General features: G+C 43.1%; 1 protein-coding gene across 1 annotated transcript; it reads right to left on the bottom strand.

Annotated features, from left to right (window-relative positions):
* Positions 1-12,742: 12,742 nt before the first annotated feature.
* LOC132400082 (uncharacterized) lies at positions 12,743-42,220 on the bottom strand. Its single transcript, XM_059981161.1, has 7 exons — positions 42,139-42,220; positions 26,726-26,874; positions 25,274-25,586; positions 21,214-21,504; positions 17,876-17,995; positions 17,716-17,774; positions 12,743-13,150 (listed from the first exon to the last, which is right to left on the bottom strand). The coding sequence occupies exons 1-7, from the start codon at positions 42,218-42,220 to the stop codon at positions 13,118-13,120; spliced, it is 1,047 nt and encodes a 348-aa protein (XP_059837144.1). The 3' UTR covers positions 12,743-13,117.
* Positions 42,221-72,089: the final 29,869 nt, after the last annotated feature.

The raw sequence follows: 72,089 nt of genomic DNA, 5'->3' as shown, positions 1-72,089 counted from the left end.
CGATATACCGCCCTGAGGTTGAGTTTCATCAGGGTATTCGCCAGTGCATAATGGAAACACAATAGAATCAATCTAAAACTGCACACAATCCAAGACGGGCAAACAACCAATATGCAAAAAAAAAACCTACTGCGCCACACAAAAAGAACAGTAATCAGGTATGTCAATAATTTTGAGTCCTTGAAGGTGAGTCCATAGGTGGGGGAATCAGCTTAGAACATGGATTCAGGACCGTAATTTATTGAGCAGAAACAGTTGTTCAGGAACCTCGAGGTGTGGGAGTTAAGATTTCTATACTTCATTCCAAAGCCAGAAGAAAGCATGTGAGCAGAAGAAAGGTGGTAGGGTTGTTGATGATGACTGCTGTTTTTCTGCGACCGCCCTCCTGTGTTCTGTGATGGGGAGGGAATTTCCTGTAATGTACTGGGATGTACCCAGTAATTTTCCTAGGCTTTTCTGTTCAAGGGCATTGGTGTTTCCATGCGACGCAGTGATGGAACTAATCAGAATATTGTCCAGCTTGCATCTATAGAAGTTATTAAATTATTGTATTGAGGTAGTGAGAGGACCACATCTGGAATATTGGCTAATTTCTGGTTGCCATACCCCATAGAAATAACCTGCTTCTTCTGTGGAGGGAGTCCATAAAAGATTCATCAGAATGCAACTGGAGACTGTCGGGCTTGAGTTAGAAGAAGAGACCGAGAATACTGTAGATGCTTTCCCTGAAGCGATGGAGGCTCAGGGGCCACTCTGTCGATGTTTATAAAATCCTGAGTGATAAAGTGGAATGTCATGTCTTTTCCAAGGTAAAGGAAAGTAAAACGAGACCACGGGGTCAAAGTGAAAGTGGAAAGATTTGAGGGGAAACTTAGGATCTTATATCCAACAGAGCTCAGTAGTACTGTGCATAAAACGACTTGCCTAAGGAAGTGGAAGAGGCCGGTACAGTTGCAAAATTCAGTAAACATTTGGATAGGAACGGTTTAGAGAGACATTAGGAAAATGTAGGCAGGGAAGACTACCCAAATAATGCATCATAGTCAGCAGGCACGAACTGGGCGGAAAAGCCTGTTTCCGTGCTCCGTAACTCTTATCAGTAGCTATCACAGAATGCCGAGGTGCAAACGAAAGATTTGCGCCGTCTCATTTGGAATGTTTTATATCTTCTTATAATAAACTGAGACCGTCACACGGATGAGGAATGTACACTTGTACAGGCGGAATGTATTCGTTTATCAGCGTTCATTCCATTAGCTCGGAAAAACATTATGGCCGGGAGGGTCTGTTTCTGTACTGTACTGTGATGTTCTATCATACAACAAACCAACAATAATTTATTCCTACTTCATTTCCTGCTGCTCGTGATCTCACTTCTGCAAAGTTCATCCGACCGTTCTTGTTTCCTGAGATGGAAAGAGATTTAAGGTAAACGATAGCGTTAAACTATATAACCATATAACAGTCACAGCATGGAAACAGGCCATCTCGGCCCTCCTAGTCCGTGCCGAACTCTTCATCTCACCTAGTCCCACCTACCCGCACTCAGCCCATAACCCTCCACTCCTTTTCTGTCCATATACCTATCCATTTTTTTCTTAAATGACACAACTGAAATGGCCTCTACTACTTCTACAGGAAGCTCATTCCACACAGCTATCACTCTCTGAGTAAAGAAATATCCCCTCGTGTTTCCCTTAAACTTTTGCCCCCTAACTCTCAAATCATGTCCTCTCGTTTGAATCTCGTTTAAACCTAAAACCAAACAACAACGGCAATAAAAACAATCCTGGGGAGTTAGAAAGAATGTGGAACCTGACTGCCGGTCCCTGTAGCTTCGGGCCACGGCGAATATGTCCGTGAGCTGAAAGATAATCGCCACAGGAAAACCGACATGATACAGTAAAAGGAAAACATGCGTGGATGAGACATCTGCAAGAGAAAAGAACTGTTCGTTTTTATATATTCCAACATCTCTATCTCATAATTTCCGACTCTAACGATATATTCACAAAGGGACTGCGCAGGGTAGGAGGTTGGGAGCAGATCATAGTGCCCCAGATCCAGGAAATGATGTATAAATATTTATGGCAGTGTTAAATATCCGCCTATGTGTCAAAAGAGAGGGAAGAAAAGGACGGATGGGTGGATAAATACAATCAGAATCAAGTTTAAAATCTCTAACACCTGTCCAGCAATATTAAATTCTATAAATTACGATAATAACCAGATTTAAAAATAAATTTATTTTATAGTTTAACAGTTCCTGGTGCAGAAAGAGAGCAAACTCGTGAGGTAGCGTCAGGTGGTGATAACTATATGAATACTATATATCGGCAGATTGATGCGGTTGAGTACAAAGGACTACCATCCCAGTGTCAGGCACGGTGGAAGGTTATGGTGCTCTTCTTTACTCACCGCTCTGGCCACAGTCAGATACCAAACATATATTAATTGGAAAGACTCCAGCTTACGCCGGAAAGAAACTGTTGCAAACTATCGAGGAGTAAACTATTAAGGTAATTGGGGAAAAATTTAAAGATATGTCAGAGGTAGACTTTTTACACAGAGTGAGGAGGGTGTAGAACGCTCTCCCAATGTTGGGCAGAGAGGCAGATACATTAGGGACCGTTAAGACACTCTTAAATAGGTTCATGGATGTATTAAAAATGGAAGGCTCTGTAAGCAGGTAAGGTGAGAATAGACTAAATTGTCGGCACATCACCGTAGATCGAAGGGTCTGCACTGTGCTGTACTATTCCTCTATCGCTAATCAGAGGAATACCCGATCAGCAGCATTTATTTTTTCCTTGATGACAATCAACGTTTCGTCTGTATTGTCAGCGCCCATCAGCCCATTGGCCTATCGTTTTCCTTCCTCTTTTTTGACGAAACATCAGATACCATTGTGCTTTGATGCAGAGAATAAGGATGTATCGTACACTTTGTGAAGTAGGTATTCAATAAAAGTACGGTGAGAAGAAATGCAAGGGGAAAGAATGCCTGCGGTGTAAGGAAATATCCAGGAAACAGAAGAAAATGATTTAATTCGGAGCTCCTGAGGACTAAAAACTAGGAAAGGAAGAAATTCATCAGGTCATTATCTAGGTAAAGCTGTACCAAATTATTTGTAATATATATCTCACCGTACACTTGTTGGATAATTGCACACACACACACACACACACACACACACACACACACACACACACACACACACACACACACACACACACACACACACATATATATATATATATATATGCTCGGTGTAAACTGCCTTGACAGTTCACCAGATTATTAGAATTCTTAATTCCTATTGCGACCTACGTCCGAAGGATTAAATTTGAGCATGGTGTAAAGAGACAGAAAAAAAGAGAAATATAATTGGATTTAGCATTGTTAGTGCTATGGCGGGAGTAGTTATACCATAGTGACAGAGCAAATAGTGGAGCAGGGTGAAAATAAATGATGTTTAAAGTTCATGCAAAGTCACAAATAGAAGGTTTGTGTCTGATGGTAATAATATTCTGAGGTGAGACAATTTCAATGTTCAATGTGAGGAGCATTGTGGGTAAGGCAGACGAGCTGACAGCATGGGTTGACACATGGGATTATGACATTATAGCCGTTACTGAAACCTGGCTACAGGAGGGGCTTAAGGTTCCAGGGTTTCGATGTTTCAGACGTGATAGAGGCAGAGGGATGAAGGGGGGGTGGTGAGGTGGAGGTGGTATTGCTAGTCAGGGAAAATGTTACAGCAGTGCTCAGGCAGGACAAATTAGAGGGCTTGACTACCGAGGCCATATGAGTGGAGCTGAGAAATAGGAAAGGTATGACCACGTTAATGGGGTTGCATTATAGACCATTCAATAGTCAGCGAAAATTGGAGGAGCAAATCTGCAGGGGGATAGTAGTCAACTGCAGGAAACATAAAGTTGCGATAGCAGGGGATTTTAACTTTCCACATATTTATTTGACTTCCATAATGTTAAAGGTTTAAACGGGTTAGATTTTGTAAACTGTGTTCAGGAAAGTTTCGTGAACCAATATATAGAGGTAACAACTAGAGAGGATGCAGTATTAGAGCCCCTATTAGGAAACGAGTTAGAACAGGTGATGGAAATTTGTGTAGGGGAACACTTTGTTTCAAGTTGAAACCATTAGTTTCAACTTTGTCGTGGATAAAGATAGATCTGGTCCTCGGGTTGATGTTCTAAACTGCAAATAGGCCAAATTTGAAGAAATAAGAAAGGATCTACAAAGCGAGGATTGGGAAAGATTGTTCTCTGGCCAGGATCTAATTGGTAAGTTGGAGGCCTTCAAAGGAGAAATTTTGAGAGTGCAGTTTGTATGTGCCTGTCAGGATTAAAGTTGATAAGAATAAGGAACCTTGATTCTCGAGGGATATTGGGACTCTGATAAAGTAGAAGAGAGAGATGTATAACATGTATAGGTAACAGGGAGCAAATAAGGTGCTTGAGGAGCATAGAAAGTGAGAAAAATACTTAAGAAAGAAATCAGGAGGGCTGAAATAAAATATGAAGTTGCTTAGGCAGTCAAGGTGAAGATCTAAGGTCTTCTACAGTATTAAGAGCAAAAGGATAGTAAGGGATAAAATTTGTCATTTTGAAGATCAGAATGGTCGGCTATGTATGGAATCCAAAGAAATGGAGGAGATCTTATTTTTTTGCGTCTGTATTTACTAAGGAAGCTGGCATGTACTCAACGGAAATAAGGCAAACAGTTAGTGAGGTCATGGAATCTATACAGATTGAAGAGGAGGAGGTGCTTGCTGCCTTGAGGCAAATCAGATTAGATCAATCCCCAGGACCTGACAGGGTATTCCCTCGGACTCTAAAGAGACAAGTGTTGAAATTGCAGGCGCCCTGGCAGATATATTTAAAATGTCCATATCTGCGGGTGAGGTACCGGAGGACTAGAGGGCAGCTCATGTTGTTCTGTTGCTTAAAAAGGGCTCAAAAGTAATTCGGGAAATTATAGGCCGGAACGTTTGGCGTCAGTAGTAGATAAATTATTGGAAGGAGTACTAAGATGTAGGATCTCCAAATATTTGGATAGCCAGGGACTTATTAGGGCGAGTCAACATGGCTTGTGCGTGGTAGAACATGTGTATCCAATCTATTAGGGTTTTTCGAGGAGGTAACTATGTAAGTGGATGAAAGGAAGGCAGTAGATGTTGTCTACAAGGACTTCAGTAAGGCCTTTGACAAGGTCCCCAATCAGATGTTAGTTAGGAAGATTCAGTCGCTAGGTATATTTAGTGAGGCAGTAAATTTGATTAGACATTGGGAGAAGCCAGAGAGTGGTAGTGGAAGATTGGTTCTCTTAGTGGAGGCCTGTGCCTAGTGGTGTGCCACATGGATCAGTGCTGGGTCCATTGTCATTTGTCATCTACATCAGGATCTCGATGATAATGTGGTAAATAGGATCAGCAAATTTGCTGATGATACAACGAGTGGTGCTGTAGTGGACATTGAAAAGGTTTTCAAAGCTTGCAGAGGGATTTGGATCAGCTGGGAAAATGGGCTGAAAATGGCAGATTGAGTTTAATGCAGACAGGTATCAGGTATTATACTTTGGAAGTTCAAACCAAGGTAGAATATACACGGTAAATGGTAGGGCCCTGAGGAGTGCAGTAGAAAAGAGGGATCTGGGAATACAGATAGATTGATACATTGGCCTTTATGAATCAAAGTATTGAGTTTAAGAATTGGAATGTTATAGTGACGTTGGATAACGCATTGGTGAGGCCGAATTTGGAGTATTGTGTGCAGTTTTGGTCTACTAATTATATGAAGGATATTAATAAGGTTGAAAGATTGCAGAGAAGGATTACAAAATGTTGCCGGGACTCGAGAAACTGAGTTACAGAGAAAGTTTGCATAGTTTCGGATTGTATTACCTGGAGTGTAGAAGAATGAGGGGAGATATGATGGAGATATGTAAAATTATGATGGGTACAGAAAGAGTGAATGCCAGCAGGCTTTTTCCACGGAGGCTAGGGGAGAGAAAAAAAAAACAAATGTCATGGTAAAGGGTTAAGGGGAAAAGGTTAAAGGGAACATTAGAGGAGTTTCTTCACACGGAGAGTGGTGGGAGTGTGGAATGTGCTACCAGATGAAGTGGTAAATGCAGGCTCACTTTAAACATTGAAGAAAATCTTGAACAGGTACATGGATGAGAGGGGTGTGGAGGGATATGGTCCAGGTGCAGGTCACAGGGAGTAAGCAGTAAATGGCTCGGCACAGCCAAGAGGCGCCGAAGAGCATGCTTCTGTGCTGCAATGTTCAATGTTTTATGGTTCTATTAGACAGACAGAAAGGCCTTGGAAGGGGCGGAAATGCAGTAATCTCCAATAATATTTCAGTCATCTTCATTGATGGCTAACTGAGCTAACGAGGACGAGTAAATCCTCTGTCCTTGTTCCAGACATTCAATTTGAGATATTTTATATGTATCAGGAGAGTCATTATAAGATCCGGTGAGAAGCTGTGATAATGCTGCAACAAAGTGCACATTGCTTATCTCGGAATAATTCCACATGAACCAATCTTCCCCCAAGGCGGACCCTTTGGTTATGGTGGAGGTCCATGGCATAAAAAATATTGGGAACCCCTGTCCTAAAAGAATCACTTCAACTACCTGGAGCTGGAAATGCTTCCTAACTTTAAAGGAGCGAAGACTAACCTGGAAGTAGACCGTTGAAAAACTCACTGTCGCTGCGTATTATGCACCGAGTGATTGCCCAGATATCGGTGGGTTCGGAACGTAAGCGAAATATAGGTCGGATGCCAAAATTATGTCTAACATTTAAAAATATGTCTGTGGAAAGTCCCGGGCTGTGTCAATTCGCGCTACAGGTTTCCTGTTTACGCTTTCAAGGTCAGTGATTGCGTCTAACTGCAAAGGTCACTATGTGATACATGAGCACCCGTGGAAAGCGTTGTGCGGTCCAGGTTGCTTAAACCGCTGACAAGAAAGAGGTGGTGTTAAGTGACATTTATTTGCTTCCTTCACCCACGTGGCCCCAGTACTTTACTTGTCACGTTGCAGGGCACTTATTCTGTAACAGCAACACTGTGTTCTACGTCCTTATTCCCATTAAATAAGGCCGTTGTTGGCTTGGAAGCTCGGTGCCATTTTCCTATAATAATCCCGGACCTGGCTTTCCATTTATTATCTAAAACTCGATCCAGCTCGATCTTACATTTGAACAGATACAAAGATTTGAATGCCATCCGCGTAGAACATTCTGGAGATTTATTATGATTAAAGAAATAACCTCTTACCTCAATTCTGAAAGGGCAACCCTATTTTTCAAGCATCGCACTCATTCTGTGTACCTCTATCCAAGAGAATCGTTTACCCTGCGTCAACCCTGTTAGGCCTTAATCCTAACTTTTCCTTGTAATCAATTCCTGTATCAAGTCGGCGGGTTGTTTGCCGCCTAATTGCTCCTTGTATCTACCCATTAACTTTCAATGATTTGTGTACAATTAATTCCTTGTCTCTTAAAAACAAAACATTTCAGTCTTTGGTTCAAATTTTTCACTCAGAGAGTGGCTGGTGCGTGGAATGCACTGCCTGAGTCAGTGGTGGAGGCAGATACACTAGTAAAATTTAAGAGACTACTAGACAGGTATATGGAGGAATTTAAGGTGGGGTGTTATATGGGAGGAAAGGTTTGAGGATTGGCACAACATTGTGGGCCGAAGGGCCTGTACTGCGCTGTACTATTCTAATTTCTATGTTCTATGGTCATTTAAAATTTCTTTATCTCGTGTTAACTGATGTGCATGTTCTTACAATTTTCCGCGCTGCAATTCATTTTCTTTGTACCTTGGAAAATCGCTTATATACTTATCACCTTATGTTAAAATAAGCTATTTCCGCTCATAAATATTCAGTCAATGCCAAGTATAACACATTTACTTTAATAATTTTGTGTGAAAGCTTATTAACTGCTTTCATAAGGTAAACACGTTAACTGTTTCGCCTTTACCACTTCTGCAAACTACAAATTCAAAATATAGATTTGCCAAATATGTTCGAATCTGTCAAGTCCATAACTCTATCAAATCCAGTCATCATTTTTTTTCCTGTTTCCACGTCTTTGTCATTATGTTCGGGTAACTAGACTTTGTATACTAATTTATTTTGCCGCATTCCTTGAATGATGGGGATTTACAGTCATTGAATCTGACAGAATATGAATAGCATTTAGGAACGTGACAAAATTAGTACGTCAATGACATCCGTAACTAACCTAGAAGAAAAAGAACTTCAGCATCTATACTGTATACATTTCTTAACATTAAATGCATCTTTGTAACTTTTGATACCTTTGATTGCGCAGTCTCAGAAATTTAACACTTCCTTTCTTGCAAATCTCACCAACAGTATTCCTTTGTGCTAATCTCAGAGATTAGAGATCCTTGTTCACAGATTTATAATTCTCTGTCGATTCTAAAAGAATTTCTGTTTCTTTTGCCTCTCGATGGCAAACAGAAATTGTGTTGTTTAAATTGGTAATTTATAAATCAATTTAATATGTCCTGTTTCATTTTCAGTTCAGCTTGAAACGATGCCGATAGATTTAGAGTCTACAGAGGCCAGATTCAGAAACGACGTTTATATTCTCCACAACCAAGGCGTCAGCTATTCCTTCGATTACCCAGTTATGTTGTTGTATGGTGTGAAACAATATAAAATCAAACGGTCATTAGAAGATCAAATGTCGTTTTCCGGTGACTTCATCGTCGAGTATGGCAGCTGAAGTCACCAGCTCCTCCGGAAAAACGCGTATTAAGCCCAGTTCACCCGTCAAATATAATATTTTTCGGAAAATATTTGAACTGAAAAGAGGGGCAAGAATGGGGAAAAGAAATGGAAATAAAAAAGCGTCACTGCAGAGCCTGCGGCCGAGAGGAGTGCAACGAGCGGCTTTCCGACCCGTCCGAGTGCGAGGGAGGCGGCTGCTGGGCCTCGTTCAGACGAAGCGACAAATATCTTCGAAAACCTGAAAGAGATAAGTCAGTTTCGGGAAGAAATAGAGCAGCAGCTTCCTGATATTAAGGCAGAGCTCGCCCCCATTAATCAAAAAATAGTGGTCCCAGAGAACCGAGCTGAGAAGGTGCAAAATCGAGTTCAAAACGTGGAACGGATACTGAGTAAGACAATAAATATACATAGGAGGAGTACACAGGGAAATCTTTTCTGCGTAATGGATTTGTTCACTGACTTTTATGAATACTGCAATGGGGGCCCTCAACTCACAAGTGGGAGGGGTTATCCCCCCACAGCTAGACATTTCTTCTAGCTCAACGCAGGGTCATCTACTAGAGACCTCAGCCTTGGAAACACACGTTCGTTACCATTTATGTTATTATTTGCGTTTCTTGGTTCATAATTGTTCAGGGAGTAGATCGATTAAGTTTTATTGTAATTTCAATGATACATTGACAGATAAATAGAGATGGCTAAGGAGAAGGTAAAATTCATTTCTTTTAAAGTAAATGGGCTATTAAATCCAATCAAAATTAAGAGAATTTTATTTAAAACGAAATAAAAAACAAGCCCATGTAGTATATTTACAGGAAACTCATTTAAGTAATAATGAGCATAAAAAGCTAAAGAGATATAAATCAGGATTTCGGAGAGGCGTTTCTATTCTTATCTCAAGTAAGCTAAATTTTGAAAAAGTATTCGAAATGGGAGATAAAGAGGGCAGATATATTCTGGTAAGTGGGAATATAGACGGCAAATCAGTTACTCTAATGAATATATACTCAACCCCGAGACGTGGAATTTGGTTCTTTCAGAAATATACTGATATTATGGTAACAGAAACAAAAGGTCTCCTGATATGTGGGGGAGACTTAAATTTACAATTACAACCAAACTTAGAATCTTCCAATAGAAAAAGCTATGAAACAAAATCTTTAATTGATATATAAAATGTTAATAAATATGATAAATAAAAAGTTAATGCACTTTTTGAGGATGTTGGTTTAATTGATATATGGAGGTACCTTTTCCCTGACAGAAGGGATCACATTCATTTTCAGCTCCACATTCTGTATATATAAAAATAGACTACTTTATTACATTTGGAAATATAAAGACAAAATAAACACCTGTGGAATTGGGAAAATAGATGTAAGTGACCATGCACCTGTATGCTTATCTGTTAATTTTGACCTACAACCAAAGAGTACTATTGGGAAACTTAATTCAAGTCTACTCAATGATCCGTACTTTAACGAACAAATTAAAAAATGAAATTCGTCTCTACTTAGAATTTAATGATAATGGAAAGGTTTCACCTCCCATTTTATGGGATACACTGGAGGCGGTCGTAAGAGGGAAAATTATAGCGATATCTTCATATAAGAAAAAAATAAGGAATAAAACATTAGAGGAATTACAAAATAGGCTGAAGGAACTACAGAAAAAACAAATTGAATTTGGCACAGGATACATGAGGGGAAATTAAATGAATTAGGAATGAAATAAATAATTTGGCTACGCAAAAAATCCAGAAAAAACTTAACGTTTCCGAAGCAGAGACATTATGGAAGTGGATCAAAATTTGTGAAAATACTGGCGTGGAAACTGAAAAAAAAATCAGAAAATACAATTGATAGAATTAGGGTCCCAAGAACGGAAATGACAAAAATAAGCTCAGTGAAATTCAAGAAGCTTCTGAATTGTTTTGCGAAACGCTATATGTTCCGGGGAAAGCATACCTCAAATTGACACATTCCTGAATTCTCTAGAGTTACCCACTTTAAGCGAAGAACAAAATAGAACGACGACTGCTGACATAACTGAAGTTGAATTAGAAGCTGCAATTAGTAGGCTTAAATTAAGCAAGTCACCAGGATCAGATGGTTATATGGCAGAGTGGTACAATGAATTTGAAAATGAGTTAATTCCTGTTTTACTCCCCACACTGAACTGGACTCTAACAAAGGCACAAATGTCTGAAATGCATCTTATGGAAATGTTTGTTTGATGATGAACTTTAATAAAACAATAAATTACAGAAGATTAAATGTCGTAAAATGTTCAAATGCTGAAACTTGTTTCCCAAAATGTTTTATATATACCCTTTAATCCTTAGATTGGCTAGCTTCCCTTTCTTTATTACTCGCTTCGTGGTTCTTTGATGTTTTCCCTGAAGTTAAAGTTTTCCCTGTCTTCGTGTTTCCCACTACTCTAGGCGACGTTGTACACACGAATTTTTAGTCTGATCCCCTTTTCTATTTGCTTTCTTATCAAAGGCTTTCCCCACCCCTACTGTCCTTGCCCTTAACTGGAATAAACATTTGTAGAGTACCGTGAAAACTTTCTTCGAAAATCTTCCACTGTTCCTCAACCGTCTTACCATGTAGCCTGTAGTCCCAGTCTACAGTAACCAAATTCCCCCTCATCCCATTCTAGTCTCCATTGTTTAGGCATAATACTCTGGTTGTAGATAAAACTATTACACTCTCCGTTTCTATGAGAAAATTAATCATATGGTGATCAGTCTTTCCAAGTGGATCCTTAACTACAGGATGACTAGTTTAACCTGTCTCGTTGCATAGAACCAGATGTAAGATAGGCCTTTACCTTGTAGGTTCTGTAATGCTGTTTAAGTAAGCTGTCACTTGTCACTCTACGAAGTTCTCCTGAAGACACCGTCTAGCAGCTTATTTCGCCCAATCTATGTACACGTTAAAAGTCCCCCATGATAACTGCGGTTCCATTCTGACATGTCTCAGATATTTCTTTGTTTATTGCCTGTGCCACAGTAATGTTATTATTCAGAGGCCGATAGACAACTCTCACCAGAGACTTTTTTTTCACCACTGTTCCTCATCTCTACCCAGATGGATTCAACCCTCTGCTCATTAGATCTTATATCGTCTCTCTCTATCACTCTGATCTCATCTCTAATTAATAACGCTACCCCATCTCCCTTACCTTCCTACCAATCCTTCTGTATTACCTGTTATCCCTGAATAATTAGTTCCCAATCTTCCCCAGCTTGCAACTACGTTTCTGTGATGGCCACTAAATCATACTGCTTTGTATCGATTTGGACTACATGTTTACTGCTCTTGTTACAAATAGTATCGGCATTCAAATAAAGTGTCTTTACACTCATTGTGCTTTTTAAAATCTTGTAATCTTTTACTCTTTTCCACTTGAGTTTTCTTCACTCCACTACTACTTTTGTCTTTGTTGTTTTTTTGGTTTTCTTTATCCAAATCTTTCCTTTTTACTTTACCCATACTGCTCCAATCTGTCCCTACTATTTGTTTAAAGCCCTACCCACAGCCCTGGTTATGCGTTTCGCTAGGATTCAGATGAAGTCACGGTTCAGATGGAGCCCGTCGGATTCCAACACGAATAGTGGTGCCAATTTTCCATGAATTCAAATCTACTTCTCCCACGCCAATCCTTGAGCCACGCATTTAACTCTCTAGTCTTCTTGACATCCTGTCAGTAAGAATTTATTTTTGTACCTTTAGTGGGAACGTCTCTTGATCTGGAGTGAAAATGCGGGATCCCTGTCTCCAGCGGAGATTACGCAAACAACCTGTTGAACAATTACATACTAGCGGCTCACCACCAATTTGACTACCAAGAAAAACATCTACATTTCGCACCACATTTTAATTTATTGAAGCAGTAGTTAGGACAAGGGTCAGTTTTAATCCTAGCAAGCTGTACATAATCAGGGATGGGACTGGAGATTAACTGTTGTTCATTATTTCCGATTGCTCTGAGACTGAGGGAGCTCCCAGTGAGGCTTTGGATGGAGAGATCTGGAAATATGACAACTGCTCTTGCGACCGATTGATTGCGCCGTGAGTCAATTGCGCCTCCTGCGCACGGACTTTTTTTCGAGTGTGCACGTTTTCGTCTCGGCGGGTCCGGTTTGTTTCTCCCGAACTGTAACTTGCTCCGTTTGTGCCGTTAATAACACATTTCAAAAACATTTAATCATACTACTCCTTTTCAGTTCTTGCTCCGCACATACGAAACAAGGTCTAAATCTGTCGTTGTTCACGGAAGATAATATTCACTCTGCCTTTCCAGATTAGTTGGTATCAATCGCCAGCTGGGCATAGATCTGTAAGGAAATGGTATGAGATTGGTTAACGTATCACACCCCACCCAGCACCATTCCTCGCCAGCTTACGTGTATGAGGAAACTTTATCATGTGTTAATTCCAAATCAAAGGAATATGATATTATTGAGCAAAGAATTACATTCACCTTTAATTTCCATGATTACAGCCAACCAACAACAAAACGCAGGACTCTTTCGTTCAATCCCGGAAATTGCCCCGGTGATGTCCTTCCGATTTCAATATTATTCTTCAGTCCGTGTTCTGTGTAACCTTGTCCAGTCGTGGACCTAATACGTCCATAATATCCTACAGCCCATGGACCTCCTGTTGTCCCTTAAATGCAGCATCCTTCGACCTTAGATCTTCCCTGTCTCCCTTCCCATCTGACGCCAGGAGCACCAACGTTTTTCCCTATCTACGTATGTCAACCCATTCAATCTCTGCGCTGCCTTATCGCATACACAGCAGCCAATTTGCGTAACCCCTGCCGCCGGTCTACCACTCCGTGTGACCCCCTCCAGCCCCGAAACTGTCTCTCCGTTTAACCCATCTAACCCTTAAACCGTTTTCTATCTGTGTCCAAATCCTAAACTCCTTTCTCAATGCAGCACAATCCAAACCTCTATCTCCTCGTCGATCTGTAAATCATTTTTAAGCTGCTTCCTTGCAACTGAAATCCCCTCCAATTCCCTGTCTAATCCCATTCCATGTTGTATTCTTTCTCTTCTTCCGCAAGTTCACGACTTCTCAAGATCTCTGCACTCCGTTGTTGAGGACTAACGCCAACATTGTCAATGTTCGCTGCTGCGGAGCTGGACACCCGGCAGCTTCTCGTTTAAAGACACCCCGCCAATCGGGTGGGACCAGCTACGGGTCACATGAACTTATACTATAGTGTTAGGTTCTGTCATTGCCGTATCTGGAATGTAATTTAGAACAATGAATACAGGGTTTTTTTGTGGGTGACTTCAACTTTCCTAACAAAGTGGGATCTTCTTAAAGCAAGAGATTTATAAAGTGCAACATTTGTTTGCTGAATCCTAAATAGTTTCTATGTCCAGCTGCGGATATTCCAAGAAGATGGGGCAATATTGAACTGGAGTTTGATAATGAGCCGGGCCAAGTGACTGACTTTTCACTGGGGGAACATTTAGGAAGAGAGATCACAAATACATAGTTTTTTTTTCAGATAGCTGTAAATAAGTATATTATAAATACCATTACATTCCAACAGGGTAAATTAGTGAATATTAGACAGAAACTGGACAGCGTCAATTGGGAACAGCTGCTTTGGCACAGGTATCGAGAAAGACAGCAAATCCGGTCCAGAAAGAAAGTGAATCTTTTGGTTAAAAAAAAGTTTGCAAAGCTAAAAAATCAAACAGAGCCCGTAAGAATTATAAAGAAGCTGGAAAGTAACTCGAAGCGGCTACGAAGGCCAGTAAGGGCCATGAAAAGTCATTAGTAAGTAGGACTAAAGGGAATCCCAGGTCGCTCTATTCATACATCAAGAGCAAGATGATAATTAGCAGTAGATAGGACAACTGAATTATAAATGAGGGAACATGTGCATGGATGTGAAAAATGTGGTTCAATGCTTGACGTCAAGGAGAAAGATGTGGAAGGTGGCGAGATAAGTGTGAAGGGTACATATTTGCTTGTCCATTATGAGATAAAGAATGGGGTAGTACTCGGTCTCTTAAAGAACATTAATGGATGTCTTGATACGATATACTCCGGATTACTGAGAGGGGCCTCTCCAGCCACAGGCCAGGTCTCTTAGCTAATGTTCCATTGTTTTTGAAAGGAAATAGGGATAATCTTGAGAATTTTAGACCGGTGAGGCTGCCGTCAGTGGTAGGGATGTTAATGGAAATAATTCTTAACAATCGGATTTATCCGCGTTTGTAAAACCTGTCTTTGTGCGGGGCAAGTCGTGTCTTCCTAATTTGAGTAAGATTTTTGATGAAGTGACGATGGTGGTGTATTCCCGCAGAGCTATGGATGTTGTCTACATGGATTATAGTGAGGCGTTTGACGAGGTTCCATATAGGTCGCTCAATCGAAGCATAAAATGCATGGTTTCTATGGTGAATTGGCAGTTTGGATTCACAACAGGTTTGCCCATTGATGACAGAGGTACCGATCGAATGGACTTATTCTAGCTGGAGGGTTGGGTCTCGCAATGATCTGTACTGAGACCTCTGTCATAGGTGATTTTTATAAATGACCCGGATGAAAATGTAAATGGGTGGATTAGTAAGTTTGCAGATGATACCAATGTTGTGCACAATGTAGAAGGCGACCAAAGGATACAGATTAGTTGCAGATACGGGCGAATGACAGAATTTAATCCCACCAAGTGAGAAATGTTGCTTTATAAAGGGGTAGTACACTATTAATGACAAGACCCTGAACGCCAGTGACATACACAGCGATTTTGGAGTTGAGTTCATATATCTCTGAATTCAATTTTGGTCGGCTCCATTATAAGGAAGGTTGTTGAAGCTTTGAAAGAAGTGCAGAAGAAGTTTGTTGGGATTCTGTCTAAAATGGAGAGCATCTGCTGTAAGGAGAGTTTGGTCCTGCATAGGAATTCTTACATTGTCAATAATCCTTCCCATTCCTCCAACAATCTTTCTTATCCCCTACCATCAGGCAGGCGGTACCGGAGTATTGAAACAATAACTTTTAGGGTGGAAATCAGCTTCGTCCCACAAGCCATGAGACTACTAAACTCCCTGCCACCAGCCATGTCCCTGCAACCAACCAGCACGGATGAAGTGTCATTGGCGTTGTACTGTTTACCTTTGACTTGTGCCGTATGCATAGTATTATTTGTTAATATATTTGTGGATATTATGGTTATTTTACTTAATATGTGGTGTGAAAGTTATATGTACTGCGTTGTGCAACTTGGTCTGGAGGAACGTTGTTTTCGTTTGGCGATATACATGTGTACGGCTGAATGACAATAAACTGAACTTGACCTTGAACAACAAACTTGTGATCTCTGGAACTTCTGAATCCGAGGAGCAATTTGACAGAGATTTACATATTATGAGAGACACAGATAGAAAAGGTAGCCCCTATTGGTTTTCCACATTGTTGAAACGAGGCATGCATTTAAGGTAAACTGGGGTAACTTCAAAGGAGATGTGCAGGTCAATGTTTTAACAGAGAGAATGGTAGAAGCCCGAAATTGGTTGCCCAAGGTGTTGGTGGAGGAAAATACGATACAGCCGTTCTGCAGATCTTACGCAACACACATCGAATGCTGGTGGAACGCAGCAGGCCAAGCAGCATCTATAGGGAGAAGCACTGTCGAAGTTTCGGGCCGAGACCCTTCGTCAGGACTAACTGAAAAAAAGGATAGTAAGAGATTTGAAAGTGGGTGGGAGGGGAAAATGCGAATCGATAGGAGAAGACCGGAGTGGGTGAATGAAGCTAAGCCTCCAAACTGATGGCACGACTGATATGTCTATCCATGGCCTCCTCTAGTGTCAGGATGAAACCACACACAGGATGGAGGAACGACACCTTACATACCGGCTGAGTAGCCACCAACTTGATGGCATGAACATTTACTTCTCTAACTTCCATCAATGCCCCTCTTTCCCTTCTTACCCCATCCCTGATATATATAGTCTTCCCCCCTCCTTTATTTCCTTTCTTTCTGCCCATCACTCTGCCTGTTCTCCATCTCCCTCTGGTGCGCACCTTCCCCCATTCTTTCTCTCTAGGGCTCCCATCCCATGATCCTTTCCCTTCTCCAGCTCTGTATCCCTTTTGCCAATCACCTTTCCGGATCTCAGCACCCCACCCCCTCCGGTCCTGTCCTATCATTTCGCATTTTCCCCTCCACCACACTTTCAAATCTTTTACTCTCTTTCCTTCCACTTAGTACTGACGAAGGGTCTTGGCCGGAAACGTCGACAGCGCTTCTCCCTCTAGATGCTGCCTGGCCTGTTGCGTTCCACCAGCATATCCTGTGTGTTACTTGAATTTCCAGCATCTGCAGATTTCCTCGTGTCTGCAGACTTTACGATAGGGATACAGATGTGCTGGAAAATGAAGAATATGGACATTCATCAAGCGGAAGTGAGTAGTGTAGTTAGGTAATTGATTTCTGATTCAATTAGCTCAATGGAGCATCGTAGGCTGAAGTGCCATTCCTGTGTTGTGTAATTCTACGGGCAAAGCAATTACCTACTTGTCAATGGCATTGTTGGGTACAGGAATGGAACCCAGTGTGGTGCTCTGCTGTTGTAGCTAATTCACTTCAAGGTTCGACGCACTGTGCGCTCAGAGATGCTCTTCTGACACCACTGTCGTAACACGTGATGATTTAAGTTACTTTCGCCTTCCTATCAGCTGAACCAGTCTGCCCATTCTCCTCTAACCACTCTCATTATTAAGTCGGTTTCGTCCACATCACTGCCACTGATGTTTGTTTTTTTTTAAACCAGCCTCAGAAAGCTCTACAGAATGGTGTGCCAGGAAACGCCAGGGTATCGCATTAACGAGCAGGTTTACAAGTGTACTAGAAATTGTGTGCACTTACATCACGTTCTCGATTCTTTCTCAGGGTGGTGGTGCTTTTATCTGCCGTTTCTCCTTTTACTGTTTGAAAGAAATGTTTAAAAGTGAGCTTTTCTTCAAAGGGATTATTCACCGTTTGGCGAAAAGTTCAGTTCATAATTGAGTTAAGGCCAACACGTTACCTGGTTTGTGTTCCTTCCGATACTTCCTGATGGCCACAGTGGTCGCTCCTGCAGCAAGGAACACGAGTGTCGCTGCGAGGCCAATTGAAAGCACATGACAGAGCTGGAGCTGCAGGCTGCCTGAAGGACATAGAATCGACATTCAATTAAAAATAATTAGTTCCAATCTGCATTTGTTGGCCTGTGCGTCTTAATTACTTAGCAGATTGTACATAAATTCAAGGTATGATCAGAATTAGAATCAGACGTTTGTCGTGAGACTTGCTGTGTTGCTGTAGCAGTATATAACAATGTGGAATAACCAAAACTAGAAATTACAATGGTTAGAATATGTATGTGTACGTCTGTCTCTCTGCAAATTAAATAAGTAGGGCAAACAGAGAGGGAAATCGTGAGGTAGTGTTCATGGTTAATTATCCATTCAGATATTTGATGGCGAAGGGGAATAAGCTGAACCTAAAACTTTGAGACTCTTATAGTTCCATCTTGAGAGAAGCAATGCGTAGAGGGCATGTCCTGGGTGATGGGGCCCATAATGATTGATGCCCCATTTTTGAAGCATGATTGTTTGTAAATGTCCAGGTTACCGAGGATTCTGTAGGCCATGATGGAGCTAGCTGAGTTCACAATTGATACTCTTAAAGGAGAGGTTGATGCTTTCTCAATTAGCAAGAATGTCAGAGGTTTCGGGAAAAGGCAGGAGAATAGGTTTGAGGGCGATAGTGAAGCCGCGAAGATGGAATAGCGGAGGAGACTCGATGAGCTGAATAATACAACGTCTTGTGGTGTTATGCTCTGATCTCTGATTCCTCCTGAAAATACTGACCTTAGATCTCTACAACAGTCTATCCAAATGGCTCTCTACTCGTCACAGGAACTGGCCTTTCGGGGCAGTAACCCCATACTGGTACTTGGGCTCCAGGGTGGCATTTACAGGTTCTTCCACTTCTGCTCTAGACTGACACTGGGTTAATACCAATATCATTAACAATCCTTTCTGCAACACTTCTTTCAAGATTGGGGAGGGTAGTCACTGTTTACCCTTCGCTTCCTGGCCAACGTCATTCGCTGTGTGTCGCTCTGTCTCGGATATGTTCGCTCTATCCTATTGTAAAGGTAGCTCGTTACTCTGAGGCCACGATTTCGATCAAGCTCTAGAATGTTCCCTCTGTGAAGTGTGCACGTTTCCGCATGATCATGAGACATTCCACCAGATATTCCCGCTGCCTCACAGTTAGGAAGGCGTTGCTGGTAACTATGTGGCAACAAAGAGTCAAAGCAAGTATGATTTCCCTTACTATGCGGCAAGGCTAAAGGAGATACAAAGGTCAGAAATCGGGGACAGTGTGTCTCAAGTCCTGACTCGGCCCATAACAAGCACGAGATTAAGGACTGTAAGAGCCTGAGGGAATGTCATAGAAAATGATCTGATCACTTTCCTTTGCAAGCTTTGTATCTGAGGTCTAATTTGGAATGTAATAAATCTTTGAAGATTATAGAAATTAGTATCAGGTTTATTATCATCACATAAAGCGAAATGCAGTGAAAAGTTTGCCGTCCAGACAGATCATATCGCAGATTAATCAGCGAGTAGCACAAAAGGAGAAACTGGGGAATGAAGTATTGCAGTTACAAAGAAAGCGCGGTTTTGGTGAATAAAGAGATGCAAGAGCCATGACGACTAGATTTTGAGATAAATTAGATCACGCAACGGAAATCTGTACAGCACAGTACAGACATGATGTTGTGCCGAACTTTTCACTCTAAAATCAGTCTAATCCTCCCTTTCTACATTATCCTACATTTTCCGTTCATCCATGTACCTATTTAAATCGTGTAAGAGATCTGTTCAAAAGGCCCATAAAGATATAGATCAGGGCCAGGGAGATCTGAGTTTGAAGTCTACTAACTTTTGAGATTATAGCAAATATGATAGGTAAACGCGAACTGGAACCTACAGGGCCGCGGGTGTTCCGAGGTGTTCGATTTGACACAGGTCGCTCACAGGTTAAGCGCGCCCGACGCTTGGAAGCGATATATTGGCCTGGAGAGAGGAGTAGTTAACCCACGGAGAGTCGGCGGTGAATAGGTCATTTTCGGGCCTGAACGACCTATGTCTTAAAACCAAATAACCATATAAAAATTACAGTACAGAAATAGGCCATTTCGGCCCTTCTAGTCCATGCCAAACGCTTACTCTCACCTACTCCCACTGTCCCGCACTCAGCCCGTAACCCTCCATTCCTTTCTTGTCCATATACTTATCCAATTCTACTTTGAATGACAATACCGAACCTACCTCTCCCACTTCTACTGGAAGCTCGTTCCACAATGATGAGTTGTGATTAGTTGAATGTTATGTAGCCAGTTTCCCCCATTATATAAATTCTGAGGTACTATGGGTAAATTTATAGGTCAGTGCGGTAACGTATCGGTTAGCGAAACGACTTTCATTGCCGGCTGAAAGATTCTGGCTCGGTTCCTGCTGCTGTCTTCAAAGAGATTGTAGATTATCCCGTTAACCCCGCGTGTTGCCTCTGGGTGCTCCGGTTTGCCCTCACATTCCGAGGACATAGCGTTTGGGTTAGTGAGTTACAGGCATGCTCTGCTGCCGTCGGAAGCATGGCGGCACTTACGGGCAACCCCAGTACACCATCACTGATTAGATTTGACGCAAAAGACGCAGTTCACTGTATTTTTCGATGTACACTTGACAATTAAAGCTTATCTGTCCAAAATTTATCGGAGTCGTGTGTCGGGTGATGAGTACTTTTAAGGACTCTACAACTCATTATTATTTATTAACTTATTTATTATTTGTACGATATGACTTCGTTTGTACGTTGGTTGTTTGTCACTCTTCGTTATTCATATTTTTTTCACCAATTCTGCTGTAATTCGACTCTGAATGTCTGTGACCTCAATGCGATATATCGTGACCTGTAAATACTCTGATAATAAATGTACTTTGTAGTTTGAAGAATCTAAAGTGAATTATTATGAATGAAAAGTCAATGATAATAAATCTGATTCTGATTCTGACCATTTCCCTGAGCAGAGTGGCCAAAACAAGAGATGCCCATTAAAAGTTAGTTTTGAGTGATGATAAAGGAAATGATGGAAAGGGTTTCACTCGGATAGAAGTGAAAGTTTCCATGATCGGTGGCGAGGGGGGGAAGCTCTGCTCACATTTACACAGTGTTTGAATGCGGCAATAGAGCCGTTGGGGCCACGGAGACAGCGCTGTAGAGCGGGATAACTCGATGCTAGGCATAGATATAAAGGGCCGAATGGCCTCGCGTCATTATGCTGATGGGAATCGCTAGTTTCTACGATACCTTTCTGAGCGGAGACACTGTCACTGACCAGATGTCCAGTGGCGCAAGAGCAGACGGTCCCGCTTTGCCAACTTTCCGCCGGGATCTGGAAGCGGCTTCTAACGCTGTAGCCTCCGTCCGGATCAAATATCGGTGGATCAACGCGACCTTCTGTGGTATTTCCCGATACGTTCCAGCGGATGCGCAGGGAGTGGGAAGACACGCCTCTCACCAAACACATCAACGTCACCAGTTGCTTTTCAGCAATTTGATCCTCTTGCGGCGCTAACAAGAATATGGTAGGAGACTGTGCTGGATGCGGAAAACACAACAGCACTGTATTAATTGGATGGCCAATTTTAATCACCGTTTCAAAAACAGGCTATTCTGGCCATCTTCCCCGTGCTGTCGGTGTATTGCATATCTCTACTACTCCTAGTTTATAAGGCCCTCTGTCTGAGATTGTTCACCTCCAAAACTGAGCGTGCAGCTACATCGCTTCCCCTCAGGGAGTGAGATCCCAACGCCCCACGGAGAGAAACATGTTTCTTCAAACCTTCTCTAAATCTCGCCGCCCTCCTCCATATAGGTTTATCGATACATTTACCGGCGCATCGGCAGCAGAGCTTTTAGCGCGACGCTATTATACTTCAAGGAGACGGAGTTTGGAGTTCAACCCCGGCTTCCACTGTAAGGAGTTTGTCGCCCTGAAAGACCATTCCTCGTGGAGAGCGTGGGTTTCCACCGGATGCTCCGGTTTCCTGACACAGTCAAAACTCGTACCAGTCAGTAGGTTAATTGGTCATTGTATACTGTCCCGTGATTAGACTCAGCTGATGGTTCACACTTCTATCAGCTTACCCTCTCCACCCCAAGGAAAATAAAGCAACGTTACAGCCGCTCCTCGCAAACGAAACGACATCGTTGTGATAGAGACCTCCAGCCAGGAAGCAGACAATGTGGCTCACCATCTCGACCAGTTGGCACCAATCCACATTAATCCAATCTTCCTACACTTAGCAAAGACCCTTCTGTCTAAGTTATCAATTAACTCATCTCGACACCTTCTAGATACTGTCAGAAAATCTACTGTAACCGGTCTATGGTGGTTGCTCCTCTTCAGCTCCCCACGATAATCTTTTACCTTATCATAATTCTATTCACTTTTGTTTGTCTACTTCAAATATGTGGAACGGCCTCCTGCTGTCTATGGCCTTCGTGTCTATAACCTACCTGCTTCTCTATTCAATAACCTGACTAATGAAAGGCCAATATCCATTTGCCTTCATAATCACAGTATGCACGTGCGATGCCGCGTTGAATGATCACTGGATTTGTAATCCAAGGTCCTTCTGTCCCTCAACCTCTATGTTTCTCATGTTTTTTCCTCATTAATCCTCCCAAAGCGCATCCACTCGCGCGGTTCCGGGTTAACATTTATAATGCATTTCATCAACACTTCAGTATCAGCCCTTGGACAAAGACTAACTTTCACACTATCCGTACTAACCACTATTTCGCCCTTCTTTATATTCTCCACAAATTTAATGATCTTGCTTCTTATATCAGAATCTAAGCTATTCAAGAGTATTTCAAACAGCCAAGGTTCCACCATCTATTCTTTGAGAACACCCCTAGTAACAGGCATCCAACCTTCCCTTGCCCTTGTTGCCAGTTCAATGTGGAATCGTTTGCGACATTGCCCTGGTCAATGTCTATATAACACCTTGTCAGAGGCTTCACTGAAGTGCATGTAAAACATACATTGATTGCATTGTCTATATCATAGACTTGGCTATCTCCTCAAGAATTTCGATTCAGATTTCTCGGACATGATCAGCTATTGACATAGCCAGCTTGGCTGTCTCTGTTTAGACTTTGTCACTGCAACATTTTATTGATCCTGTCCCCCGAAGTTCAGTCTTTTAAGATCCCTACCATTCATAGGTCTATTTTTGCCAGTCTTTGCCCTGGTACTCCAACTGCTACCTTCCAGGAGCCTCACATGTATCCCGCGTAAATTTACAATACCTCACTTAAAGACCCAACAATCTCACACTTTGCTTGCCACAAAATCCTAGGATAGATCCGGTGATTTTGGACTTTTAAAGCCGCTATGGTTTCAAAAGCGTGTTCTTAATTTATTGAGATTTACACCAAAAGTTCACCTTTTCCTTCACTGATGCCTCTATCTACAAGGTGCGCTACCTTTGTGAATTCTGATGAAGCGTACTCATTTAACACCATTCCAATAACTTCCAGCTCCAAAGACAGATTCGTCTGTTGCTGGTAATGGCCTCTAATATTACCTTGGATGATATTTCGCCCTTAATACGCTTTTAGGCGACTTGCAGATAAACTCTTAATACTTGCCATTGATATTTTGTGACTTTACTTAATCTGCCGTTTAAGCATCGCCTACCAATTTGCTACCAGGAAGGGATTCGATCGTCTTTAACTTTCTATACGTAACCTACGTTTCATTTCTTTTTTAATTTTATCCGTCCTCAAAACCTTGTCGTCCGTAGTTCACTGAGATTATGACCTCTTCCTTTTACCCTTACAGGAGCATGTAGGGCCTGAGTTTTTCCTATTTCTTCCATATACATCGGGACATACCGGCAAGCGGGTGCTCCAATTGAACTCTATCCAGTTCCTGTCTGATATTAACGAACATGGATTTGCCCCGTTTAAGAGGTTTGTTTCTGGTTCATGCGAACTTGTATTTTCTTGAAATATAACTCCACTTGAAATATGTGGAGTCACGGCCACTATTCCAAAACCGCTTCCCAGCTCACACTTTTTCAAACTGACGAGCCAGAAGGTGGTGAATCTTTGGAATTCATTGCCACAGGGAGCTATGCAGACCAATATTTAAAGCCGAGGTTGATAGGATCTTAATTAGTAAGGGTCTCAAAAGTTATTGGGAGAAGGCAGGAGAATGTGATCGGGAGGGAAAATACATCTGCCATGATACTGATGAGATTATTTATGGCCTTACCACAAACTTCATTCACTTAGATATGGTTAAATAGCATTCCTTCCCTCATTGGTAACCTACACACTTAATTAAAGACCTCGCTTGTCGGATCTTAAAGATCCGAAATGAATCTTTTATAATGAGCATTAAATATTCGAGAAATTCGAGGACGCAAAAGTGGTGAATCCTCTCTGCATCCTCTCCAGCGCAATCATGCCCTTGCTCCAATTAACGCCCTGTCTCCAATTTTAACACGCGACTCCAATTGTGGTTTGATTAATGTGTTCATCAGTTTGAATATACCCACTTCCTTGCGCTTAGATTCTATCCAGCGGCAACTGAAGAGAAGTATTTGATATGTTTGCTTCACCAACTTGTCTCCAATTCTCCCTTGCTACTGCTGGTCATTATATCTGTTTCCGAGCTTCCAAAACACTTCGCCTCAAATTTCTCAAATTTAAATTACATCTGCCGTTGTTCTGACCACATTTAGGGGTGGCACGGTAGCGTAGCAATTATGGCAACGCTTTACTGCGCCAACTGTAAGACTATGGTTCAGTCCCCGTCGGTACCTGTAAGGGGTTAGTACGGAAACGCGTGGAGTTCCTCCGAGAGCTCCGATTTCCTCCCTCATTCTAAAGATGTGATAATTAACTCGTAAGTGAAAGATACTGATGCCGTGCTGTATCTCTAAATTATACAATTAACCTCAGCAGTATCACTCTGTATTTCAAACTTAATCTCCGTACTTCCAACAGCATCACAAATGCCCGTCTCATTCGTGAACGTACTAATTATACCCTCTACGTACACTATGGTCCTCAGCAAAACGCCGCTCTATACAGTCCTAAGCCCGGCTACGAAAGGAGTATGGTTGGGCATGAGGTTCGTAACCCCATCCCGTAAAACATCAGTGCTACAGTAACGCAAACGGAAGCTCCCTGGGAGAAGAGGGATTTCCGGAAATCGGCTACACACTGGGACAATTTGAAAGTGGCACAGGATAGAAAACTCTAGCGAGCTGCTTTCCGCGTCTGTGCCCAGTAGAGGTGATGGACTATAAAAAAGCAGAAGTGTATGTTACTTGTTACGACGAATTACCTGTGACCACTAGTTTGGATCCATTGCCGAAATCGCCATGGAACTGGTCTACGCAAAAGTAGATCCCGGAATCATTTTGCTGGACTTTTTCAATCACCAGGGAGTAAGTGGCCGATTTTTCGTCTACTTGCCCCGAGAACCTCCCCTTCGTTTCCTCGAATTTGCCCACCCTGGAAACGAACTGCAGATGCCTTTGGTCGCTCCGTTTATACCAGTGTATATAAGGAAGCACACCGAGGTCCCGGCTACAATTCAGGATGGCTCGATCTCCGACATGGACGGTCTGAATCGGCGGAGACTGGAACAAGGCGAGCTGAGACACACAAACTAAGAAAAGGAAGATTTGATCACAGAGTGGTCCTGTCACTGATAACACAATGACTTCAACCTCGCGCCATCTTTTTACGAATTGAGACTTTGGAACACAGAAAGAACAACATGCTCAGTCTCTACAGTTAATTGTACTACCGGCTGCTCTACTCACATAATGGTATCTAAATCCCCTTCTTAAAACTCCATTGGAAATCCTTCCAGTTACTTCATTCGCTGGTGGGGTGGGAATTAATTTACCGCACCTTCTCTCCAGAGTAATCTACCTTCCTAATTCTACCTTCTGCTTTCTCTGATGATCGGTGTCGGTAGTTAAACAAAAATATCAACATACAATATAGAACAGCAGAGCAGAGTAACGGGCCCTTTTGTGCCGATCCAATTAAATTAATAATCAAGTGGCCATCTAACCTCTTCTATCGACACAACGTCCACTTTCCTCGCATCAATGTTCCTATATGAAGTATTTCAAAAGTCCCTAATGTGTCTGCCTCTATCACCTCCCCAGCGCATTCCAGGCACCACCATTATCTGCCCTCCACATCTCTTTCCAAACTACACCATTTCAATTAAATGCATGCCCTGCGGTATTAGAATCTACTTATTTATTCTACCAAATCCCTTCAGTTAATTAACGATCAGCATTCCCTCTAAACCAGCCGTCCAAGCTTTTCTCTTCTCGAAACTCGGGTCGCTCACCTTGCACTAAGTAAGAGACCGCGAAGACCGCGCAGCATCTCATTGTTCGTGAACCATTTAAACTCCGGGTGTTAATCGCAGACGCGTGTCCGTCGGTTTATAAAGTTGGCGCAAGGGACGGGACGAGATCCTTTGTAAATGATGAGAATGAAACGTAATGCTTATTAGTAAACGTTCGGTTGTATTGGAAAAAGGTAGAGGCGTTCTGCGGGTTTCCTGTTTACTCAGGGCCAGGTACACTCAGATGGAACGCGGTTTGCAAGCACTTAAAAAACATACACGCTTACTCACGTTGGTCAGGCCGCACTCGAAGCACCCTGCACAGTACTAACTCTAGTCTGTGAGACTATAGACAGGACTCTGGTTAGATTTATCATGAAGGCCTAATTAGGACAGGAAGTCTTCCTCCAGAGAAGTACATACAGTTGGCTGGGCAGCTACATTGTCGGGGTTAATTTTTAATCTACAAGTGTTTGATGAAGTGGTTTTAGCGATGTTTCCTTGCGGCGATAGTTGTGTCAGAGGCGGGCGAGGAAGTTTGCAACGTGCATCACGCTTCCTGCGTTCCAAAGCTGTTTAAAAAAACAACGGAGTGGTTTTATAATCGATCTTGCAGCATTGAAAATGACGCAGACCAATATTTACACAGAAAGCTCCCACAAACCGGCTACGTAAAGGTGTCTGGTCTGAATTTGATCGACATTGGCTCCAAGGAAGGAAAGTGTTACTTTCACTTGTTTTCCGTGGAGTGGTAATGAACAGACCGGCTTCAGTTTAACTTCTCGCCTGAAAACCGCACAGTGGGCAGAGCAACTCGTTTTCACTCGAGATTCCTTCTGGATATTTCCACAGAAGATGAAGCTAAAGAGTAGATTGGTAAGCAGATTAAGCGAGAGAGGAATGAGGTCAAATATTGAGGATGGTGGGGGCGGGGGGAGGCTGGCATGTTGTGCGCTGGCAATGACCAATGGGACTTGTACTGATATGATGAAATGATCTCGGTGAAATGAACGTAAAAGAAAGATTTTTTTACTGTTCCTCGGTGCAATAATAAACCAATTACACGGAGTGTTTGATTGCACTAATTGGTTCTATTATCTTGGTCGAAAACACATCATATGCTGACATCAACACATGTATAAACACACACACGCACATATTCGTGATAGAGGTTTGTGACAAGTGGTGTCTCTCAGGGACCGATGTAGAGGCCTGTTAAAGGAGCAAAATATTGGTCATTAACCATTATTCCTTTCCACAGTTGCTGTCTGGCCTCTTGGGTTGGTCCAGTATTTTGCGTCTGTTGCTCTGGATTTTCAGCATCTCCAGAAACTCTTGTGTTTATCATAGTGATGTCTTAGAGTCCGTTAGAGAAAAAAAATTCAATATGACAGGACATGGATCACGTTCAAGTAAACGAGAATTAGTTTCATTTGTCACAGTTTTTGGCAAACAACATCGTGGGCCGAAGGGCATGTTCCTGTGTTTTTTTTCTATGTTCTGATTAACAAATATTTCCAGAGTTTTTGGGCTTTAATTCCTGATCACAACGACCTGTTGCACAAAGGTCATTTGTCCCCCGTTTTGAATCTTTGTTTACTGGGACTCGGTCTCTAGAAACATTCCTGACTGTTTCTCGGAAGTAACAGTGAAATCATTGACTCACACAGGGCTCAAAGCGGCCCTTCGGCCCAATGTCCATCCCATCTGCCCGCTTTTGGCCTATAGACCGCTAACCCTGTCCTATCCTTTAAATGTTTTAGATAGTTTATAAAAATGTTAATGTACGCGCCTTGACCTCAGTATCTGGCAGCTCCATTCAAATATTCACCACCCTTTGCATGAAAAAGCAGCACCTCATTTTCGTCTTAAATCTCTCGCATCTGATTTTAAACCTTTGTCCTCTTCTGAGCGCCCTTTACCTGGAAAAAAAAAGACGGCCTGTTTTCGCCTTGCCTTCGCTCCACGTGTTCTTATATGCCTGTCAGGACTCTTTTCAACATTCCAGCGAACAGTCCTAATCTAGTCAACCTTCCCTTGCAACTCGAGCCCTACAGTCAATGTAACATATTTTTAAGTTCTTTCTAGTTCATACCGAATGAATTGGGCCCGGTTTGTCTTATTGGCCATGACGTTAGATCCTATGCAGTTCAACTGACAGTAAAATCTAATCTCTTCCAATACTAAGGTTTAGTTCTCTCCTACTTTAAGTAGACCACGGTCATTCCAGTACTTGAGAGAAACAAAAGTCCATGCCTTAAAGACCACTGCATGGTGGCTTTGACATCTGGCTTCATGACAGCCTCTTAATGGCTTGTGTCCACTCCAGCTTTCTGGACAACCTACACCCGCTGCAATTCACCTACCTCCGAACAGGTCTATGGCGGACGCTATAACCAGAACCAGGAGAAACTACAGATAATTGTGCACGGAGCTCAGCATACCAAGGAAACCAGCCTCAGTAAGCCGTAATGAAAGACCCCACCCACCCCGGACATTCTCTCTTCTTTGCTCTCCCAACGGGCAGAAATACAAAAGACATGAAAACACGTACCTCCGGGTCCAAGGGCAGCTTCTGACCACTGTTGTGCGACTCTTGTCCGGACCATTTGTATGGATGGAATTCTGGCCTTACAATCTACCTGGATATTATTTGCACTTCATTTTTTAGCTGCACCGCACTTTCTCTGTAGCTGTTGCACTTTACTCTGCATTGTAATTATTTTACTCTACCTTATTGCATTGTGTAATGATTTCAGCTCTCTAAGCAGCATCTTAGAGAAGTTTTTCACTGTACTTTGGTACGTCACAATATTAAACAAATACTGATGCCAATATTTTAATAACACCTTTATTTAGTTTAATAACATCATGTTAACTTGGGAAACTGGGGGCTGTATATCTCGGAGACAATCTGTTTCATTACAAGCATAGATTAAGGGTCTTGACATAAAATGCCAATGATCACTTCCTTTCAAAGATAAGCCCTGACCCGATGAGTTCTTCCGATTACTTTGTAAGTTACCTCGGATCTCTCTTCAATCGCCAGCTGGGCGATTATGGTAGTTTGTTGTCCGTTTGCGGTAGGCTATCCACAGACGTATGAGAGACCATATGAATGGTGACCCTGCCCCTTTAATAGGAGCGGGAGTTTTGCCGGAGTGGCAATACGTAACTGTTGAATCGGGATGGAATTCAGACAGAGTGGAGAGGTCCTTTAACTTTCTACCGAATGGATTTCTAAAGAAGTACTCGTCTCCTGAAGCCGAGACAGTCAAGACCGGCTTGTCTGGAGGAGGGACACTGCCCCTTCAAGTGGCTATTTCCTTCTCCGGCAGCTTCTTGGAAAACAAGGGGCCCCGTATTTTCCATTTCCTCCACTCCATCCTCTTCCAGAAGGCGGCGACAGAGTCCCTGTGACACAGACGCGGTAAGCGGGTATTTGGCCACTTTGATCCGTAAAGTCGTTCTCAACAGGCATAAGGAAACGCCACATTCTCCGCGGGAAGAATAGTTCCGTCTCTGAGGATGGGACTCCCCGTTATACATACTCGTGGGACCCCGCTGAGCTCTTTGCGAATCGTTTCAACTGAACCGTCTTACTTCGGTAACTATTAGCGCGAGAAAGAAACTGGGTGGGGGGGGGGGAGTGTGCGGCCTACCTGGGGAAAGCAACAGTAGCCGCGCCTCTGACACAGAGTCTGCTCCTGTGCCTCAGAAAGGTAAGGAAAGGAAGAATGCAGCAGTAATAGGGGACTCTGTAGCTGGGAGGTCAGTCAGGCAATTATGTGGACGAAGCAAAGAAACATGGACTCTGCCTCCTAGGACTCTGCCAGAGTCCGATATAATTCTAATCGCGTCCACGATATCCCGAAGTTGGAAGTTGAACGGCCAAAGGTCGTGCTACCTGCAACATAGGTACGAAAAGAGAGGAGGCCTTGAAATCAGACTACAAGGAGATAAGAAGGAAGTTGTGAAGCAGGACTTCAAAGTCAGTCGTCTCGAGCTTCTGTGCCAAGCGACAGTAAGTACAGGAATAGAGTGAGGTGGAGGATATATTCGTGGCTGAGGGATTGGAGCAGGGGGCAGGGATTCTGATTTCTGGATCATTGGGACCTCGTTTAGGACAGGCATGATGTGTACAAAAACACGGGATGCACTTAATTCCCAGAAGGATCAATATCCTGGCACGGAGGTTTGATCTTCGGGAGTGTCTAAACTAGAATTTCTGGGGGTTAAGGACCGAACAGTAAAGAAGGAGGAAGACGCGACTGGCTCCCAATTAGAGTCAGATATTAGAGAGTGCCCTGTGGCTGTCCCCCTTAACAATAAGTATTCATACTTGGTACTATTTGTGCGGGGGCGGTGAGGATGGACGGCCTACCTGGGGAAAGCAACAGTGCCGCGCCTCCGACACAGAGTCTGGTCTCAGTTGGGACAGGCGTGACCTGTACAAAAAAGACCGGATGCACTTCATTCCCAGAGGGATCAATATCTTGGCAGGAAGGTTTGCTCTTGGGGAGAGTTTAAACTAGAATTGCTCGTGGTTGGGAACCGAACAGTGAAGAAGGAAGAAGAGGCGATTGGCTCACAATCAGAGAAATCATGGAGGCAGTGCTAAAGGGACGATAGAAAGGTGATACAGAAGGGATACGCTCTGCCCGATTGTTTGAGATGTGACTATTTTAATTCAAGAAACACCATGAACAAAGCGGATGAGCTTAGAGCGTGGATCTGTACTTGAAACGATGATGTTGTGGTCTTTATAAAGAATTGGATTGCTCAGGGGTAAGAACGGTCAACTAGAGTGCCCGGCTTTAGATGTTTCAGAAAAGACAGGGTGGGGGGGCAAAAGAGGTAGAGGTGTGGCACTGCTGATCAGAGATAGCGTCAAGTCTTCAGAAAATGAGGAAATCATGGAGTAATTACCCACTGGGTCTCTGTGGGTGCAAGTTAGAAACGGAAAGGGGCCAAAACGCGAAAGGTTTAAAAAGGCAAGGAATCTTCAACAGTTTTTTTTAATTCAGGGCAACACGGCTGCGAGTGAACTGCTGCTTTTTTGGAGCAAGGGATTTTTTTTACCACACGTGTTAAATAGAGGCATGTCTCCGCAGGGCGTGTGACGTCAGCCAGCAGAACGGGCAAAGTTTGAAATAGCCGCTACATCCAGCGGAGTGAGGCAGCAGAGAGTGATAGGGCGTTAGCTCAGCGGGCTTAGGCGGTAACGAGCCGAGGCGAGGTAGGAGGTATGTGTGTGAGGCCAGTTTTCTGCTTTCAGTGTCAGATGTGTGGGGTTCTGGAGTAACCCAGCCTCCCGGCCGGCCATATCTGCACCAGGTGTGTCGAGCTGCAGCTCCTAAGAGCTCGAGTTAGGGAATTGGAAATGCAACTCGATGACCTTCGCCAAGTCAGGGAGAGAGCGGAGGTGATAGAGAGGAGATACAGGCAGGTGGTCACACCGGGACCACAGGAGACAGACAAGTGCGTCAGTCAGGTGGGGTAAGTGGAATAGAGAAGTATTAGAGATTACCCCTGTGGTTGTACCACTTGACAACAAGTACTCCTATTTGAGTACTGCAGGGGGTAGGGGAGATAGTCTACCTGGGGAAAGCGGCAATGACCGTCCCTCTGGCACAGAGTCTGGCCCTGTAGCTCAGAAAGGCAACGATGGGAAGAGGAAGGCAGTAGTGATACGGGACTCTATTGTTAGGGGGTCAGACAAGCGATTCTGTGGACGCTGGAAAGAAAATCTGATTGCAGTTTGCCTCCCAGTTGTCAGGGTCAGGGATGTTTCGGATCGCGTCCAAGATATCCTGCGGAGGGAGGGAGAACAGCCAGAGGTCGTGGTACATACTGGAACAAGTGGCGTATGTAGGAAAATGGAAGAGGACTTATAACAAACTAGAGGGAATTACAAAGGAAGTTCTGAAGCAGGACCTCAAAAGTAGTAATCTGGGGATTAATGCCTGTGCCACGTGGCAGTAAGATATGAACAGGGTGATATATGTTTGGCTGAGCGATTGCGACAGGGGCGGGGTTTCATATTACTGGATCATTGGGACCTCTTTTGGGGCAGGTGTTACCTATACAAAAAGGACGGGTTCGACTTGAATCCCAGGGGAACCAATATCCTGACGGAAAGGTTTTCTAAGGCAAATGGGGAGAATTTAAACTGTTGGAGGGTGGAAGCCGAACTGAAGAGACTGGGGATGAGGCGGTTGGCTCACAAATAGATAGACTTTGGATAGTGTGTGAGGGAGGACAGGCTTGTGAGTGAGAACGGACGCGATCAGACCGACGGCTTGAGAAGTGTCTATTTTAACGCAAGCCTTTTGTGAACAAAGCAGAATAGATTAGACCGTGGATCTGTACTTGGAGATACGATGTCGTGACCGTTACGAGACTTGGATGGCTCAGGGACAGGAATGGTTACTTCAGGTGTTGCGTCTTAGATGTTTCTGAAAGAAGAGGGAGGAAGGTAAAAGAGTTGGGGGTGTGGCACTGTTGAACTCAGTTAGTGACACGTCAGCAGAAAAGTTAGACGCCATGGAGAGATTCTCTACAGAGTCTCTGTGCATGGAGGTTAGGAATAGGTAGGGGTCAATAACTTTACTAGGTGTTTTTTATAGGTCGCCTAATAGTAACAGGCATATCGAGGAGCAGATAGGGGAACAGATCCTGGAAAGGGGTAATAATAATAACAGAGTTGTCATGAAGGGAGTTTGAATTTCCTAAATATCGATTGGCATCTCCCTAGACGGGGGGGGGGGCGTTTAGTTGGAGTGGAGTGTGTCAGGAAGGTTTCTTGACACCGTATGTAAATAAGCCTGCAAGAGCAGAGCTGTACTTGATTTGGTACAGGGAAATTAACCTGGTCAGGTGTCAGATCTCTCAGTGGGAGAGCAGTTTGGAGATAGTGATCAATACGTTCTCTGTTTACCACAGAATTAGAGACGGATAGGAACAGATAAGTTAGAAAAACATTTAAATGGAGTAAGAGGAGTTATGAGGTTAACGGGCAGAAAATCGGATGCTTAACTTGGAAACAAATGTTTTCAGGGAAATCTACCGAAGAAATCTGGCAATTCTTCAGAGGATATTTGTCTAGTGTTCTGTATAGGTACGTACCAATGAGACAGGGATGTTATGGTAGGGTACAGGAAACGTGCTGTAGAAAATCAAGAAGAAAAGGAAAGCTTAAAAAAAGTTCACAGAGCTAGGTAATGTTAGAGATCTAGAAGATTATAAGGCTGGGAAGGAGCTTAAAGAAGTAAATTAGAAGAGCCAGAAGAGGCAGTGAGAAGACCTTGGCGGGCGGAATTAAGGAAAACCCCAATGCATTTTTCATGTATGTGACGAGCAACCGAATATAGTCGTGAGAGAATAGGACCAATTAAGTGTGATAGTGGAAAAGTGTGTATGGAAACGGAGGACATAGCTAAGGTACTTAATGAATACTTTACTTCGAGCCTGATTGAATATTTTGAGGATGTGACCAAGCACGTTGATGAAGGTAGAACAGTAGATGTAGTGTATACGGATTTCAGCAAATCATTTGATAAGGAACCACATGCAAGACTTATTGAGAAAGTAAGGAGGCATCGGATCCGAGGGGACCTTGTTTTGTGGATCCGGAATTGGTTTGACAACAGAAGGCAAAGAGTGGTTATAAACGGGTTATATTCTGCAGGAAGGTCGGTTCCCAGGGCTGTGCCTCTGGGATCTGTTCTGAGACCCCTTCTCTTCGTGACTTATAACTGATCTGCAAGAGGAAGGGGGGGATTGGTTAGAAAATTTGCTGATGTCACAAAGAGTGTGGGTGTTGAGGTTTGTGTGGAGGCCTGTCAGAGGGTACAGCGGGGCATCAAGAGGATGCAAAACAGGGCTGAAAAATGGCAGATGGAGTTCACCACCAATAGGTGTGAGTTGCTTCCATTTAGTAGGTCAAATATGATGACAGAATATAGTATTAATAACCATATAACCATATAAAAATTACAGCACGGAAACAGGTCATCTCGGCCGCTCTAGTCCGTGCCGAACACTTACTGTCACCTAGTCCCACCGGCCTGCACTCAGCCCATAACCCTCCATTCCTTTTCCTGTCCACTTTTAGTTTAATTGACAATATCGAACCTACCTCAACCACTTCTACACGAAGGTCGTTCCACACAGCTACTACACTCTGTGTAAACACAATCCCCCTCGTATTACCCCTAAACTTTTGTCCTTTAACTCTCAACTCATGTCCTCTTGTTTGAGTCTCCACTACTCTGAATGGAAAAAAAAGCCTATCGACGTCAACTCTATCTATACCCCTCAAAATTTTAAATACCTCTCTCAAGTTCCGCCTCAACCTTCTACACTCCAAAGAATAAAGGCCTAACGTGTTCAACCTTTCTCTGTAACTTAGGTGCTGAAACCCAGGTAACATTCTATTAAATCTTTTCTGTACTCTCTCTATTAATGGCAAAACTCTTGGTAGTGTGGAGGATCAGAAGGTTCTTGTGGTCCAAGTCCATAGAATACTCAAAGCCGCTCTGCTGTTTGTATCTGTGGTGAAGACGGCAACGGTGCATTACCTTTCATCAACAGTAGCATTGAGTTTAAGTGTCGAAAGGTAATGTTACAGCTATATAGGTCCCTGCTGAGACTCCACTTGGAGAATTGTGCTCTGTTCTGTTCACCTCACGGCAGGAAGGATGTTGAAACTATAGAAAGCGTGCAGAGGAGATTTACAAGGATGTTGCCTGGATTGGGGAGCATGCCTTACGAGAATACGTTGAGTGAACATGACCTTTTCTCCTTGGAGGGACGGAGAATGAGAGGTAAACTGATAGAGGGGCATAAGATGTTGAGTGGTATTGTGGACCGAAGGGCCTGTATTGTGCTGTAGTTCTTCGACGTTTCTATGTTTCCCTCTTTCTAGGAAACTGACTGTGCGGGTGTAATGTGTTCTGTTTCCCTGAGAAAGAACTTATTTAAAATATCCATGAAGGATGTCGCCGTTAGTAAACTACTACTTTCAAACTTTACCCCAAGTGAAACAAGAGATAAGATTCTTGTAGTGACATTTGTCAGGAGGTATGAGGCCAGTGGTTGTTTGAAGTTTGTCAGAAAGGGCGTGGCGATGATCTGATGATTTCGGAGGTGGGAACACGCAGTCATCCTGATGGCAGCGGGATGGCAATGATTGGAGCAGGCTATCGAAGCAGTGGTGCAGATGATCAGATGAAGCCAAGACAGTGATTAGATTTGTTCCGGAGAGCTACCAGGCCGGCCGCAGCCACGAGGACACGAAGTCGAATGCCCTCGAGCCAAGTGTGGCTTTCAAATTTACTGACAAATAAATAAATCTACAAACATTTGAAAATGGAATCCATGGTTGCCCTGCGTTTTTTAGTTTACTGATGAATCGGGACTAAGTCTACCATCCTTGTTTCATCTAGTCTATAACAAAGGACTCATAATGATGCTGGTGTTCAAATGCCCCAATGAAAGTAACTCAGTCCCAATAAATCGGGAATAATGGACTAGTGCACACCAGGTTGCAGGGGTAGATGCTAAGTGACACACTGAAAATTGAGCCGTTACCAGATGTGACATAGTGTAGGATCAGAAAATGTTGAATCCTTGTGGGATGTGTTAAGTAACTGCAAGGTTACAATGACCCTAATAGCAGCTATATATAGTAGCTGGGATGAGGACCACAGAATACAACGGAAAATAGAAAAGAGGTGTCAAAAGTAATAGTTGTGAGGGATTTCAACATGCAGTTCGATTGGAAAAATAAGGTTGGTAATGGATTTCAAGTGAGTGAGTTTGTGGAATGCATACGAGATGGACTTTTAGAGCGGTTTGTTTTTGAACATTCTGAAGGATCAGCTATCTGGATGTTAAGTAATGAACTGGAGGCGATAAGGGTGCCTAAGGTAAAAGAACCCTTAGAATCCAGTGATCACAATATGATTTTCAGCTTAAAAATTGATAAAGAAAGGATCGTCTGAAGTTACACTACGTCAGTGGATTAGAGGAAATTTCAGTGGTATGAGAGAGCAGTTGACCAAAGTAAGTTGGAAGGAGAAGCTTGCAAGGATGTCAGCAGAGTATCATTGGTGTGAGATTCTGGGAAAAAATGGGACAAATGTAGGATAGATGCATTCCAACAATAAGTAAATAGGAATTTGGAAAAATAGCACAATCTGGGATGACAAGGGAAGTCAAAGCTAATGTAAAAGTAAAAGAGAGGACATATCACAAAGCAAAAATTTGTGAGAAAACAGACGATTGGGCAGCTCTTAAAAACCTATAGAGAACAATGAAAATCATCATTAGGTGAGAAAAGATTAAATACAAAAACAAGCTCGCAAACTATATCAAAGTCTTTAGTAAAAGCAGTTCCGAAATAAGTGATAAAGAAAGAAGTGAGAGTTGATAAAAGACCGATGGGAAAATGAGTGCAGAGAAATAATATACTAGATGAACCAAATGCTTATTTTGCATCAGTCCTCGCTGTGGAAGACGCGAGCACTGTGCCAGCTGTTCAAGACTATAGGGAAGAGAAGTGAGTGCAGTTACTATTACAAAGGAGAAGGTAAAACTCTAAAACAGCTCAGGTAAGTCAAACGGGCCAGATGAGCTGCCCCATAGGGTTCTGGAATAGGTAGCTGTAGACATTGTGGAGGCATTAGTAATGATCTTGCAACAATCATTGAACTCTGGTATGCTGCCAGAAGACTTTAGAAAATATCTTGCATGACCAACCTGTTGAAATTATTTAAGGAGATTACAAGTAAGATAGATAAAGGGGGTGCAGTGGATCTTTTACACTTGGACTTTAAGAAGGCTTTTGATAAGGTGCTACGCATAAGGCTGTTTGGCAAGTTAAGAGGCCCAAGGTATTACAGAAAATTTACTGGTATGTTTACAATATTGGCTGATTGGCAGGGGCAGCGAGTGGGAATAAAAAGAAGCGTTTTGATTGGCTGCCAGTGACTAGTAGGGTTCTGCAAGGGACGGTATGCTGACGGCTTCGTTTTATGCTCCATATTAATGATTTAGATGAGGGAATAGATGGATTCCTTGCTAATTTTGCAGATGTTACGAAGATAGGTGTAGTTTCAGGTAGTGTTGAGCAAATGAAATACAATGCTGAAAAATGCATGGACATGTAGAAGAAATAATTGTGCCGATTATTATCCAAGAGCGGAAGAAATCCCAAAATCTGATATATAAAGGGACTTGGTCGCCCTTATGCCTAAAGATGAACGTGCAGGGGTTGTAAAGACGTGGCGGTGGAACGAACCCAAGTGCTGAAGACGGGCACGGAACTGGTGCCAAGAAAGTCTTTACCCGGAGTCCTGGTTTTAGTAGAGAATTCAGGAACGATGCTAGACTTAGTACTGGTAGTCCTAAGAACCATGGAACGAGGTTGCTCGTACACGAATCGACCAGGGAACTGGCAGATCCTTGGTGTGGTCACAGGATTTTTATACTGCATTTGCTGATGGAAGGCAGGTGTTTGTAGTTAGTAGAACCTGGGAATGATTGGGAACTAAACGAGGTGATTGAAGCCCAATTCCTGAGGAAAATAACCAGGTGGGCGATTGCCGAAAGGGACCGTTACTGCAGGTGGAGTCGGTGATGAGGAATGCAAATACAATTTAGCATTAATTTCAAGAGGTCTAGAATACAAGGTCAGTGGTGTGATGCTGAGGCTTTACAAGGTACTGGTACGGCCTCATCTTGAGTGTTGTAAACTATTTTGAGTTCCTCATCTAAGAAATAATGTGCTGACATTAAAAAGAGTTTAGGTGAGTTTCACAAAGATGACTCTGGGAATGAAAGGTTTATCACAGGGAGAACGCTCTGGGGCTATATTCACTGGAATTTAGAAGGCAATGGGGAGGGAATCTCGTTTAAATTTTTCGAATGTTCAAAGTCTGAGGCAGAGTAGATGTAGAAAACATATTTCCCATGATGGTGGTGTCTTGGGCTACAGGACACAGACTCAGGCGCGTCCATTTAAAACAGAGATGATGAGAAGTTGCTTTCGACAGAATGTGGTGAATATATGGAATTTATTACCACAGGCAGCTGTGGAGCCCAAGTCGTTGGGTGTATTTAAGGCAATTTCTGTCCCTATCTGTCTCTATCTCTTTCCCTTTCTTCGTACATTCATACATCTCTTTCCGTCTATCCGGATGTGCAATGTCTTACTCTCTCTCTCTCTCTCTCTCTCTCTCTCTCTCTCTCTCTCTCTCTCTCTCTCTCTCTCTCTCTCTCTCTCTCTCTCTCTCTCTCTCTCTCTCTCTCTCTCACTCTCACACATATATGCATACATATTTGCTCAAAACCATACACAATACACAGGGCACAGGGACACAATCCTCAATCCGCAACGCGTCAGGGACACGGCAGTACGGCTTAGGTACGGACGCTCTCTAAGCACCTATCTAAGATGCACAATCTTGATATTCGATACAAAAATGATGGGTATGAACGGAGTCAGACTTATGAAACGGGAGCCATATTTTACGAATGTGTTTGAGTTTTTTAAGGAGGTTTCTCAAAGTGGAAGGTCGGCATAGTCGGTACCCCACTAAACAATGGTAGATTATGCTCTGCGATAACTTTAATTAACAATGTTTGGTATATATTCTAGTCCCAAGCGCCGATCCTTCATGCCTCTCTTTAGTTTAATCCTGCTCTGCCCGAAGATGATAATCCGATTGGTTTTTAGCTCGTTGGATCGAAACATACCGAACCTTGGGTCACACTGAAATTCTTTGAACGAATGAAGACCTGACGCTCCTGGATTAACAAGATATCTACGGGATCATTTATTAGGACTAACGTTGATGTTGTGATTCTAGCATATTCTAAGCCTTTTTTTTCTGTAAATTATATTATTGAAGTTCATCATCAAACAAAAATTTACACAAGTTGTATTTCAGATATTGTACATACATATAATAACGTTATATATGCCGCAAATCTCCACATAATAGTTACCTGAGGTATACACTTATAGAGAAGAGAGTAAAGAAAGAACCAGCGAAAACAGAAAACTATGTACAATTAGGGAGTGACAATTTTTTACAACATATTCATTGATTTGTGAGAATAAAATCAGGCCTATGAGGTGTTCTGCAGTTCAACCATTTTCCCAGTATGAATCAAATTGTTCCAAATTATGATTAACTGTTGCTGTTATCTTCTCCGTTCTGTAAATGTCCATTGATGTCTTGTAGGGCATTGTGTATTCCACTCCGATCGGCTTTGATAACAGACATTACAGAAAATATGATAATACTTTGCATTTAGATTGACACAATTTCTCCAGCAAACAGGGAGGTTACTTTCATAATGGAATTTCTGACAATGTGTAATAAAATATTTTATCAAGATTTTCCATCCGAACTCCCTCCATTTCTGTGAACTGGTACACTTCAATTGATACCTCCATATTATTCTTCATTCTTCCTCAGGTATAATTATCCTTCCTTCCTTCTCCCGTCGTTTTAATGTATGAATTCGAATGTGTTTTCAGATTTGACAAAACCTTATACACGTTTGAAATGATTCTGCTATCGTTAACTGAATTCTCTGCTTTTCAAAATTGTACAGTGTTCTTTCTTTCATGATATTGCAAAGAACTGTTATTCCTTTTGCTCTAGTTTATTCGGCGTAAAATCCGAGTCATATGCACACCATTTAATAATTGAAATAACTCCCTCTAGTTTATATTCTTTTATAATACTTTTTCATATTTTAAGTGTCCATTTCACGCATGGGTTTTCAATGGTATTTATGTACCTTTGTAGGTTGTTATCAGCCAAAATCGCCTGTATGGGGAAAGGAATTACCCGCATCCTCAATGTTTTCCCAATGAGCGTCATATGTTGGGTTGCCCCAACACATCACAGCGCTCAAATGTGCTGCAAAATAATAATCTCTATCAGAAGGTAGGCCCTACCCCACTTTTCTTTGGCTAATTGCAATGTTTTGAGACGAACTCTGGGCCTTTTACAATGCCAAATATATCTATATAACATCTTGTTCCATTCACTGAATTGATTTTGATTAATCTCTATTGGTAGTGTTTGAAAGAGTTATAATAGTCTGGGCAGTGTTTTAATTTTAATAGATTCAATCATTGAACCAAAATTTTAAACGATAATTAAGTTCCATCTTGTTGTATCTATCTTATGTTTTAATATATATGCTGATAATTGCATTCTGATCATTTTGCCAAATCTTTTTCATAAGGATGTCCAAATATTTTAAAGACTCTGTTTGCCATGCCCCAAGGATGTCTACTTTCAATTTCTTTTGGTGGCTATAGTTTTATGAAAGTAAGTGGGTTTTATCTATCTTGATCTTGTATCCTGATAATTGACCATATTGTTCAAAGGATTTCATCAATTTAGGTAACGGGTATGTTGCTTGCCCTAGATAGATCAAAATGTCATCCGCGTAACAGGACAATTTATGTTCTGTCCCTTTAATAGTAATTCCCCTGATATCTTCATTTTGTCTGATGTATTAAGCTAATGGTATAATAAATAATGTGAAGAATAGCGGTGACAATGCACAACCCTGTTGTTTGCCACTTTCTAGGGCAGGGCTATTTGATAAATATCCATTGATTTTAATCCTAGCAGAAGTGTTGTCATATGGTGCCTGTACAGTTTTAATAATTGTGTCATGGAAACCAAATCTATATAAAACTCTGTAAAGAAAATTCCCATCACCGATTCAAATGCATTTTCGGCGTCTGCACTTATCAATATTGCTTCGATTTTATTTTTTTTTGTATATTATCCGTAAGGTGAAGTGTCCTTCGTATATTGTCTTGTGTTTGGCGTTGTTGTATAAAATCTGTCAGATCGTTAGGTATCAATGTTATGCTATGGTAGTTCTCCGGCTACAATGAATATAGAATTGCGACAGTTTTTTTTTATAAACAAATTAAGCATTTATTAAACAATGCTCAATAAAAAATGAAAAGTAATATACGATTAATTTAACCGGAAGTTAACTGTTTTGCGGCAACTCGAACAGTTCTTAAAGTGGTATATGCGAAAGTCCGAATGATTTCCACAGTCAATTAGGAGAGACTCTCCTGATTAAACGAATTCCTCGACGACGCGACGTTACTGCTGATTCCAGCAGAAATAAGCTTTGCCCGAAGTATTTACGACAAAGGAAATCAAGTCAAATCAAGTCAAGACAAGTCACTTTTATTGACATTTCGACCATAACAACTGGTACAGTGCATAGTAAAAATGAGACAACGTTTTTCAGGACCATGGTGATACATGACACAGTACAAAAAACCGGACTGAACTACGTAATGAAATAAACAACACAGAGGAAGCTACACCAGACTACAGACCTACACAGGACTGCATAAAGTCCGGAAAAAAGTGTAGGCATTTACAATAAATAATAAACAGGTCAGTATGGCCACGTGTCAGTCCAGGCTTCGGGTATTGAGGAGTCTGATAGCTTGGGGGAAGAAACCGTTACATAGTCTTTTCGTGAGAGCCCGAATGCTTCGGAGACATTTCCCAGACGGCAGGAGTGAGAAGAGATTGTATGAGGGGTGCATGTGGTCCTTCATAGTGTTGTTTCCTTTCCGGATGCAGCGTGTAGTGAAAATGGCCGTGATGGCTAGAAGAGAGACCCAATGATCTTCTCAGCTAACCTCACTATCCGCTGCAGTGTCCTGCCATCCGAGATGGTGTAATTTCCGAGGCAGGCAGTGATGCATCTGCTCGGGATGTTCTCAATACAATGTGATGAGGATGGTGGGTGGAAGATGCCCTTACTGTTGTTACAGATGGCTTGTAGCCTGCTCTGAAGGCGGAGTCGCGGGACCTCAGCAGCCCACGCACCTCTGCGATCATCCATGGCTTCTGGTTGGTACGTATAGTGACGGTCTTGGACAGAGTAACATCATCAATGCACTTGCTGATGTAGCTGGTCACTGATGCTGTGCACTCCTCAAAGTTGGTAGAGTCTCCATCGGTTGCAGCCTCCATGAATATGTGCCTGTCGGTGAGCTCAAATCAGTCTTGAAGAGCAGTGATGGCTCCTGCTGGCCAGGTTTCCACCTGCTTCTGAACAGGTCTGGAGCGTCACATGAGCGGTCAGCAGGCTGGAATTAGCATAACAGAGCTGTGGTCCGAGTATCCGAGGTGGGGGCGGGGCTCTGCCCGGTACGCGTTGGGGATGTTCGTGCAAACCAGGTCCAACGCGTTCTCCCCTCTCGTTGCTGAGTGCACGTTCTGATGGAAACTGGGGAACACAGACTTAAGATTCGCGTGGTTACAATCGCCGGCGACAATAAACAGATCATCAGCGCGTGCATTCTGCAGTTCGCTAATAGCCCCCTACAGTTCACAGAGCGCCTCATTAGCATTAGCGCTGGGGGGAATGTACACACCGAATATAAGGAAAGAGCTGAATCCCCAGGGCAAATAAATGGTCTGCATCGAACTGCTACAAACTCCCCTAGCGATGAGCAGTGTCTGGAAACGAGCACATAGTGCTTACACCATTCCGTGTTGATGTAAACACACCACCGCGAGTCTTACCGGACAGAGCTGCATCTCTGTCCGAACGAAACAAAGTTAACCCGTTTAGCTCGATGGCAGTGTCCGAAATCCCATCAGTGAGCCATGTCTCTGTGAACACATACGCCGAACAAAGTCTGTACTCCCGCCGAGTATTACGTTGGAGTCGGATGTAGTCCATGTTATTGGACAGGGAGCGGAAATTGGCGAGCAGAATGGACGGGAGAGCCGGCCTGCTGCTTTTGGCCTGGCACGGACCCCTGCCCGTTTGCCTCGCTTCTGCTTCCTCGCACATCGCTTTTGTCGTCGCCATCTCCGGCTACCAGCATCAGGCAAGTCCGAGGAATGTAGGCCCGTTCCCCTCAGCAAGCGGAGGTCGCGTAATTCAGCCAGCAGATCTTTGTGGAGGTTTGTTTTGGGGCGATCTCTGTATTATAGTAGTATCTGGCGATTGTAAATAGCCGCTCTGTTATCCATGTGCCCTAGTCGAAAACTGTGTATCAAATTTAAAATAGAAAATTAAACTAAAGTAACACCAAGTCTGAAAGGCCCGTTGCTGCCGTGCCGCGCCGCCTCATGGGATAATAAAAACGGCTTCAAGGAACTGACCTTTTCCTTGAACGAATAAAGCTACTCCCAACCCTTTCTGCTCTTAGTGCAATGCAACGGTTATCTCGGTTGGAATTTACTGCTTCCTTGAACAAAGACCAATAAATCCCGTATCAAAATGCCGAGGACACCAACTTTACTGGATCCTTCCGGGCTCCCGTACTTCGGTTCAATCTTCACTCTCCAATACTTAGACTAAAATTAAATTAAAACACAACTGGCAGCGTTTTGGAAACTGCCGGCAATAACGTTTGAGATCCTTACAGTAGAAATTAAAACTCAATTTTAAAACGAAACTGTCATGAAATCAATTACGCAGAATAACGGAGTAACTAACGACGTCTCAGCACAAAAAAATCCTGCGTCACAGCAGTCTCTCCCATTAATACCTGTTGGAACAGGTCATCACGTGACTTCAAACTGGCGGGAAATTTCATCACTCCAACTTCACAACACCATTACACCATGCCCTCCAGATATTCAATTACATCATGGCGATAAGACAGTCACAAGATACCCACGGGGTATGTAACAATCAGTCTGGGTAGAAACTCTTCTGATCGTTTGGCCATGATGCAGCTAAATAATCTATAATTTACATTAAGAACGGATAATGGTCTAAATGACCCACATTCCATTTTATCATTGCCTTCTTTCGGGATAGCTGAGATTATCACTTCCTTCCAGCTGGGTGGCATTTGTATCTTTTTTTAGAGCCCAGTTCAGTGTGAGGAGTGAGACAGAAATTTACTCATTTTAAATTATTTGTACCACTCTGCCGTATACCCATCTGATCCGGATGATTCGCTTAATTTAACCCTACTAATTGCAGCTTATAATTCAACTTCAGTCATGTCAGCAGTCATCGTTCTATTTTGTTCTTCGCTTAAAGTGGGTAACTCTAGAGCATCCCGGAAGGTGTCAATTTGGGTTCTGCTTTCCCTAGAAACCTTGGAATATAGAGTTTTGTAAAATACTTAAAAAGCTTCTTGAATTTCATTTAACTTATTTTCTTTGAATCATTTTTGTTTCTTGGATTCCTAATGCTATGAGTTGTAATTTCTGATTTTTTTTTTTCAGTTTCCACGCCAGTATCTTCATAGACTTAGAATTACTTTCATAATGTATCTGTTTCAGAAACAATAATTTTTTCCTGATTTCTTGTGTAGCAAAACTATTAATTTCATCCCTAATTATTTTAATTTCCTCTAATATATCCTGTGCCAAATTCAATTTGTTTTTTTTTTCTGGTTTATTCGGCCTATTTTGTAATTCTTTTAACGTATTATTCCTTATTTTTTTCTTACATGAAGATACCGCTTTAATTTTCCCTTTTGAAACAGCCTTCAGAGTATCCCATAGAATGGGAGGTGAAACTTCTCCACTATCATTGAATTCTAAGTGAAGACCATTTTTTTAATTTGTTCCTTAAAATAAGGATCATTGAGCAGACATGAATTTAGTTTCCAAATAGTATTCTTTGGCTGTAGGTCAAAATCAACAGAAAAGTATATTGGTGCATGGTCACTTACATCTATTGTTCCAATTCCACAGGTGTTTATTTTGACTTAGTCTTTTCCAAATGCTATTCTTGTATATACAGAATGGGGGGGAGGGTGAGATAATGAGCGTAATCCCTTCATTTGGGACTAAAAGTCGCTTCATATATCAATTAGACCAAAATGTATATTTGTCAGGAGGGGCCGGTTGCGGTAGGACTCAAGTGCAGACCAATGAATGTTCTTTTACCAGGATTTTATTAGCGGCCACAGGGGCAACAGTCTTTCAACACCAGGAGGCAGGCACGAAGCCGGAATGGCAGACGGAGGTCTTACCCGGGAAAGGCTGTCCTGCAAGGGCAGACGATTACGGGTGCTTTAGGCAGGAATCAGGTTTCAAACAGGCAGAATACGGAAACACAGAATTCAACAATTTCCGTTGGCAGTAGTCACTATAGCAGGCTGGAACGACTCAGTTGAGGACTGGGACGAACAGGCAGAGAGTGTGAGTTGTGCCTGGATTTAAATAGACCGGGTAATGAGCGAGAACAGAAACAGGTGGGTACTATTGAGTAGATAAGTGGGTAATTGGCGAGAGTCCAATTAGGGAAGGGGCTGGTTCAAAGCCCACATGGCCAGGTGAAAGAAGGTAGAATTTCAGGGCTGTCGTGGTCCAGAGGTATCAGCAGATCCCCTTTGACCCAGTGTTCAGGCCGGATCCATAACAGTACCCCCCTCCCCACGGGCCTCCCCAGACGCCATTCTTGCCGGTACGGGATGGCTTCTATGAAAGTCCCTGATGAGAGAGGGATCCAAGATATCCCGAGCGGGAAACCAGCACCTTTCCTCGGGGCCATAGCCCTCCCAATCCACGAGATATTGCAGTCCACGGCCCCTGCGTTGAGCGTCCAATAATCGGCGCACACTGAAAGCCTCCGAGACAGCGATGAAACGGGGAGGGGGAGGGGGAATAAGGGGCGGGACAGAGCGGGTGACAGACGAAGGGCTTAATCCTTGACACATGGAAGGTAGTGTGAATCCTGCGAAGGGTAGGGTGCAGATCTAGACGCACCGCCAAAGGGCTGATCACCTTAGTGATGGGGAAATGTCCAATGTATCATGGCGCCAGCTTGCGGGAGTCCACGTTTAAGTGGATCTCCCGCGAGGATAACCACACTTTCTGATGCTGGCGGTAACGGGGAGCCTCGATGCGGTGACGGTCTGCTTGCTGCTTCATTCTGGCTGTAGACTGAAGCAGCGCCTCTCGGGCTGGCCTCTAGGTCCGCGATTACCTCTGGATAAGCGTTTCGGCTGAGGGAAAGCCCACTTCCTACTCCTGAGGTGCGAGTAATGGGTGTTGATAGCCAAGACAGCACTGGAATGGTGACAGACCTGATGAAGCAGAAGGCAAGGAATTGATGGCGTACTCGACTCAGGAAAGTTACCGACTCCAAGAGGAAGACTCCCGAGAAGTCACACAACGGAGCATCACTTCCATCTGCTGATTCGCCCGCTCGGTCTGGCCATTACTCTGTGGATGAAACCCAGGCGAGAGGTTAACCTTGATCCCGAGTAATCTGCAAAAGGCTCTCCAAAAGTGGGAGGTAAATTGTGAACCTCTGTCAGACACCTCTTCAACGGGCAGACCGTGAATACGGAAAACATGCTGAATCACCAGGTCGGCAGTCTCCTTGACCGAGGGCAGCCTGGGAAGGGACACTAAGTGGACCGATTTGGAGAAACGATCCACTATGGTAAGAATGGTGGTGTTACCGTCAGACGGGGTGAGACCGGTGACAAGGTCCAGTGCAATGTGTGATCGGGGCCTTCTAGGAACAGGTAGGGGTTGCAGGAGGTCTTGATCTGTGCACAGACAGGGCAGGCAGAAATGAAGTTCATGACATCCTTCCTCAGGAATGGCCACCAAAATCTTTGTCTGATGAAGGCCGTCTTGCGTCTGATGCCAGGGTGACATGCCAGTCTGGAGGTGTGTCTCCACTGGAGAACCTGGGAGCGGACAAACTGGGGGACATACAATAGGTTAGCGGGACACGCATAAGGAACCGATTCACCCTGTTGGGTTCGACCGGACCACAGATTCAATCTCCCACTGTACTGCGGCGACCAGGTATTGCTTGGGGAGAAAGGTTGTATCCTCGGGTGCTTCGTTGGTTGTGGGAAAGTGCCTGGAATGCACGTCAGGCTTGCCGTTCTTAGAACCAGGGCGGTAGGTATGAACCTGAAACGGGCAAAAAACAGGGACCACCGAGCTTGGCGGGACTTGAGGCGTTTGGCGGAACGGATATATTCCAGGTTCTTGTGATACGTCCAGCCTAGAAAAGGGGTAGTAGTTCCCTCAAGCTAATGCCGCCATTCCTCGACAGCAAGTTTACCTGCCAACAACTCTCGATCGCCGATGTCATAGTCCCGTTCTGCGGGCGAAAATTTGTGGAAGAAAAAGGCGCACGGGTGTACTTTGTTGTCCTCTGCTGAACGCTGTGACAGGATAGCCCCAACTCCTACGTCAGAGGTATCCGTCCCTACTATAAACTGCCTGGTTGGCTCGGCCTGAAGGAGGATATGGGCCCTGGTGAAACGAGTCTTCAAATCCGAAAAGGCTTTCTCAGTCGCTGGACTTCAGGCGAACTTCGATTTGGAGGAGGTTGGGACAGTCAGCGAGGCGGCCAGGATGCTGAAGTTTTGAATGAATCGGCGATAGATGTTGGCAAACCCAAGAAAGCGTTGGACGCCCCGTCGAGATGCGAGTTGCAGCCACTCCTCTACCGCCTTGATCTGGATTCTTCCAGCGCTGATCACATATCCCAGGAACGAAGTTGAACACCGGTGAAATTCACACTTCTCCCCCTTTACAAATAACTGGTTCTTCAGGAGTCGTTGGAGTACCCGGCGGACGTGCTGGATATGTTCAGAGAGGGACCTAGAAAATATTAGAATGCCGTCGAGGTATACGAATACAAATTGGTTCAGCATGTCTCATTTATCAGAGACTGGAACACAGCAGGACCATTGGAAAGTCCGAAAGGCATCGCCAAATATTCATAGTGCCCAGAGGGCGTATTGAACGCGGTCTTCCATTCATCCCCCTGCCTTATGCGGACCAAATGGTCAGCGTTGCGGAGGTCGAGCTTGGAAAAGATAGAAGCACCCTGGAGCAATTCAAATGCGGATGACATTAAAGGAAGAGGATAGCGGTTCTTAACGGTGACCTCATTGAGACCTCCATATAGTCCACGCAAAGACGCAAGGACACGTGCTTCTTGGCTACAAAGAAGAACCCTGCTCCTGCTACGGAGGAAGAGGGACTGATAATTCCTGCAGCCAGGCTCTCCTGGATATACTTATCGCCGCCCTTTCAGGTGGAGACAGGGAACACAGACTGCCCCCAGGTGGAAAGGTTCCCGGAAGGAGATCAATAGAACAATCACAGGGACGATGTCGGGGTAAGGTGGTTGCCCGAGTCTTGCTGAATACCAGCTTTAGGTCCCGATATTCTGGGCGTACAGAGGACAGATCGGGAAACTCTTCTGTAGCAGAGGAGCCGGACTTAGAGTAGAATGAGAAACACCCAGACAATGATTTAGGCAGAAGGGACTCCAGCTTAACACTCTGCTATTCGACCAATCGATGTGTGGACCATGCTGAGCTAGCCATGGGTGACCTAACACAACTTCTGCTTTGGGGAAATCGATCACATGAAAAATAATACTCTCTTGGTGATTACCAGAAATGAGGAGACTCAACGGAGCTGTAGAGTGGGTAACCAAGACCATTTTCACCACGGTTAAGCCGCTGGCCTCCAGGGGTTGCTTCAGTCGGGAGAGTGGCATCCCGAGTTTGGCCACCAAACTGGAACTGATGAAGTTTCCCTCAGCCCCGGAGTCGATGAAGACTGAGACAGTATGTCTCCTCCCTTCAGCCAGTATAAAAGCGGGTAGCAGGTTCCCAGTGATGGAGGATCGGGAAAAGGAAACATTGCTTGTCCATAGTCCTCTTTTACGAAAGAGCATTTGTCTTTTACAGGACAACTGGATACATAGTGATCATCCTGACCACAATACAGACAAGAGTTGGTCAGGAGCCTCCTCCTTCTCTCCGAAGGAGACAGACAGGCATGATCAATCTGCATGGGTTCCGTTGGGCTGGATGGGGGTGACTGAGGATTCTGAGGAGGAGACGTGGGTGCGGGCTGGAAGAATGTCAGACGTCCCCTGGTGGTTCTTCGGGAACCCCAGATCTCACGCTCCCGCTGACGCTGTTTTATGCGACTATCAATTTTAATGGCCAAATCGACCAGATCATGGAAGTCGGTAGTCAGGTCCCGAGCGGCTAGTTCATCCTTGACCCCCTCGCTCAATCCATAGAGGAACACGTCAGATTGGGCTTCCGAATCCCAGTAGGTAGTGGCGGCTAGCGTGCGGAACTCAATAGAGTAGTCCGAAACAGAGCGGTTACCCTGACGAATCCGCAACATTTCCCTCCCTGCTTCTCGCCCCTGCTGGGAGCGGTCAAAGAATCTTTTCATCTCCTCACAAAAGTTTTCAAACGTGTGGCAAAAAGGGAATTTGCTGTCCCACACGGCCGTACCCCACTCTCTTGCTCTTTCCGACAGCAACGTGATCACATAAGCGAAAAGGGATCGATCAGTGGGAAAGGTAGCGGGCTGCAGCTCAAAAATCAATGAGCATCGGGACTGGAAGGATCTGCAGCTGACTGGTTCACCATTGTAAGTTTCAGGTGGAGGTAAACGGGGCTCTCGGGCTGGTAGGGTTGGAGTCTGTGGGGATGAAGTTGCCGGAACAGAAGGGTTAGTTATCAGCGCTAGCTGAATCTGCAGCAGTTGGGAGGCCATACTGGTCAGAGAGGCGGAGAAGGCTTCCATCGACATGTTGACAGAGGGGAACTGCGCTTCGCGTCTCCCTAATAAGACTTCCTGTCGGGAATGGGCCTCACGCACACGGTTGGGGTCTGCTAAGTCCATATGGCCTGTTCGTTCTGTCAGGAGGGGCCGGTTGAGGTAGGTCTCAAGTGCAGACCAACAAATGTTCTTTTACCAGGATGTTATTAGCTGCCACAGGGCCAACACACATTCAACACCAGGAGGCAGGCACGAAGCCGGAATGCCAGGCGGAGGTCTTACCTGGTAAAGGCTATCCGGCGAGGGCAGACGATTACGGATGCTTCAGGCAGTGTTACGTACCCGTGGGTATCTTGTACTTGTCACGTGACTCTGGTGTTGAAGCTATACTGGACTTAAGGTAGAGGTCTTGTGATGGTTGAGTGCGGTCATTTTCCCGCCAGTAGAGGTCATGTGACAGGTTTTTTTTTTACAGGGTATAAAAGGAGGACCCCTCCCTGTCAGGAGGGACAGTTCGTGGCTGGATTTGCCATTTTGCCTCCATGCCACTGCGTGGTCCAAAATTATGACGCAGTTAGGTTGAAAGGTGGAGTTTTATTTAATGCCTAAAGTTTAAAAGGTCATTGCCGACAGCTTCTTTATAATACTGCCAGTTAAAAATCAGTGGAGAGTGAATATCAGAGTTCGGGAGCTAAAAGATCGAGGAAAGTCGATTTCGACGGTGAAACAGGTTCGTCCTTGTTTGATCCTCATTCGCAAGGAATTCGTTGGCTGTCCCTGTGTTAACCCCTGCGAATAATAGCAGAAAGGGACGTGTACAGTTTTGTGAAGGAAAGGTCTTCGTAAATTCGCCAGGAAAAGCATAGTTCGACTCGGAACCGCAACAACACGACGTGAAAGAGAATTTAAATCGTCTGAAAAGTCTTTCATTTAATGGACTGTAAGCATTTTGAACTTTTGCAGTACTACTTTGAAGAACTGTTTTTGCAACATCGCTTTAAGAACTGCTTTCGCTCTATTCATTTAAGAACTGTTTAATCTGCCGCACAGCAGCTGATTTCCGGTTACGTTCGTGGTTTGTTTACTTTTGGGGGCTTGCTTTTCAGTGTTTCATAAGTGTTTTATTTTGTCATTAAAAAAAAACCCTGCCTCACTTATATATTTATTGTGGCTGAATAGGTAACATAAATATGGGGGCTCGTCCGGAATCAACCTTATGAGTTTAAATGTTTTTTTCAATTTTGAATCGGTGTTTTGGAAAAGGGGAATACCCGATCCTTTTGTTTAATTGGCTTGGGAGTTGTATTCGGCAACAATGAATATTGATGAGTTTCTGGCTTCGCCATACACGGAGTTGTTGGCGAAGGCAAAAAAACTGAGGTAACTGAGATAGCTAGTAGATTGGAACTTAAAGGTATTTTGAGGTCTACATCAAAGGCTCTAATACAGAGAAGCATCGCGTCACGCTATGTAGATTCGGGTGATTTTGATGAATCCATTTTAGAGTCGTTTCCAATAAGTAATCTGGAGATGCAGTTGCAAATCGAACAAATGAAGTTGGAGCGTTCTAGGTTAAAAGCGGAAAGAAAACAGAGGGAATTTGAATATGCGATGGTGGAATGAATGTCTGAGAGTCAGTCTTCTGGTTCTAGAAAGCCATTTGTTGCTAGTCAAGAAATTAAATTGGTCCCTTCATTTAGTGAAACAGAATTGGAAAGATATTTCCAACATTTTGTAACAATTGCTCAGATTTCAGAGTAGCTGAAAGATCAATGGTCAGTGTTGTTACAGAGTGTAATTAAAGGCAAAGCACAACAAGTTTGTACAGCTTTAACTGCTGCGCAAGCCCTTGATTATGATATTGTGAAATAGCAGATTTTGAAAGCATACGAATTGGTCCCAGAATCGTATAGAGAAAGATTCAGAAGTTTGAAGAAGTCTGTGGAAAAAACTTCTGTGGAATTTGCCTATGATAAAGCTGTGAGTTTTCAGAAATGGGCTTCCTCTAAAAATGTAAATGGGGACTATAATACATTGAAAGAGCTGATTTTAATGGAGTAATTTAAAAGAAGCATCCCTGTTGAAGTAAGGACCTACTTAAATGAGAGGGATACTGATACATTGCAGGGCTCTGCTAGATTAGCTGATGAGTATGTTTTAATCCAGAAGAATACATTTCCTCAGGGCAGAATTTTTAAGAGGAAAAATAACACAGAGACTCAAGGTAAATCAAAAATTAAATCAGAAATTACTGAGAAAGGTAAGGAGGAAGGAGAACCTGTGAAGGAAAGACAGTTTGGTCCTATTTGTAACTATTGTAAGAAACCTGGCCATGTAATAGCTAACTGTTTCCGATTGAAAAAGAAAGAGAAGTAAGCAGTCCCAGATGCGTGTGCACAACATATGGAAGCACCTGTAAAATTACAGGGTTTGATAAACACAAATGAGGTTTTGTTAGTGTCTGACCAAGTTAAGAAGGGATACGATCATTTTATAACTGAAGGGTTTGTATCCTTGAAAAAAGGATCTACTCCGGTACTAATAAAAATCCTTAGGGATACTGGAGCTTCTCAATCACTAATGTTAGACTGTGTATTGAAGTTTAATGAAGCTCGTCAATTATATACCTCGTAAATTATATACGAGGTGTTGGGAGTGCTTTTATGCCTGTTCATTTGCATAAAGTAAGTTTAAAGTCAGGGCTTGTTACAGGATTTGTTAAAGTAGGATGACAGCCTAGCTTACCTGCGAAGGATATTTCTTTATTGTTAGGTAATGACCTGGCAGGTGGACAAGTTTTCCCTCGTGCATTTGACAATGGAGTCAGAGGAACCACAGATGAATTCTAACACAGATTCTTCCTGTGTTGTGACTAGAGCTTTGGCTAAAAAGATTGATGCGCAGAATTGGTTCTTACTCATGACTGTTTAACTCTGGATTCGAGTTTTGAGGATCTGTCAGAGACTTTCTTACCATTGTTTGAACAAGATTCTTGGAGTAAGTCTGACTATGAAGATTTATCTCCGTCTCGGAAGAAGATGATAGCAAAGCAGAATAGAGACCCTGAGATTATAAAATTAAGAGAACAAGTTCTACCAGATAGTGAAATTGACCAGGTGCCTATAGGATATTACTTGGAAAAAGAAGTGTTGTTGAAGAAGTGGAGATCACCTACAATTCCTGCAATTGAGGAGTGGAATATTGTTTACCAGGTGGTTGTCCCTAAAATTTATCGAAACGAGATTTTGACTTTAGCTCATCAAGGGGTAAGGAAAACTGTGGAGAAGATTTTACAACATTTTTACTGGCCTGGTCTAAGAAAAGATGTGGCGATGTTGTGTAAAACATGCCATACTTGTCAAATTGTGGGTAAACCAAATCAAGTTACACCAGTGGCTCCATTATAACCTATTCCAACATTTGATGAACCGTTTTCTAAAGTTATTATAGATTGTGTCGGTCCATGACCAAAGACAAAAACTGGTTATCAGTACTTGTTGACTGTCATGTGTATTTCGTCTAGGTTTCCAGATGCAGTACCACTTAGGAAAATAACAGCTAAAACTGTGGCAAAGGCTCTTATAAAATTCTTTACTTATTTTGGATTACCTAAGGAAATAGAAACTGATCAAGGCAGTAATTTTATGTCTGGATTGTTTCAACAGATAGTTTATAAATTGGGAGCTAAGCAAATCACTCCGTCTGCATACCATCGGGAATCGAAAGGTGCCTTGGAGTGGTTTCATTCTACCCTCAAGAATATGATTAGGACATATTGTATGGAAAATGAAAGCGATTGGGATGAGAGTATAAAATTAATATTATTTGCAGTAAGGGAATCGGTACAAGAATCTTTAGGTTTCAGTCCATTTGAAGTTGTATTTGGGCATAGAGTTAGAGGACCTTTAGCTTTATTAAAAGAACAGTGGATTAGTAAGGAAGTACACACTAATTTATTGGACTATGCTTTGAAATTGAAGGATAGATTACATAAAGCTTGTAGCTTAGCCAAGGATAATTTAAAATTGGCTCAGGAGAAAATGAAAACCTGGCATGATAAAGAAGCTACGAAGAGGATGTTTAAGCCTGGAGATAAGGTGCTGGTTCTTTTCACAGTGCAAACGAATCCTTTACAAGCAAGATTTCATGGTCCTTATGAAATTGTGTCTAAAATCAATGATGTGGATTATGTGATAAAAACTCCAAATCGTAGAAGGCCAACACAACATTGCCATATAAATATGATAAAACCGTATTGTGTGAAACAATCTGATACTGTGACCGTTGTGGTTAATTATAATGAATTTGATTTAATTAGGAACGTGATAGATGATTCCTCTGAATTTCATTCTAATTCCAACATTACTTCTGTCAGCTTACCAAATTCAACCATTCTGGAGAATATTGATGAGAATCTAGCACATTTACAGCTAGAACAGAAACAGCAGATGAAGAAATTATATTTTAAATATAGGGATTTGTTTCCAGACGTTCCCAGAAGGACGACTATAGCTTCACATGATGTAGATGTTGGAGATGCCAAACCCATTAAGCAACACCCATATAAGATGAAGATAGAAAAATGTGAACTTGCTGAGAAAGAAATTAAATACTTCTTCGAGAATAATATTATTAGACATTCTAACTCGAATTGGAGTTCACCCTGTGTTATGGTGCCAAAACCAGATGGTAGTATTAGGTTTTGTACAGACTATAAGAAGGTGAATGCTGTAACGAAAACAGATGCATATCCAATTCCTAGAGTAGATGATTGTGCAGATAAAGTTGGAAAAGCAAAGTTCCTTACAAAGATTGATTTATTGAAAGGATATTGGTGTGTTCCACTAAGGGACAGAGGTAGAGATATTTCTGCATATGTAACTCAATCTGGGCTATATGAATATAATTGCCTTCCACTTGGGATGAAGAATGCCCCAGGTACTTTCCAGAGGATGATTAACTCTGTGATTCAGGGATTGAACGACACAGATGCTTATATTGATGATTTAGTGACAGGAAATGATACTTGGGAAGCACACATCATTGCGGTGGAGAAATTGTTTGAAAGGCTTGCAAAAGCTAACTTAACTCTTAATTTAGCTAAGAGTGAATTCGGACATGCCACTGTGACTTACCTTGGTTATGTTGTGGGTCAAGGTAAGGTAGGTCCTGTTCAGGCAAAAGTTCAGGCAATTTTAGAGATTCCGACTTCAATGGGGAGAACAACTCTCAGGAGATTCTTGGGAATGGTAGGATATTATCGAAAATTTTGTAAGAATGTTGCTAATGTTGCCCTTCCATTATCTAACATTTTGCAGAAAAATGAGAAGTTTGTGTGGACAGTGAATTGTCAAGAAGCATTTGAAAAATTGAAAACTATGATATGTCAGCAACCTGTGCTCAAGGCACATGACTTTGAAAAACCTTTTGCATTAGCTGTAGATGCTAGTGACGAGGCTGCAGGAGCAGTATTAATGAAATGGAATGTGGGTGATGAGGTTTATCATCCAGTAGCTTACTTTTCTAAGAAATTTAATAAGCATCAAAGAAAGTATTCGACAATAGAGAACGGATTGTTATCTCTTGTTTTAGCTTTAGAACATTTTGACGTATATATTGGTACAACTCAAAAAACACTTATTGTTTACAGTGATCATAATCCGTTAGTGTTTCTGAGTAAGATGAAAAACAAAAACAGAAGGTTATTAAATTCGAATTTGATGTTATAAGAGTACAATTTTGGGAGAACATATTAAAAGTAAAGATAATGTCGTTGCTGATTGCCAATCTCGATGCTGAATGTACAATGTAATTTTTTTATGGGGAGGTTTTTTACAATTGTAGCACTTCTACTGTATTGTAAGTTGTAAGATGTTATATGATGATACAATGTATGCTGTGTATGTTATCAAATTTATGCATTTGTTTTTTTTTCCTGTGAGTAATTGTTAAAATTTTGTTCTTGACAGAATATTTTTTTTTTTTGCAGGGAGTTGTTACGTACCCGTGGGTATCCTGTACTTGTCTCATGACAATGGTGTTGAAGCTACTCTGGACAGAAGGTTGTGGCCCTGTGATGGTGGAGTGACGTCATTTTCCCGCCAGTAGAGGTCATGTGACATGTGTTTTTTGCAGGGTATAAAAGGAGGACCCCTCCCTGTCAGGAGGGGCAGTTCGTGGCTGGATTTGCCATTTTGACTCCATGCCACTGCGTGGTCCAATATTATGACGCAGTTTGGTTGAAAGGTGGAGGTTTATTTAATGCCTGAAGTTTAACAGGTCATTGCCGGCTGTTTCTTTATAATACTGCCGGTTAACAATCAGTGGAGAGTGCCGATCGGTGTTCGGGAGAAAAAGATCCAGGAAAGTCGATTTCGACGGTGAAACAGGTTCGACCTTATTTGATCCTCATTCGGAAGGAATGCGTTGACTATCCCTGTGGTGATCCATGCGAATAATAGCAGAAAGGTTTGAGTACCGTTTTGTAATGGTAAGGTCAGTGCCTTTGAGCAGCTTCATTTTCATCTTCGTAAATTCTCCGGGAAAAGTATAGTTCGACTGGGAACCGCAACAACACAACCGGAAAGAGAATTTAAATCGTCTAAAAAGACTCTCCTTTAATGGACTGTAAGCATTTTGAACTTTTGCAGTACTGCTTTGAAGAACTGTTTTTGCAACATCGCTTTAAGGACTGTTTTCGCTTTATTCCTTTAAGAACTGTGTAAGCTGCCGCACAGCAGCTGATTTCCGGTTACGTTAGTGATTTGTTTACTTTTGGGGGTTTGTTTTTCAGTGTTTTAAATGTAATTAAAAAAAAACCTGCCTCACTAATATATTTATTGCTTCAGAAAACGTAACAGCAGGAATCAGGTTCCAAACAGGCAGAATTCAACAGTTTCCGTTGGCAGTGGTCACTATAGCAAGCTAGAATGATTCAGTTCAAGACTGGGACGAATAGGCAGAGAGTGTGAGTTGAGGCAGGGTTTAAATGGACCGGGTAATGAGCAAGAACAGAAACAGGTGTGTGCTATTGAGGAGATAAGTAGGTAATTGGCGAGAGTCCAATTAGGGAAGGGGCTGGTTTAAAGCCCATATGGCCAAGTGAAAGAAAATAGAATTTAAGGGCTGTCATAGTCCAGAGCTATCAGCAGCGTCCCTTTGACCCAGTGTTCAGGCCGTATCCTTAACAGTATTAACTTTCTTCTGTAAGGATCTTGTTTTATATGTTTTTCTACTGGAAGTCTCTAGCTTTGGTTGTAACGTAAATTTCAGTTTCCCCAACATATCAGGAGACCTTCTGTTTCCATTACCATAGCATTAGTGATTTTCTGAAAGAAACCAATATCACTTCCTGGGGGTGAGTATATATTCAATAGAGTAACTGAATTTCTGTCTATCTTCCCACCCCCCCCCCCCACAATCTCGAATATTTTTTTTTTCAAAATTAAGCTTACTTGAGATAAGAACAGCAACTTTTCTGTTATGTCCTGATTTATATGAGGGGAAAAACATATCAGTGAAACCTATTCACTGCAGTTGACTGTCACTTAAGTAAGCTTCCTGTAAATATACTACATGGGTATTTACTTTTATCATTTGGGATAGAATTCTACTAAGTTTGATTGGATTTAACAGCGCATTGACGTTAAACGAAATTAATTTTACTTTGTCCTTAGTCACGTGTATTTATCTGTCAAGATCTCATTGAAATTAGCAGAATAAATATCAATCGATCTACTCACTGAACAATTAAGAACCAAGAAACGCGAATAATAATCAAAAAAGTCAATGAAAGTGTGATTCCAAGACTGATGTCTCTATTAGAAGAGCCTGGGTTGAGCTAGAGGAAAAGTCTATCTGTGGGGAATAGCCCCTCCTATCTGTGGGGAATAACCCCTCCTACCTGTGAGATGAGTGCCCCCATTCCAGTACCCATAAAAGTAGGTAAACAAATCTATATTCATTACACAGAAAAGCTTCCCCTGTGTTTTCCTACATATTCTCATTTAGGTGGGGAAAATGAATGAATAAATAAAAAAGAATAATTGAGTAATATAAACTCCACATTATAATAAGTATTTCTCGAGTTAGGGATGTCACTGTCTATTTTTGATTCCATTTAGCTTCTCAACACTTTGAAAGTTCGCCAAACTTTATGGCTCTTCGGGAGGGGGTGAGGGCTGTCTTCGGAAAACGCAGTCTCTTCCTGATATATTTCTCTCCCGTCCTCCTCCCGTCCTCAGCTTGGTCGATTCTCGCAATATTTCCCAAGCAGACGGGGATATCTGCTCAGACAGGCTTTCTCTCGGTTTGATCACACTGACGGACAACCCTCTGGCCTTCCTGTCTGTAGTCGCCTCCTTCGCTGTCTGATAAAGACGGATCACATCGTCATTAAACACCAGCAATTTATCAAAGTATGGAGTTTGAAATCTTATCTTTCTTTGCTTTAAAATTTCCTTTACTTCAGAGTGTAATTTACGTCTCTGTGGGACAGCCGGGGGGTAACCTTGATCGAAATATATTAATTCACCGTCCAAAAACACCCTCTTCTTACCCCAGTCCATTCGTAGAATCTCCGCCTTAATATTGTATCGAAGAAATCTAATAACTATTGAACGTGGCTAATCTTCTCTGTCTCCAGTAGGTCGCGGGGTGGGCGCATGATGCGCCCTCTCAATTTCAAGATCCATAACCGAGGGAAGCTCCAGCGCATAGATAAACCCTGCGCTCCTTCGAGAACATTGTATATCCTGATATTTTTCCGCCATGATCTTCCCTCCAGGTCAACCAGATTACTTTATTGTTGATTTAATATTTTATCGTCTTAGTTAGTATCTGCTCCACGTTTTGAACGCGATCTTCTACCTTCTCAATTCGTGTCCCTGCCTCCTTTATATTTTGATTGACGTTGACGAGCTCTGACTTGATACCATTTACTTGCTGGCTTATATCTTTTTGGAACTCCAGTATCTCTGCCAAAATTTTGATCATATTTGCAGCTTCGCCTGAACGAGGCCCATCGTTAGCCTAGCTACCACGCGTTTGGGAAGGAGAGCCGCTCTCTGCACCCATCTTGTCCATATGCTCCGCATATTTTAATCTCAATTTTTTAATCTCCATTCTTTTACCCCATTCTTGCCCCCTTTATCAATTCAGATATTTTCGAAAGATCTTGTATTTGATGGATTAACGGGGCAAAATATGCGTTTTTCTGGAGGAACTATTGACAACTGCTATTCTGAAAGTGACGTCACCGGAACCCATTACTTTTAGATCTAAAGCATTCATCGACTGACTGTAATCAAACGGATTTCATTGTCTTTCTTCCCTAATGTGTTTACATTGTGTAAACATTTGACTCTGTGCCTTCTTAAGTAGAGGAAGTCCCCATCATTTCAATTGGAGACCAATACCGTGGATTCATTGACAATGGTGGCTTCAAATACCCTCCGTCCCCTCGCCCATTCTCTCACTTCGTCGCTGTTCGTTGAGGGGCTCCCCTCCATCTCCGTACCTCAGAGTTTCTCCTTGTCAAGCAAGGAGTTAAGGGTTACGGTTCCCAACCCCCAGTAATTCGAGTTTAAACTCTCCCCAGTAGGCTGAGCAAATATTCCTACCAGGATATTAGAACCGCTCGGATTCAAGTGCAACCCGTCCTTTTTGTACATGTCATGCCTGCCCGTAACGAGGTCCTAATGATCTAAAATTTTGAATCGCTTCACCCTGCTCCAAACCTTCAGCCACGCATTTATACTCCAGCTCAGTTTATTCCTATACTCACTGTCGCGTGGCACCGACAGTAATCCTGTGATCATCCCAGACCATGGCACCTGGGAGGCAAACTACCTTCCGTTTTTCTTTTTTGCTGCGTCCACAGAATCGCCTGTCTGACCCCCTAAATGTGGGGTCCCCTATTACGGCTGCCTTCTTCCGTTCCCTAGCATTGTGAAGCATAGGGCCAGACTGTGCCAGAGTCGCGGCCACTGTTGCTGACTACAGGTAGTCCATCTACCCCAACAGTACTCCAACAGGAGTACTTATTGTTAAGGGGTACGGCCACAAGGGTAACTATGCTATCTGACTCTTGCCCTTCCCTCTCCTGACTGTTACCCACTTATCTGTCTCCCAAGGCCCCGGTGTGACTTCTTGCCGAGTGCTCATTTCTATCACTTCCTCACTTTTCCGGACCAGACGAAGGTCATCGCGCTTTATCTCCAGTTCCCTCAGAAGCTGCTCCTCGACGCACCTGGTGTAGACGTGGCAGTCGGGAGGCTGGGAGTTTCCCAGCCATCGCAAATCTGACTGCGCATACAGACATTCTTCCTGTTTCTATTCCTCAAAAGGTAACCTACCTCGCCTCGACCCGTTATCGCTGAAGCCCGAATGAGCCAATGGCCTACCATTCTGCCTCTGATCACTCTGTAGATGACCGCTCTGCTAGGCCGTGTCTTCGTTTTATTCATGAACCTTCCCTGCCATCTAATTCAACGACTGGTGCTCCGGTTGTACCCGCTGACAGGCCAAATACAATGGACAAAGGCTCTCGAAGCTTCCTTTTATAATAATTGCCGCCGACCTGCGAGAAGTCTTTTTTGGTATAGCACTGCTGACGCCCCTGATAAGCCATGTACGGCAGGCAATGCACCTTAAAGGTACTTCCACTAGAAATAACCCGTACCGACGGCGTTTGGGTGCAAACGTCTTAAGGGTTAACAACTGCGAAAGGAAAAGAATAAATCATCAGGATAGTCTTTCGACTCTCTCTCTAAGTAGCCTGTAAGGCTGAGGTTGTTTTCATTCGAATACGAAAGAGTGATTGTCACATAGTTAATCGACAGGAGTGGGTCCTTTGATGAGAGGAAAACCTTTGTGAATATCATGTAGTTGTTTACCCTTTTGTCTGTGTGTGGTAGTTCACTGAAGAAGATACCCTGGTTGCAAGTCACTGTTGGAGTTATTTCGCATGTTGTGGAACTGGCTAATTGACTATCACGTGTTATGTGACTGGGGTAACATTGCGAAATCTACCGGTGAATCCACCCTTGCTTGGGTCGTGGTTCCCTTGAAGATTGTGCTCTTTATGATAAGCTACTGTTGCTGATAATCCATTCGTCGATTCTGTTTGAGAATCCTTTGGCCACCGCCTTGAGATGTCCTATAGCTGAATTCATGGAAGATCGCTATCGGTGATACTTGGTGTGTGGATTGGAACAACTTCGGATATAAAACCTCCTGCTGTTGTTATCTTGTATTGCTGTTGTGGAATCTGTGGAATCTGTGGAATATCGACGTCATTGCCTTCTCACAACATTTGCCTTTGGATTACAAATATCTCACATTAATTAACCTGTGAACTGAACAGAACACCGTAAGACTGTATCACTTACCTCCTAAGTTGAATAAGTTCGGGAATTCATGATTTACCTGGTTAAAGTTACTACATTGCGTAGTTACTAATGAATTAGCTGCCGAAACTCTTCCGCATGACATTCGGATAGCAAAACTTGCAGTAGGTGAGAGAGCTGAAAGATCGCCAAGCATCTCATTGTTCGTGATCGAGTTAAACTCTGGGTGTTAATCACAGTCGCGTATTTAGCGCTTTGTAAGGTCGATGCAAGAGAGGGGTGAGATAATATTTAATTGATGAAAATCAAACACAATGCTTATTAATAAATGTTTGGTTGTATTGGAAACAGGTAGAGGCGCGCTGCGGGTTTCCTGTTTACTCGGAGCCAGGAACACATAGATGATAGTTTGTAAACACATAAAAATACACGGCTATTAGCGTTGGTCAGATCACACTTCGAGTATTTTACACAGTGCTGAACCTAGGGTCTGAGAGCGTGGGCAGAAGTCTCATTTAAATTTATCAGCAGTCCTAATTATACCAGGAAATCTTTCTCCGGAGAATTAAAATGAGTGGATTGTGTTGGCGGCGAATTCATTGGGGTTAATTTTAAATTTGAAGGTGTTCAATAGGGTGGGTGTGCAGATGTTTTCAGGTGCCGATGCTTATTTTGGAACCAGGCGAGAGGCAGCGGACGCCGAAGCTAGTGGCCATCAATTAAAATATAAAAACAAGGATGCAATACTGAGGCTTTGTAACGCATTGATCAAACATCACCTGGAGTACTGTGAGAAGATCTGAGCGCCCATATCTACGAAAGAATGTGCAGGGGTTGGAGATGATCCGGAGGAGGTTCACGAGAATGATTCCACGAATGAATGAGTTAATGTCTGATGAGCGATGATAGATATGGGCCTGTATTCTCGCTGGAGTTTAGAAAAATCGGGGGTGGGGGGGATCTCATGGAAACCTGTCGAGTATTGTAAGGTCTAAATAGAGAGGATGTTTCTAAGGATGGGGTAGGCTACGACCAGAGTTCGCAGCCTCAGAATAGAGCGATGTCCCTTTAGATCAGAAATGATGCGGAATTTCTTTAGCTAGAGGGTGGTGAATCTTTGGAATCCATTGCCGCAGGCAGCTGTAGAAACCGATTCATTGGGTATACTTAAAGAGAAGATTTATGGGTTGTTAACTCGGAAGGGTTCCAGAAGTTAAGGTGAGAAGGCAGAAACATGGGTTTCAGAAGGAATGTAAGTCAGCCATGATGGAATGGCGTAAGTTTCTGGGCCGAATGGCCTAATCATGCTGCTGTTTCTTCTGGTTTGAAAAGCGAAGCATTGAGGAAGGAAAGTCAGGAAAAGCCATTCGAAGAGACCTTATGAACTGCCTTCCCAACGAGTTTTATCAATGGCGAACACACTCTTCCATCATGTTGCACGCCTTCTGCGCGCCTTTACCAACACAACGGAGTGTTTTTGTAATCAATGTTTCAACGTTGAAAAGGCACCGACCAATATGTACACAGAAAGCTTCCACTAATCGGTTATATAATGGTGACTGTTCTTGATAGGTCACTTTCTCTTGTTTTCACTGCAGTTGCAAAGGATAGACACTGGTCAGTTTAACTTTTCGCCTGCAGACGGCTCAGTGGGTACCGCGGCTCCCTGCCTCTCAGGATTCCTTCTGGACAGTTACATAAAAATTGAAGTTAAACAAAAGCTTGGTACAAGGATAAGAGGAGGGTTTGAGGTGTTAATGAGAATTGTAGGCGGAGGAAGGAACGGAGGGAGTAGCCAGTGATCAATAAGAGTTGTGCTGATGTGATAAAATGATCTGTAAAAATGAGACGCAGAAAAAGATAATTTTTTTCATCGGTACAATTATAAACCAATTATATTCAGTGTAGGATTGCGCTAATTGGAACTGTTATTTTGGTCGAAAAGCTCATCATATGCACACATAGAGACATATGCAGAACCCGGCCGAAGGGCCTCGGCACTAAACGGCGACTGTACTCCTTTCCATGGATGTGCCTGGCTACTGTGTTCCTCCAGCAGCTGATATGTGTATGCTGAATTCCTCCATCATTTTATGTGTGTGTTCAGCATCTGCAAAATCTCTTGTGTTGGGGATTGATTCTTTTTTTTCCGAGCAGATATGTGTGGTTTTACTCTGCAGGTAAAGAAGTGGTCAAATATAAGGGGAAACTATACCGCTTACGTTAGGACATTTAAAATCTTAACTGTACAGAGGGATCTTGGTTTTGAAGTCCTTAACTCTTTGAAAGTAGCCACACTTATAGATAAGGTGGTAAATAATGCAAATGTAATTCGTCCTTTTATTGGTCGGAGCATTGAGAATATGAGTCGGGTGATATGTTGCAGATGTATTAAAGTTTGTTTAAGCTGCTTAATGTATTGTTTGCAGTTCTGGTCACCCCATTACAGGTAGGATGCGGAAACTTTGGGAAGGGTGCGGAGAAAGTTTGTCAGGATTCTGCCTGAATTAGTCGGCATGAGCCATATGGAGAGGGTGGATATTTTATTTGTTTTCTCAGCAGAGTCTGAGGGTGAAAGGCGACCTGTTTAAAACTTGAAAAATTGTGAGAGGCCGAGACCTGATAGGACGCAGAGTGGCAATGCCTAATGCTAGAGGATTTAAGATGAGATGGAGGAAGTTTAAATGAGATATGTAGGGTAGGTTGTTTACACATAGACTGATGGGCGCCTTGTACGGGCTGTCGAAGGAGATATTAGAAGCAGATATGATAGTGGCGCTTACGAATAACACACACACAATTCTGGAGAATTTCAGAAGGTCGGGTAGCATCTATGGATGAGAATAATCAATCAACGTTTAATTATTTCATTCCACAAATGGTGCCTGGCCTGCTGACTTCGTCCAGCGTTGTGTGTGTGGTACTCTGGATTTCCAGCATCTGCAGAACCATTGGTGCTTATGACAGTGGCCCTTAAGAGTCTGTTCGACAAAACATGAAAATTACAGTACATGAATCACGTTCAGGCAGTCGAGAATTAGTTTAGTTTGCCATTGTGTTCGACGAATATATTGTAGGCCGAAGGGCATGTTCCCGTGTTGTATTCTTTAATGTACTGCTTACAGAAAATCTTCCAGAGCGTTTGGTCTTTAGTTTCTGAGCACAACAGCCTCCTGCACAAATCACTTTTGTTCCCTGTTTTGAATCTTTGGTAACTTGGACTCGGTCTCCACAGCCAAATTCCGAGTCTTTTTCGGAAGCCGTTGTGATGTCATACAGCGCGGAAACAGGCCTTTTGTCTCAATTACTCCATATCCACTGTGTTCCCAGCGAGCTCCTCCCATCTTCCCGCGTTTGACGCATAGACCGCTAAAACTCTCCTATCCTGCTTTGATAGATGTTAATTTACGCGCATCGATCGCTATTTCTGGCAGCTTCTTCCAAATACGCACCACCCTTTGCGTGAAAAGCTGCTCCTGAATTTCGATTTAAATCTCTCGCTTCTGATATTAAACCTCCCCCTTTTTTGCGCTATCTGAAAAAAAAGCCTATATGTTTTCACCTTGTTGATTCATCTCCTGATCTTATATACCTCGATTAATCTAAACCGTTCAATCTAAACTCTTCAATCTAAACCGTTCCAGAAAATAGCCCGAGTCTGCACAAACTCTCCTCAAGTCTATGCAGCATCTATTAAGCACTTTCTCGTTCAACTGACAGGGATATTTAACGTACACCTGCATCAAACTGTACTTCCCTCTTGCTTTAAGTTGACCACACTGGCGTGCTTTAATGACTACCGCACTGTAGGTTTGACATCTGACACCAGGAAGGTATTCTACAGCCTGATCATGATCAACTCTAGATTACAAGACAATCTCCACTCACTGCAATTGACCTATCGTCGAAACGGGTCAACGGCGAACTCCATAACCATAGCCATAAGAAACTGCAGTGAACTGAGGACACAGCTTAGCATATCATGGAAAATAGCCTCAGCAAAGCATAATCAGTGACCCCACACAACCCGAACATTCTCTCTTCTTAGCTTTCCCAACAGGCAGAAGTTATAAAAACCATGAAAGCTCGTACCAACAGACCCAAGGGCAGCTTCTATCCACAGTTATGAGACACTGTTATGGATGCACTCCTGAATTTGGATTCTACCTCGTTATGATTTGCACTTCAATGTTTACCGGACTGCATTTCTCTGTAACTGTTACACCGTATTCTACAATGTTATTATTTAACGTTGTGTCACCTTAAGGTATTATGTAATGATTTGATCAGTCTACACAGTACGCAAGACAGGCTTTTCACAGTATCTTGATGCATATAAGAATAATAAACCAATAAGAATGCTAATATTTGAATAATATTTGAATAATAATATTTAATATTAAGTTCAATGCTATCATGTTCATGTGGGAAACTTGGGGCAGTATATTTCGGGGACAACTTATTTTCATTCGAAACACAGATAAAGTGTCGCAACACGAAATGTTCACTGTCTACTTCCCTCCTGGGATAATATCTGAATAGCTCAGATCCGCCAGTTCCTTTAAAAAATTGCCTTGAATCATTCTTCAATGACTTGGTGGGGAGCCTGCTGAGCGATTGTAGTCGTTTCTTGTCTCATTGCGATAGTCCATCTGCCAAGTGTGAGGGAACAGCTAAAGGAGGACTCTGTCCCTTACTTTGGAAGGAGAGACGTCGAAATGGTAACACGGTATCGTTGAATTGGGCATTGATTCAGACAGAATGGAGAGACGATTTAAAATTATGGCGAACAGAACTTTATTGAGGTACTTGTTGTCACCTGAAACCGCGGGAGTCAACATTACAGTGTGCACCGGCTGGGATGGAGGAGGGATATTGCCCCTTTAAGCAACTGCCTCCTACAGCGGAAGCTCCGAGAAAAACAAGGAGCCCCGCCTTTACATTTCCTCCAATCAGCCTTCTTTCAGAAGGCGACGAGTGAAAGAAAGGGGGGGGGAGTGAGAGAGAAAGAGTGAGAGAGAGACAGAGAGAGAGAGAGAGAGAGAGAGAGAGAGAGAGAGAGAGAGAGAGAGAGAGAGAGAGAGAGAGAGAGAGAGAGAGAGAGAGAGATGAATCGGGAGTAAAGCTGCTATTCTCGTTTCATCTAGACTGTCTCCTCAAAACCAAGGGGGTACCGTTGGTGTTCGCTTGACTCCATGAACTTAACGCAGTCCCGACAAATCAGGGATACAGAACTGGTACATTCCAAGCTGCAGCATTAGAAACTGAGAGACGCGCTGAAGATTGGAGCAGGCACCACGGGGCTCGGAATGGGAGGACCACAGTGTAAGGTTATTTAGCCACTGCGGAGTGAGGGGTAGGTTTGCGAGAGAAAGCCCGTCAATTATTGTGGCAGTCTATTACCCTAAAGGGGCCAAATGAGTACCGAGCCTTCTTTGCACCACTGTTTAGAAAGTGGTTCATTTGCTGCTGGGATTGGGGGAAGGGGCAGCGGGTGGACGGGACAACGTCCTCTCTAAGTGAAGAGAAATCAGCACAGCGCTACACACTGCCAGAGGGGGAACGACTTTTAGAAAGGGGTGTGATGTGGGAGAGCCGTGCAGTCAGACGGTGTTCCGAAGGCCATCCTAGGCACTCCGCTGTCACTAAGCCAGCACCAAGGGCAGCTGGTGGGGTCACAGCACTGCCGGGGAAGATGGCACCTGAAACCCCAACTCTACTGATGTTCATTGAGCGGAGTAGGGGGCGGTACCCAGTAATAACGGTGGAGGGGTCAGAATATCCTGTCGCACGACTTCTCTACACTTGTCCAGTAATCAGCACCTCGGAGGTGCCTCTGTGAGATCTTGCTATGCTTAGTGCGGCTGCTGCACTTATTTGCGTTATTTGCCCATGAGACATAGGAGCAGAATGAGGAAGCTCCGCCATTCCATTTTTATTCAACCACATGTTCCTATCTTCTTTGACTCCCACCCGATTCAAGAATCAAACTCCGCTTTAAATATACGCAATTACATGTCCTCAACAAACGTCTGTGGCAATTAATTCCACATATTTACCACACTCTGGCTGAAGGAATTCCTCCCCAATTCTGTTCTAAATGGTCTCGCCCACATTGGATATGAAAGAAGGAAAGGAATTAACATGAAATCCTGTTTTAAGATTACTATGGTGCCGAAAAGAAGCTGTGGAATTACTTTGCATTACCGATTATTTTTCCTTATCTAAGAAAATATGTGCTGGCATTGGAGAACGTGCAGAGGAGGTTTACGAAAATGTGCCTGGGTTCGAAAGATTAAACTATGAGGAGTGTTTGACAGTTATGGGCCTGCACTCGCTTCAGCTTAGAATAATAAGAGCGAAATGGGGGAGAGCTCTCGTTGGAAGCTATCAATGGCCGAAATAAAGCGTTGATAAAGAGTGTGCTTCCTATAGTGAGGGAGTCTAGGAATAGAGGCACAGACGCAGAATAGAAGAATGTTCAATTTTGAACAGAGATGATGAGGAACTACTTTAGCCAGAGGCTGGTGAATCCGTGGAATTCATTGCCACAGACGTCTGCGAAGCTAAATCATTGGGTATATTTAGATCAGAGATTGATAGGTTATTGATTAGTGAGGGCGTCAACTGTTACATGAGAATGGGGTGAGCAGGATTATAAATCAACCATGATGGAATGGTAGAGCTGAACTGATGGGCAGAATGGCCTGACTCTGCTCCACTGTCTTATGATCTTGTGGTTTATTTTAGGAAAACACAATCAGTTTAGGATCAAGAAACAATTTTGTGCTGCTGGTGATTGTGGAAGAGGTGCTGCTGCAAATCCGTACTGACTGGGAAAGGAAGGAAATCCAGGATCCAGTTGCACAAGGAAGTGTAGATTCGCTTCGATAGGCTAATAGCTAAATTCAGATGAATGATGAAAGTTTGATAAAGGCTATAGGCCTGTACTCACCAATTTGTTAGCTTTCGTTATACTTACCTAACAGTGAATAAATTCAATTTAAACGATACCGTTGTTGCATATACTGTTTTGTGAGTGGGTGCACCTGTTTTACCGTTAGACATTTCACGCTCCGGTTCTTTGTGCTGACCCATCTCTGCTGTGAATCCTATAGGGAACTTCTGGAGCTGAACAAGCCAAGATGAGATGAGACATCCGACAACCACAGTGATCTTCTGGCACAGGTTCTGTATATTTACACAGGTCTCCAAGATGTTAACTGGCAAGTTGCCCCACCTATTAACCAATCGCCAAGTTCCCAAAGTAAGTCTAAGGAAACGGGTATCTTTTCTTAATATGCTGTGTACAGGGAATTACTTCACACACTGACATCAATGCGTGAAACAAAGCAGATCAAGACAAGAACTACAATCTGTGATGCAGGGAAGGCTAAAGGACAACTGCCTAAAAACAGAACGACAGTTGATGGGATTTGTATGATCACCATATACGTTGTGGGCTGTAGGGCCTGTTATGTGATCTCCGACTCCAAAATATATTTGTATACAATCACTTACATGCACCCGATATTCCTGGGAAACACTTCAGTTGTAAATACCAAAAGAAAACACAAAAGAGAGAAACCTATCACCAAAAATAATTCTTAATCCTGAGCATATTCCGTTGTACTATGTCCGCCACGCCCTACTGACCAGCCTTCAGTTTGACGGGAGTTAGTTCGTTCATTTCTGGGAGTTTAATTCTCAGCCTTGAACTAATGGGATTAAGTTGTATTGGAGGAGGCCACGCTATGGGTTAGGAGGTGCTGAGTGAAGGACACAACATTGTTGCAGAGAGTAAGGAGTGCTACATTATGGAACTTGGGATGTTTTGAAATAATTTTCTAATCAAACTCCCATCGACCTGCTCCGGGGATACGATTAAGCACAATCCAGTCAGCAATACAACACTAAGCAGACGATTTTCTATCTGCGGCATCTTGGGCAGAAATTAGTCGATCTCATATCGTAGCGTTTCCTCGTCTGTAGGGAACGGGGCTTCAAGGATTCAAGGTGCGAGGAGCTGGGGAAATTTTGGGCCGCATTATCCGTTTGTTCTCTGCGCTGCCACCACATCCAAGTCCGCAGGTTTTCCGAGAGGATGGCATGCTGAGCGGCTATCGAAACCCACAGAGCTCAACCACTGCCTCCTCAGCACGTTCTATATGACTAACGAGATCTATTTCCTCCCCAAATTGGTACGTGTTGGAGCCAGACATGGCTACAGGGGAAGATGTCGCTGACAGAAAAAGCTCAGTGGGTCTTCGGCCCCTCGGCTCCGTGCTTGTGTTCACTGCTCCGCTCACGCCTCATACTACCTGAGAAAAGTAGGTCAGCCAGTTTTAAGGAAACCGCCACTGGCCTGCACAACGGCGGAATAAGCGAATGCCTGGGGTTTCAATACAAATTGGGATGGTGTTTGGAATTAAGAGCAACTTGTTATTGAACTGGAATATGTTAGAAATTTCCAGAACACTCCCAGTCTCCCTGATGGCCCCGCCTACGCTAGGTGTATCGAGATATAACTCCACAGAGATCTTGTTATGGAACTGGAGCTGCAGCTTGATGACCTTTTGCTTGTTAGTGAAAGTGAAACAGTGTTAGACAGAAGCCACGGGGAGCTAGTTACCCCAAGGCTACACGAGAAAGTTAATTGTCACAAGAGGGAAGGGAGAACGTCAGATGCTCAAAAGGGTAGAGAACTGAAGAGGATAGCAATTGTAATACGGGACTCCATGGTCAGGAGGGCAGAAAGACGTTACTAGGACGTGAAAATGAAACATGGATGGTAGTTTGCCTCGCAGGTGCCAGGGTCCAAGATGATTCTGGATATATCCGTAATATCCTGAAAAGGGAGGGTGAGCAGCCTGAAGTACTGGTACATACGATGAAAGGTTATAAGACTAGGTGATGATAGAGGTATAGAAGATTATAAGGCTAACAGGAAGGAGCTGAAGAAGGAAATTAGGAGAGCCAGAAGGGGCCATGAGTAGGCCTTTGTGATCAGCATTAATGAAACTCCAAGGCATTCCATAATACTGTTAGCAGAAAGTGGATAAGACGTGAGAGAAATAGGACCAATCAGGTGGAAAAGTGTTTATGGATCCGGGGGAGATTGCAGTGGTACTTAGCGAATAGTTGTTTCTGAAAACAATACTTTGTTTGCAGAAAAGAATCTTAGAGATTACAGGATGACGTGCAGCGGAATGAAAAACTTGAGCATATGGACATTAAGAAATAGGATGTGCTGGACATTTTTAGAAAGCATCGTTGGATTAGTCACCGGGACCAGACGGGATTTACCCCAGACTATTGTGAGAGGCGAGGGAAGAGATTTCTGAAACTCTGGCAATGATCTTTGCCTCATCAATGGGAACAAGAGAGGTTCCAGAGGATTGGAGGGTTGCAGATGTTCATCCCTTATTCAAAAAAGATACTGCAGATAACCCAGGAAATTAGAGACCAGAGAGCCTTACTTCAGTGGTTGTTATGTTGCTAGAGAGGATCTTAATAGCCAGGATTTATGAACATTCGGAATGACATAATATGATTGGGAATAGTCAGCATTGCTTTGTCAAAGGCAAGTCGTGCCTTACGACCCTAATTGTTTTTTTTTTGAGGATGTCACTCAACACATTGATGAGGCTAGAGCAGTAGATGTATTGTGTATGGATTTCAGCAAGTCATTGAATAAGATACCTCATGCAGGGCTTATTAAGAAAGTAAGGAGGCATGAGATCTAAGGGAACGTTGCTTACTGGATCCAGAACTGGCTTGCCCACAAACAGTGATTCTAGATGGGTCACACTCTGCATGAATACCAGTGGTGTGCCTCAAGGATCTGATCTAGCACAGCTTCTCTTCGTGACTTTTATAAATGACCTGGATGAGGAAGTACATAGGAATGATCAGTATATTTGCTGATGACAAAAAGTTTGGGAGTGTTGTGGACAGTGTGGAGGGTTGTTAGCGGTTACAGTGGGACATCAGTGGTATGCAAAACTGGGCTGAGAAGTGGCAGATGGAGTTCAACCCAGATAATGTGAGGTTTGGTAGGTCAAATATGATGACAGAATACAGCATTAATGGTAAGACTCTTGGCAGTATGGAGGATCCGATGGACCTTTGGATCCGAGTCCATAGGACACTCAAGGCAACTGTGCAGGTTAACTGTGTGGTCAGGAAAGAATATGGTGCATTTGCTTTCATAAACCATGGGATTGAGTTTCAGAGTCGTGAGGTACTGCTGCAGCTTTATAGGACACTGGTCAGACCCCACTTGGAATGCTGTTGTCAATTCTGGTCACCTCATTACAGGAAGAATGTGGAAACTATAGAAAGGGTACAAAGGGGACATACCAGGATGTTGCCTGGATTGGGGAGCATGCCATATGAGAATTGGTTGACTCGAACTTGGCCTTTCTCCTTAGATTGACGGAGAATGAGAGGTGCCTTATGGAGGTGTATAAGATAATGCGAGGCATTGATCGTGAGGATAGTCTCAGGCTTTTCCCCAGGGCTGAAATGGCTAACACAATAGAGCACAGATTTTAAGGTTTTTTTTACGCAGAGGGTGGTGAGGGCATGAAATGAGCTGCCGGCGACTGTGGTAGAGCGGATATGATACGGTCTTTTAAGAGACTCCTGTATAGGTACATAGAGCATAGAAAAATGGAGGTCTATAGGAAACCCAAGGCAATTGCTAAAATAAGTACATGATCAGCACAGTATCGTGGGCAGAAGGGCATGTACTGTGCTGAAGGGGTTCTATATTTCTATATTGATACCAATGACGTGGGAAGAAAAGGGGAGAATGTTCTATAAACAGAATAGAGGGAGTCAGGAAGGAACCTGCGAAGCAGGCGCTCA

The sequence above is a fragment of the Hypanus sabinus genome, chromosome 9 (assembly GCF_030144855.1).
Source record: "Hypanus sabinus isolate sHypSab1 chromosome 9, sHypSab1.hap1, whole genome shotgun sequence".
NCBI classification, from domain to species: Eukaryota; Metazoa; Chordata; class Chondrichthyes; order Myliobatiformes; family Dasyatidae; genus Hypanus; species Hypanus sabinus.
The sequence above is the reverse complement of the archived record's forward strand: the minus strand, read 5'-3'. Positions and strand labels throughout refer to the sequence as shown.

What these genes read in the sequence shown, in the direction of transcription:
- LOC132400082 (XM_059981161.1), bottom strand. Translation starts at nt 42,220, where the DNA reads ATGGATGATCGCAGAGGTGCGTGGGCTGCTGAGGTCCCGCGACTCCGC. An exon ending in ATGTAGCTGCCCAGCCAACT is followed by an intron (nt 25,587 to 26,725) that starts GTATGTACTTCT and finishes TGTGTGTCTCAG; the next exon opens with CTCGCCTTGTTCCAGTCTCC. An exon ending in ATCCAAACTAGTGGTCACAG is followed by an intron (nt 21,505 to 25,273) that starts GTAATTCGTCGT and finishes TTCCGCATCCAG; the next exon opens with CACAGTCTCCTACCATATTC.